Here is a 72089-nt window from a genome sequence, read left to right on the forward strand (position 1 = left end):
TGAGTAACTCTGAATAGGTCAGAAGACTAGATTTCTGATTAGATCTTCATTTCATTTCAAGCGCATAGATAAAGGTGGAGTCCCTGGCTCCATCTAAGTGCTCTGACCTATTTGGTCCACTATCTCTTCACTAAATCTGAGAAAAAACAGCTTCCAAGACTATTAAGGTTTATCTCACAGGCCGTTATTCTTCCTGCACATTCTGTAAAGCTGTTGCCCAAGTTTTGTTACCAACTATCAGTAAATTTTCATACATACATTACATTTCTATTTTTATTTTGTTTTATAGAATTGGCATCTAACTTCAAGAATGTTAGAATAATCAACCATTTGATATATTCTAGGTTGTGTATTAACAATACTGAGATTTTTTTTAAATATTCTGGAAGGTAGAATTTTCTCTAATTCTCTCAGCTTGGTAGCAATATAGAAGCTTATGTCAAACAGAGCTTTGGTTTTAACTCTTTGTTTAAAAAGTAGGGTGAAAAGGAAAACCATTTGCGTTTTTGTAGTTGCAGTTTATGAACAAAGCAGAAAATTGCAGAAGATGTTATAGGCCAGCCAAACCAAATTGTTACAAGCATTGTATAATCCACTTACTATGTGTAAAACAGAACAAAATGCAGATTTTCCCTCTAATATAAGGCTCCAGAAGTACAAATCTGTTCATTAAATAACAGCTTCTAAATGTTTTTGTCGTTTCTGAAAAATGTGTCACAGCAGTTGTTTACTGAATTAATGTTATTTTCGAAGCAGTGTGTACACAGGGAAGTTATTCTTTTCAAGCCCTTGTGCAGTGACATCCGAGTGCTTTAAAGTGAAATTAAATTATGCCTCTGCACATTAATTAAGTTTTTTTGCAAACATTCTGACAGGAATCAGTAACGTCAATGCATTGTGGATGAATAATTACGAACAACTTTGCTATGTATTTTTTAGCACGGTGTTTAGAAACCCCCCTTTTTTAAGGTGTGACATTTCTTGCCCATATGAGAGAGCTAGCATGAGTCTGATGACCTTGAGAAGGCTAACTGCTTTAAAATAATTATTATGCTATATTTGTGATGCAGTCTGTGAACATCATGGCCTTGCCATTAGATATCCAAGAAAGCTAATATTCTTAAAGAAACAGAAAACAGAATTTTTGTCTTCTAAATTTCAGGCTTTATCTAGGAGAAACAGTAGGATTTACCACAATTATAGTTGCTGCCTATTTAATCTTCTATACAAATTTTATCAGTGTGTTCTGTTGCCTTCTGTTAAAACCCATTTTCCTTTTTTTTTTTTGCTATTCTTTTAGTGACATAGGACAAAGAGTGGTGAGTATTATAAGTAAAACTAGAGCCTGTAATGACCCTGCTAACCTCAAAATCTCACCTAGGTTTCTTACAATCTGATCATAATTTGGAAGGAAAAATCTGCTCTTTGGGAAAACGGCAGGTTTTGTTTAATATTAAGATGCTTTCATTAGGAACATTACAGTCTGCTGTTCATGATACACTTTTAAAGGACATTATGTCCGATAGTGCATATTTTGTTTATAATATCAGCAGCACATTGAAATTTTCCACTTTTAGTGGGTGACAGAATTCAACAGGAAACCTCTTCTGTCAGAATACTAACTTCTTAAAATAGACAAACCAGACAGAAACACTGCTTTAGTTGAGAAATTTCAGCGTAGTAACCAGTTCTTTATTTGCCTTTTTGGCTTTATTTGTCAGTTCTGTTTATTTTATTTATTTTAAAGCTAATTGTACTTTAAAATGTATACATATTCATAATTATAGTAATAAGTATAATTATTACAAATGTTAAAGTTATAATAACTATTATATTATCATACATTCTGTTATTTCACATTTCATTATTGTAATTATTATATTATTACCATTATAAAATTTATTATTAACTCATTTTACTTTAAAATTTACATTATTTATTAAAAAAATAAAAACAAAAACAAAGAGCCTGTATCCATATTATGTACAGTAATCATGGCATATATGATAATAGTTGAATATAACTAGGAATTTACAGACCAATAAAGGAAGAGCAACTAAGTGTACTGCATTTTGAAATATACAAAACTTACCCAATGTGGACCAAAAAGTGAAAAAGAAAACTGTCCGTTTCCAACATCAGATTCTTCCTGCTCAAGGACCCTTGTTACACTCAAAAGCTTGTTGTAACAGAAGGGAACTTATCCTTTCTTTTTAGTCTGCTTAATATTTAACAGAATAATCACCCAAATTACTTAATCAGTGCACAAAAGTCTTATCAGTTCAAATTGTCATATAGAATTTTCTTATCATCTATCCCTTGTCAGTCATGTTATGCTCCCCCTTTCAAAGGTCCTCCAAGTCCTAACGTTGACCCCCAAGTTTCCCTTAAGAAGAAAAAGGGACTGTTACAACAAGGCATCAGCACCCCGCCATCCCAGCCAAGGGCTCCTGGGGGCCCAGGGGTCCCTGAGGGGCAGTGAGCTGCTCCCTCGCCCATCAGTCCCCAGTTTGTATTGCTGCAGAAGGGTCTACCTTCTCAGGGGCAGGACTTTGCATTAATTTAACGAGGTTCCTGTTGGCCCATTTCTCCAACCTCTCTAGGTCTCTCTAAGTGATCACCAGTGTATCCCCTAGTTTCCCCACAATTTGGTGTAATCTTCTAAACTCATGAAGGTGCATTCTGTCTTTTTTCTCCAGGCCACTGACAAAGATATTCAACAGCATAGCTTCCAAGATAGAATCATGCAATATTCCTCACTGTACTGTACTCTACGCAGAGTATAACTCATTAACCACTATCACCTGAGCCTTGCCATTCAAGCCATTTTTTAACGATCTGGTTGTAAACCCATGCAGATCATAATGTTCTAACTTGGATAAGAGTGTTGCAGGAGACAGTGTTGCAAAATTAAAGGAGTTGTTTATTAATATCAATGTAGCGAGTTGTATTCATTTTAACATCTAACGTGGGCCTACTTAGTGGTCCCTAAAAGTGCCATGAAATCAGTGCATACAATGAAGATATGTTGGTATTTGGTGTATCTGAGGTGGAAAAAAAAAAGTAAAACAAAAAAATTCAAATGTACGAGAACGGATTAATTGCTTTGACTAGGCAATACAGAATTTCTTTAGAGGTAAAGTTACAGACTCATCTTTTTTCCATTAAAAAGGGTACTGAAACAGATTAGATAAGTTGTGTAACAGATTTCACTCAATGTAACATATCTTATTGCTATTGTACCATGTATTTCATGGTCTTGCTTCAGCCAAGTCTTTAATTAGGTTTAGTTTCCTACAAGAGAAAAACATTTTTTAAAATAACTTTCTATCAGAATGTGCAAATTGAATTTTATTTTATTTTATTTTATTTTATTTTATTTTATTTTATTTTATTTTATTTTATTTTATTTTATTTTTAATTTAGTAGATCCCACTGAAAATTCATCTAGAAAGAATACACAACAAAAGGCCTCTGAAAGCGTCGTACGAGGACATTTTGACATCTTTACACATATATCCTTAGCTATATCAATGTGATTTTTAAATTTGCATTTGATGTAATATTTAGAAAAAGCAATACCATGCCAGCTTACAAAGAAGGATATTTTGTCTGGTTAAAGGGAACCCCACCATTTCACACTGCAAAAAGAACTACAGTCCTTGAGTCACTAAGAAAAATCACAAACAAAAGAATGAGTGCAACAGGTGATATGATTTTCTAACCTTGTCGTTAGAGCATAGAGGAAAAAAAAGAGAGGGACAAATCCTTTTGTAGGTTGTTCCTAGGATTGTTTTTTTTTGGTGTTCGGTGCTGTGACCAGGAGCCTGAACTCTGTCATTTTGTGTCAGTTTATTAACCTTTAGGATACACAGTCATCCTTGGGTGTTCTTTCTTCCTTTTTTTTCTCGCCAACTTACGAAGTTGTAGTAGCAGTAGTAGTAGTAGCAGTGGTAGTAGTATACAGTGATGTAATTTCAAAGAGATGAAAAATTACCGTCTTCACAAGAAACCTTTCCCAAAACTCAGTAAACTAGTAGTTAAGGCACCACACTTCTGACATGCTACAACCAAAGAAACTGATTCTGTACTTCACACATTTTAAAAATGCTCGTAAGACTGCTATATTTCAGAAGGACACTGTAAGAACATGAGAGTAATTACAACGACATTTTGTGGATATATCAGTTTTGCTAGGGGACATAAGACATAATTAAGCCCTTCATTGGTTTTACTCTTAATTCCTGCATCCAAATAAAACATTAAGTTCCAAAATAATTTATCATTATCAAAAAGAAGCATACCAGGGTATGTGCAGAGACAGAACTCTGCGCCTGCAGAAATCTCAACTGCAAAGGCAATGTAATGGCAACACAAGGGTTTTCAACTGTAGCATAGTCTAAGATCTTTGATACAACTGTGGTGCAACAGAAGAGACACATACACCACTCCCTGGCCTTGAAGCCAAACGGCACTGTTTCACACCTTCTGTGAGAAGGACTAACCTACTGCATAGTACCTCACATGGACAAAGCTAATTGGTAAGATTCAGAGCAGAACTAGGAAGGATCCGAAGGATGAAATTGTGTGGATGACTGGGATGCAATGTTTTAATATTCTTTCAACTTTTCTTGTCTAGCAGTGTAGATATACCCATCGATATCTTAATCATGGTTTAGTACATATGTGTGGGTAGTTTCATATGTACCCCAAAGACCTATATCTTTGGTGCCCTGCGTAAGTCATGAGCCATGAGCTTTATTAAAGATTTTGATCTACTGCAGCTTTCCCTACAGAGCTTGATTGCTTGGTTAATAGCACAGGTACTTGTTCTTTCAGCTTTAAAATCACTATGTTCAGGTCTTGGTACACTGGGTACAGTTACAGGAAGCAAAATTTCTCAGGACTACACAGTCAAGCAAACAAATTTCCCCTAATTTCGACTAAGGAAGTGAGTGGGATATGTAATTATTCAATATTATATCTTTGGTGTATTAGGTACGTTAATCAGCAAGTTCTTTTCATACTGACATCTGTTTCTGTGAAAAAACAGGATGAAGTACAGCCATTCTCATCAAGTCAAACTTTCTACAGTTTTAAGTGCCTACGTAGATAACGTGGTAGAATTTTAGCCCCCAAATGTCTAGTACATAAAACACGTGCCTGTTTAGTAAGTAATGTTCCTTTCTTATGTTCTCATTTAGCGATTCATGTGCCTCTAACGCTTACAGTACTGTAATAAACAGATATTTTGCACTTACTGTTTTCTCTATCAGAGTCACAGCATAGATCTCTTTCCTTAAAGAACACACACAAAGAAGTGCACAGCTAAATTTGCCAGTAGTTCCCACAGGGTCTGTAGTTGCACACATGAGAATATACTCTTGTATTTTTTTTTTACTGTGAGGGTGGTCAAACCCTGGAACAGCTCACCTAAAAAGAGTGTGCAGTCATCATCCTTGGAGATATTCAAAAACCATCTGGAAATAGCTCTAGGTGGCCCTGCTCAAGCAGAGGGGTTGAAGCAGATGACCTCCAGAGATCTCTTGCAATCTCATCCATTCTGTGATTCTGTGATTCTGTGATTCTGTAAACTAAACTGTTTTTTCAGTATCCCTTGGATATCATAAATGTGTGTATTTAATTCAGTTGTCTTCTGTTTACTATTTTGCGTTTATTTATACTTGTTTTGGCCTGGATAAATGCCAGGTGCTCACCAAAACCACTCTATCACTCCCACTCCTCAGTTGGGCAGGGAAGAAAAAAAATATGATGAAAGGCTCGAGGGTCAAGATAAGGACAGGGAGAGATCACTCACCAATTACCGCCACCAGCAAAACAGACTGAACTTGGGGAAGAAAAAAGTTTAATTTATCACCAATCAAGTTGGAGCAGGATAAGAAGAAAGAAAACTAGATCTTAAAACACCTTCCCCCCATCCTGCCCTTCTTCTCGGGCTCAACTTCACTCCCGTTTCTCTACCTCCTTCTCCCGAGCGGCGCAGGGGGACGGGGAATGGGAGTTACGGTCAGTTCATCACACATTGTCTCTGCTGCTCCTTCCTCTTCAGAGGGAGGATTCCTTACACTCTTCCATGGCTCCAGCATGAGATCCCTTTCACAGGAGACAGTTCTCTACAAAGTTCCCCAACATGAGCCCTTCCCATGGACTGCAGATCTTGGTGAACTGCTCCTGCATGGGTCCTTCCCATGGACTGCAGCTGTTCATGAACTGCTCCTGCGTGGGTCCTTCCCATGGACTGCAGCTCGTCATGAATTGCTCCTTCATGGGTCCTTCCCATGGGGTGTAGTTCTTCACAAACTGCACCAGTGTGGGTCTCTTCCACGGGGTGCAGTCCTGCAGGATCAGGCTGCTCCAGTGTGGGTCCTCCATGGGTTCACAATTCCTGCCAGCAAACCTGCTCCAGCATGGGGACCTCTCTCCACGGTTACTTTGGTCCTGCCAGGAGCTTACTCCAGTACGGGCTCCCCACAAGGTCACAGTTTCCTTCAGGCATCCACCTCCTCTGGTATGGGGTCCCTTCCATGGCTACAGGGGCATATGGACTGCAGGGGGTCAGCCTGCCTCACCATGGTCTTCATCATGAGCTGCAAGAGAAGAGTCTCTGCTCCGGCATTTCAAGCACCTCCTCCCCCCTCCTTCTTCACTGGCCTTGGTGTCTGCAGAGTTGCTTCTTTCACATCGTCTCACTCCTCTTTCTTGACTGCCGTTTTGCCAGGATTTTTTCCTCTTCTTAAATGAGTTATCACAGAGGCGCTACCACCATCGCTGACTGGCTTGGCCTTGGCTAGCAGCGTGTACATCTTAGAGGCAGATGCCATTGGCTCTGTCAGACATGGGGGATGCTTCTTGCAGCTTCTCACAGAAGCCACCTCTGTAACCCCCCTGCTACCGAAACCTTACCACGTAAACTCACAACAATATTTTTTTTTAATTGTTTTTGCCACATGATTAATCTTAAGTTTTCACAGGTTCCTGTCTCTCATTCTCTTACATAAGGAAAGGTATCCTCTGTCTATTCATATTGGCTACTATTTTTTATGTCTGATCTAACTTCATATATTGTCATACTAAGACTTCCTAACAAAACTTTTTCTTCAAATCTCCAGATATAATTTTTTCCAGAAACACTATGGGTTTCTTTTCCTTTCATCAACAATTCATTCTCTAAAATAAAACCTGAAGGTGGTGGCTTTGTGGTTTTTTACTTTAGAAAATTTAATTTAGAAAGATTGTTTTTATCGTCATTTATGTTTTTCCCTCACTATCCTGCAAAGGAGGGGGGCTTTTTTTAGACAGTGGTTGCATTCTTCTGTCTCACAAACTTGCTATTTCAGGTCATTCTCCTGCTTTACTTCTTGTATTGTGAAACTGAGGAAGTTCTGATGAAGGAATTTCTCTTTCATATTATCAAGTACATATAAGATCCTGAGATGGAGTTTTCCAGTGCTTCAGTTACAGGCTTGTTAAAAATGTAAGGTTTAGAGGTTTCTGATCTTTTATAAATATTACCATGTATATACACACCTGCAGATGCCTGTCTTTACAGACACACACACACTTAAGTTTGAAAACCACTAGCATTGTAACATATGTTTTTCTGTTTGAAAATAGGTTTGTTAACAATTCACCTTGATATATACAAAGGAGAGAAACACAGAGCATGAAGACCCTGGCCCATATGTAAATGTCTAATACTGTATGCAATATAGTAAGACTTTTGAAAGATCTGAATGCAGCTACGATACAGGACCAAAATCACAATAATGACTGTAGGTCAGACAGGATACTACAAGGTGTTACAAATGGCATTAATTACCTTTGTAGGGAAAACTGATCTGAAACCACATTTTATGAATGAACAACAATCAATATAAATTTTGGTTCACTTTGTCCTGGTTATTTCATTAAAAATATCTTATGTTCACCAAGCCGTTAAGAACTCCCACACAAGTTTCCAAAGCAATGTTTGGAATCACAGATGAGCTTCCTTACTGAAGCATCTGCTTCTATGGTGAGAATTGTCATGCAACTTTAGACATCTAAGAAAGCTCAGTTTCTGAGACTGTCTTCTACTGTCTTTTGAAGGGTCCTTGGGTGCCTCTGATGACACTGCACACTCTGTTTAAGGAAGATCAACTTTGTCCTTAGGAGACGTCCCTAACTGGTAAATCTTCCATGTATTTTGACACAAGATCTAGGTGTATAGTACCTGTTCTTGCACTCTGGCTTCTACAGAAAAGAAACTCAGGTATGCTGGCTGGGAAAGCCCCATAACACCTTCCGACAGGTCTCTCCTCCAGAGTTAAAAACAGTAGCGTACACTCCAGAGTGAACCATTTGAACATTTTACACAGACATGTAGTTTGCCGTCTTCTAGATATTACCTCTAAGCACAAGAAAGCTTCTTGGTTCAAAATCTGTGCAGAACATATATTTGCATTATTCTGTGTGAAATCTGTACATAGGTTCATGTTATTTGTGTTTAATTTCAGAGGGTAGTCCTTATGCTTGGAGACCCCCAGAAAATAAAGAGTTTATCAAGAAGCTTTCAAACATAATTTTCTCCAGTAAGTTTGTGCTTAGTATGTAAGAAGTGTAGCAATGTAAGAAAGACTCATTTTCACAATCAGTTTTGCTTCTTGTCTTAAATGACTACAAAGAGATGTGTATGCGTACATATTTTACTTGCAACCTACAGGACAAAAACTAGTTTTAAGAGTCAAATTGCCTTTTTTTTTTCAGCAACACGGTTTATTCGGTTACCCAGATATAGGCACCCAACTCAACTGGACGTCCAGTAGTATCTGTGATGTTTGTAAAGAACTAAGCAATCTAACAAAGAATTTAAATGGTAACAACGCCCTACTACATAGCCAGTTGGACATTACTTAGAGACACTACAGCATGTGTGATATGGCACCCAGCTTGTACTCCAAATGAGACTGAAATTCCAAACTAAGACACAGAAATTCAGGTGTCTTCTTAAGTGCATATTCTCAATAAATCTGGTAATTCAAAAGATCAACTACTGTAAGCCTTATTTGGCAGCCATAACATCTAGTAGTTTTTGATTTTAAACAGAAGCTTAGATAATCACCTTGTATGTATAATCACTTTTATATAGGTAACCAGATGTATGTGGTTGAACTGTTAACTGAATCTCACCTCACTTCATCAAACATGGAAAAATGCTTTAATTTTTTCATAGCTACCCTTTTTTGTTAAAAAAATGTAGCATCACTGTAACAGAGCTACTCTTGCAGACTAGAGACATTTCCATGTCAAATTTTTCTTTCCTAAGAATCAAGATACATTATCCTTATTATAGGTGGGGGAAGGGAAGGGAAGATAAATACAAGACTGCCGAAAAGTATATAGTAAATGTAAGCCTACATCTAATTATTTTCTTTCCTTTCTGCTAGTCTAATATCTAAATTCACAGACAGAAACACTAAGAAAACATTGCAGAATAAGTGTAAGTGGATAAATAAATAAATATTAGCTCACTAAATGTAAATTGCTGTGTTTTTAAAATTTGGTGAATTACTTTGGCAGTCCTCCAGAAAACTGCAAAACTAAAAGAAAGGGAGCATAAAATTTTGATTTTGAATGTTGGCCATTGTTCTGCTAAAATTTTCACATTCTATGAACCCATTGTTTTGGTATATTGAATCTATTTCTTTATTTCTTATTATCTTCTTTCCAATGAAAAACTTATTTTTGTTAGATATTTGTTTTCTCTGATACTGTGTTAAAAATATTGAAAAGAATACAAACTATTAAGAACATACAAGCTAATTGTTTCTGAAGTTATCTTCCCTCAGAAGTCTCTATTATTTTCTTGAGAACTTTATTCTACTTTTTAGATCATTTCTTTCAAACCCTGAATGTGTCTGCAGTTTTCACCCCAATCTCCTTTACATCAATATAGGGTTTCAGTAGTGATCATGAAAGATTTTTCTTGTATATTAATTTTTACCTGGCTGCCATATTTATATGTTTTGGAGTTCACAATAGTAAGGACATGCCTTGAAATATTTATGACAGTCAAACTCCAGAGTCAATTCAAGATATTTTCCATACCATCCAGCATTAGTTATAAGAACCTGAACGAGACCTTATTTTAGAATAATTGTCCTCATTTGTTCTGATGCCTTCCTATCTCAGTAGTGTTTTTTATTCTATTTACTAAGAAGGTATTTCCAACACATAGGCATGAGACTTAATATTCCTTCAGATTTCATTTTCGTAGCATGACCTATTAATAGAGGTTCAGATGAACCTCACTTCCTTTTCAGAGACCAGTTTCTTCGTCTCTGCAACCTCCTTTGTCAGTAATGTCTACCATTTGCATGCCCATGTATAAAATGTTTCCTTTTATGAATAAAAACTCTCAAGTCTGTCACTTCTTAATTTAGTTGATCTTGCTCATTTTTATAGGATGGGGAAAAGAAGTTCTAGATATTGCTTAATCCTTCTACCATGTTGTCTTCTGTTCTTCTTAAGTCCCTTGGGGATGATGCTGAGGGCTTAGTTCAGTTGCCTAATACCTATGAGATTTCCTAGGGTATCTAAAGCATCTATGGAAGCCTCATCTATGTTACATGAGAACTGCAGACAACCTATGTGCTTCTGAACCAGAAAAATCCATAAAGTAGTAGATGGCTATGCACTGAGAATGGAATCAGCCCAGAGTTTCTAATACTGGTCTTTATTTTTTGTGAAAATGCTTGCATTTTTTAGTGTGTAAGAAAAAGGATCAAGATTGCAGTACTGAATTTGTGATGTTTTTAATTAGCAGTTCACTTCATACAACAGTCTCGAGGTAAAAAAGAACTTCTTAAAAAATGCAGTAAGTCTTTTGTTGTTCCAAGCAGAATTTCATTATATTCATAGTTTTCACAAGCTGTAATTTAATAATTATAGAGCAAAGCTTCAGTAGGCTTGAAAAATTTCTGTTCTCTCCACCTAAACAATTAAGTTTTGTAACTCTGAATAGTTTCAGCAGAGCATAAGCTTTCCAGACAAGAAATCTGTTACTTTCTTGAAAACCATAATTTTGATGATATGCATTAAACATAGACAACATTGAAATGTATGAATCTATTCAAGATTTATTTATTTATGTATTTATTTAGAAAAATATTTTGTTTTTGCAACTTGCAAAATATTGTAAATGTATACTTTAGCAATTTACAAAGTCATTTGATCATTTAATGCTAGTGATAGAATTTCCAAAGGTACTCAAGAAAATTGAGAATATTACTGTCTATCATAGACTGGTATAACCAGATGCACACAGTCAAGATCCACTGAATTTTGACATTGACTTCAGCTGGGGTAGTTTCCTACCACTAAATTCCAGATTTTATTTCTGATGAACTTTCTGTGACTCAGTATTTTTCCAGAGATACAAAAGCCAATGAAGCTAACTAACTTCCTTAAAAATCTACCAGCTGCTGACTTTCTCAGATGATCTACTACTAATATGGAATGAAGACTGATGAGTTTCAGATAAAAATTTCTCTAACTTACTCAGTTAGACTCTCTTCACAGACATAGAGTCACAAACAAAAATTAAAGCTGAAGTTAGAAAGAGACTAGGTATTGTGATGCTTGGTAATGTATTCATTGACTAAAAGTTAGAAAACTCATTACAAGTATGGAATTCACAGTGCTGTATTAAACTTTTATTTTTTTTTACTAGATTACATGGGAGAATTATACGCCAAAGTATAGGGTAAAAATAAGCTTGTAAGTCAATGGGAAATGCTGCAGAGAAGTATGTCTGAAAGTGTATCACTCTTGGGTTTAGGGACCTCACTTCTGGTTGCAGTCAACTGACTGTGTGAAGTTGGGACCCAAGCTACGCGTAGTTCACATATTTCCTGTAGGAAAAAAACCCCACGCAATGGCAATTATGGTCTGGTAGGTTGTGAATTATCTAACGTTTGACAGGAGGCTTCACTCCTCTATGCAGAACTAGAGCTTTTTATAGTGGATTGACCTTGGCTGGCTGCCAGGTGCCCATCAAGCCACTCTACCACTCACTCTTTTCAGGAAGACAGGGGAAGAAAATACAATGCAAACCTCATGGCCCGAAATAAGGGCAGGGAGATCACTCACCATATAACACCACAGACAAAACAGATTCTTCTTGTGGAATATGAATTTAATTTATTGCCAATTAATAACGGAGTAGGATAGTGAGAAATACAAACATGATTAAATACACCTTCTCCCCACCTCTCCTTTCTTCCCACCTTCACTCCTGGCACTTCAGTCTCCCATCACCATGAGTAGCACAGTGGGATAGTGTTTTGCGTTTGCATGGCAAAGTCTTGGTAGCAGGGGGGCTATAGATGTGGCTGCTGTGAGAAGCTGCTAGAAGCTTCCCCCATGCCTGATAGCGCCAATGCCAGCTGGCTCTAAGATGGACCCGCCACTTGCCAAGGCTTGTGCCAATCAGCAACAGTGGTAGCACCCTTGTGATAACGTGTTTAAGAAGCGGAAAAGACTGCTGTGGAATTGCATTTGAGAGAGAGGAGTGAGACTATGTGAGAGAAGCAACCTTGCAGGTCAGTGAAGGAGGGGGAAGAGGTACTCCAGACTCCAGAGCAGAGATTTTCCCCGTGATGAAGACAATGGTGAGGCAAGCTGTCCCCCTGCAGTCCATGGAGGTCCACGGTGGAGCAGATATCCACCTGCACACTGTGGAAGACTCCACACTGGAGCAGGTGGACGCGTCCGAAGGAATCTGTGACCCTGTGGGAAGCCCACACTGGAGCAGGCTCCTGGCAGCACCTGTAAACCTGTGGAAAGAGGACCCCACACTGGAGCAGGGGCAAAGATCCTCAGGAGGAAGGAGCAGCACAGACAATGTGTGATGAACTGACCACAACCCCCATTCCCAGTCCCTCTGTGCAGCTCTGGGGAAGAGGCAGAAAATCAGTAAAGTTAAGCCCAGGAAAACGGGAGGGGTGGGGTGTGGAAGATGAGTTTAAGATTTGGTTTTATTTCTCACTATCTTATTCTGATTTAATTGGTGACAAATTAAACTTCCCCCCCCCAGTTAATTCTGTTTTGTCTGTGATGGTAACTGGTGAGTGATCTCTCCCTGTCCTTATCTCAGCCCACGTGCCTTTCACGTATTTTTTTTTCTCCCCTGTCCAGCTGAGGAGGGGAGTCATTGAGTGGCTTTTGTGGGCACCTGGCATTTGTCCAGGCTAAACCATAACAGTTTGTTAAATGGGTTAGTTTTAATGGAGATATTTTTAAACATTTTGTGCCACTCCTCAGTTGGGCAGGGGAGAAAAAAAATAGGATGAAAGGCTCATTGGTTGAGATAAGGACAGGGAGAGATCACTCACCAATCACCATCACCGACAAAACAGGTTGAACTTGGGGAGAAAAGAAAGTTTAATTTATCACCAATCAAATCAGAGTAGGATAGATAGAAATAAAATAAAATCTTAAAAACCCCTTTCCCCCACCCCCTCCTTCTTCCCGGGCTCAACCTCACTCCTGTTTCTCTACCTCCTCCCCCACCTGAGTGGCACAGGGGGACAGGGAATGGAGGTTTTGGTCAGTTCATCACACATTGTCTCTACTGCTCCTTCCTCCTCAGAGGGAGGACTCTCTTCACTCTTCCCCTGCTCCAGCGTGAGGTGCCTCTCACGGGAGACAGTTCTGCACAAGCTGCTCCAATGTGAGTGGTTCCCACAGGGTGCAGTCCTTCAGGAACAGGCTGCTCCAGCATGGGTCCCCCACAGGGTCACAAGTCCTGCCAGCAAACATCCTCCAGTGTGGACTTCTCTCTCTCCACAGGTCCGCAGATCCTGCCAGGAGCCTGGTCCAGTGTGGGCTTTCCCAAAGGGTCACAGCCTCCTTTGGGCACCCACCTGCTCCAGTGTGGGGTCCTTCATGGGATGCAGGTGGATATCTGCTCCACCGTGAACCTCCTTGGACTGCAGGGGGACAGCCTGCCTCACCATGGTCTTCAGCATGAGCTGCAAGGGAAGAGTCTCTGCTCCGGCATCTTGAACACCTCCTTCCCCCTCCTTCTTCACTGGCCTTGATGTCTGCAGAGTTGTATCTCTCACATCATCTCACTCCTCTCTCTCTCCACTGCCCTTTTACCACAGTAGTTTTTTCCCCTTCTTAAACATGTTATCAGAAGGGCTCTACCACTGTTGCTGATTGGCTTGGCCTTGGCCAGTGGCGTGTCTGTCTTAGAGCCAGCTGGCATTGGCTCTATCAGACATGGGGGAAGCTTCTAGCAGCTTCTCACAGAAGCCACTCCTATAGCCCCCCTGATACCAAAACCTTGCCATGCAAACCCACAACACAAACAGAAGGGAGTTTTAGAACAGAGATATTCATGGTATCTCCTGCAAGGATTAGTGTTTACAACAGGTGCGCTACAGAAACTATAGGATTATTTATAAGAGAGGTTGAACTGACAGTCTAGATGCTGGGAGGCTACCAGGCTGTATTGTCCTGTTTGCTCCCCCTATCCTGTTACTGGAAAATGAAACGAGGAACTTCCCACAACCCCTTCCATGTGGCCAAATATTTTTTCGTCATTATTAGTGAAAACTCTTGTATACTGCTAATAGGAAACGATAAATATTTTATCTCTTTTCTTACTACATGCTGCTGTCTTTTCCGTTACAAATCTCATTTTGAATTACTCTCCCTGAATATAAGCAACAATGACTTACTGAAACAGATTTTTAGGCATAACCTGGCAAAGTGGCAGATGATGTATTCCCTCTGATACCTTACAGCAAATTCTGGAATTACACTCACCCTCTAATAAGAATGATCTCCAACAAGCCTTTGCTACTTTAGGATTTTGGCAAGCATGTGTTCCACGATTTGGTAGAACTTCTTGACCTTTAACTGTTCTACCTGGAAATGGACAATTATTCATGAAGAAGAATTTTGTTTATTAGTATGCATTGTTTCAGATTATCAGGTTATAGCCCTTGGGCCTTGGGAGCCCTTTTTAGCCTACATGTCAATAAGGATTGTGTCAACAAGTTTCTAACAAAGCTCATTTAACTCCTGTATGGTTTGGATCAAAGGAGTGGCATGGTTTCAAAGCATGATATTCATCTTTAGAAAAATCATTAGTGTCTTGTTAGATACAGAAGCCATCACATTAGATGCACTTTTTGAAATATGAACCCTGTTCCCTATGTTTAAACAAATTAAAGAACTTACTCCTGTTCCACAGGGAACTGTACACCCCACTGTTACATCCATGTAAGGCTGTCTGACGCACACAGAAGGAAGACCTACAAGAAACTGATGAATTTCTGGCACAACACCTGGAGGCTAGAGGAGGTATCCTAGAGCGACAAGTAAAGCAAGACTGAATATCTAGATTTAGGCAAATGAACTCCACCTAGTATTTTTCAAGAATGTGGATACTGAAAGGGAATATAAATTTCACTAAATGATAACTATGATTTAACATGCATGAAAATGTTTGCAGGCATGATGCCCACATTGAACACTCTCTTAAAATTTAAAGTTCTTCTTTGATGAGTTGTTGCTTTTTTTTTTTGGCTTCAGACCAACTAAAAAAAAAAATCAGAGCAAAATTAATCATTTAAAAACTGAATCATTAATGTTTTCATCTATGTTATTAAATCCTGAAATTATTTTCACGTGAAATGATACATTGATTATTTTTGTATGTTGTTGATTTCAAAACAAGCTAGTTAGTTTTTAATCTTTTTGATCTCATAAGATTATTTTTCAAAAATTTTAGTAAAAAAACTTGTAATTGAATTAACGTTCTTTTTGAATAAATGTAATTTTATTTATTTTCCATTCAAAAGTGTTGGCATTTATAGAAAAACTGTATTTTTTATTTATGAAGAGGTAGATTCAAATGGACTTCGTGGTATCCTAGTATGAATACAGCTTATTTATTACTGTAACATGCTACTTTGGTTAGGAATTACTTGATTGCTTTGGCTTCTGATTGACCCTTATTAATTATTTGTGTAGAGACAGATTTGGCTTGTACACTGTAAAACTTGGTTACTTGATTATGAAAGCATAGTTGAAGAAACGAAAAATGTGTTGATCATTTTACCAGTATATGAGGACTTAATTTGAACTGGCCAAAGGGTATTTTTCAAAAAAATGTCACACGTGACAGCTAAAATCATAGATTTAATGAAGAGTCCAGCACTTGTGGCATTCATACACTATTTAAGAAAACCCAATTCTATTTATTCAGCTGCTTCAGGAGACTTAAGCTTGTAATTTACTAGAGGATTTTCTTAAATACCAAGCTGTGGAGTATCTAGGCAGGATAAAACAATATTCTGTGGCTTTTCATTGCCTGTCTCGAGGCATCCTTTGATACATGGAAGAACGCATTTGAACCTTCAGCCTCTGTTTTCAGGGGTCTAAACCACAGGCTTTTGCTGCTAGCTTTGTTATATTCCCCAGCTCTCAGCTCTTTATTATATATAAATTATATGCAATGTTCAGCAAACAGAAAAACGTAGATGTTAAATCTTTCTAAATCTCCACATTTCTTTTGGAAGTTTTCAGGCAGTTGTGTCAAAAGGTTGGGAAAAATTAGTTCAGTCAGTGTCAGAGGATTTACCTGATTTTGCTCCCGATAAATATAGTCCTCATTTTGAGAGCGATGTGCAAGCTTAGTCTTACATTTTCCTTAGTTTTATGAATAACCTCCAGCATGAAATATAATGTTCCACTTGGTTTAAAATATTGTAACTCGGGTTTTTAGGAGCAGATAGGACAAGAAAAAGTAATATGTATATTTCTGAGTTAAATAAATTACTGGGTTTTACTAGAAGCTTCCTGTTACATTAAAAATTATTTACTAATCTAGCTCTCATTTGTTCATATGACAATTCTTATTCCTTTATGAAGCTTAAATTTAATTTTGATAACACTGTTTAAGAGGATGGTGCAGCATTCCTAGTCCACCAGTCACTTCCCATCTGCTAGAACCCTGAAGTGAGAGGTAAATTAAATACTGGAGTATGTGTGGCTCGTCAGACTGCAGAGAAATGAGCTGTGGGAAAGGGAACAACATTTTAATGAAACAAAGAGACTGAAACTATAAATATTTTCTTTCTTCTGTTTTCAGAACATTAATCCTTATCACATCTATGGCAACAGTTTTACGTAATCCTGATTAGAGTATTCTTTCTGTTCAAAATCTAAATACAATAATGAGTAGTGTTGTTGTTGTTGTTGTTGTTGCTGTTGTTACTATTGTTATTATTATTATATGACTGTCATGGTTTAACCCAGCAGTCAGCAACTCGGACCAGACAGCCACTCACTCACCCTTCCCCTTCCCCCACAGTGGAATGGGGAGGCGAATGGATAAAAGGTAAAACTCACGTGTTGAGATAGAGACAATTTAATAAAACAACAAAGGAAAATGCTGCTGCTGCTGCTGCTGCTGCTACTACTACTGAATATGAAAAACAAACAATACACAATATAATTTTTTTCTCATCGCCTGTCAACAAATTTTGTAGCCAGTACCTAAGCAGCGATCGTGGAACACGGAACTTATGGGTTTTGCAAATATCACAGAACTCCTGAAAAAGATTGAACTTCCAGAAAAGTTAAAACTCCTGGGAAAAAAAAATCACAGAATCACAGAAAAGAGGATTCCTGCCTCCCAGTCAAACCCCATTTATAAACTGAACATGACAACAGTAGTATGGAATATTCCCATTGGTCAGCTTGGGCTAGCTGTCTGGCTATGCTTCATCGCAGCTCTTGTACACCAGCTCATTAACTGAACATGGGAAACCGAAAAAAGTCATTGATTTCTTAGCAACAACTAAAACCATCAGTGTTATCAACAGTCTTCTCATACTAAATCCGCAACACAGCAGCTGCTGGGAGAAAAATTAACTCTATCCCAGTCAAAACTGGGATAATGATATAATTTTGATCTTGAGCTCTGTGATAACTTGAATGTGTAAAACTCCTGCATAAATATCACGATTCACGAACATTTTACAGATGAAAAGTCTGAGATGAAGCTGATTTGATCCCCAAAATAGTGGCAAATGGATATTAGGAATAAAATTTAAGACTATATCTAGTCTTCCTTATTGGTATGTAGTACCATTCTTTGGAATTCAGTAACTGGTACTCTAATTATTCAGATCAGAGACCTGTTGAAATGCTTGACAACTTCCTTCTAAGAAAAAACATAAACTGCTCCCTGAGCCCTTGTTCATTGTTTGTGTCTGTTATGGCCATGTACATCAGTGAGACTAGTTTAGTCAATAAAAACTACTTATAAGTAAGAACTTCAGTATTTTATTGAGGTATTTGTAAAAATTTTGGACATATTTCTGACACATCAAGTCAGTAAAAATACTTGTGAATGCATAATTTTAAACAGTTAAACTACTGCTATAGTACTCCAGGAGGTGTTTTAAAATTTTTGCTGTTTTTAAATCATTAGAAGTATCTGATTTTAATTATCCTTTCTTTATCGAAGAAATGGGTCCTCATATTACGATTAGAGCTTACAGTTGGTGTGAGATACACATCATTCTATTGTATAACCTCCTGCTCTCACCACAGAAGTTAGTATCAAAAGAACTTATATTTAATTATTTATATTTTGTCTTATAGCAACTCCTCCAGTTTTTCAGAAATTTTCATAAAACATAAATAGAGTAGTTGAGATGTGATATGTTTTTTCTAAATACATTGAAAGGCACACCAAGCATGGAGGAATACTTCTGAAGATTATCTGGTTATACCATAGTGTACTACGTATACTAAATAAATAACAATAGTACAGTACAAATCCTGACCTGTCCAACTCAGTTTTAAATAAATGTGTTTTATTTACACTGTACATTAATGCACAATAATTATTTCAGAAATGTACCTTAACTACCTTAACTCAGTACACTAAGATGCTCAGATCTAAAAAAAAAAGTATTTAAATTATATTCTGTCAATAAATAATCTGGAATAAATAGTCACTTTGAGATGATAATTGAAATGTAACCCTGTAAAACAGCTACCTTACAAGGTTCTGCACTTTCTGTGTACGTACAGAAATCAGAAACTCTTGAAGAATTGCTCATTTGTCTCACAACACTAACATTTCCAATGAATGCACACCCATTTTTAACCAGGTCCTTGAATGACTTATTTTTTATCTGATCCGATACAAGTGAATATATTTGCTAAAGTCTTGTGTATTTATATTTAAATATTACAAGCCACTTTGGACTTCTTAGCAAAACCTGTAAAAGTTGTTACAGTTAATTGTACTTATATATTTTGTATCATTAGGTATTTGTTGTAATAGAAGGAGCCAGGAGCAGGTAAGATAGATCACGTGTGACAATAGTCCAGCCCATTAGTTAGATGAATAGGTAAAAAATAATTCTCTTTTTAGCAGAGTTTGCCCAATAATTTTTGAAATAGTTTCATATGAAGAAAGCTATGAAAAAACTAGTGCTACAAGAAAGTTTTGTACATGTACTTGAAACAACTTTAATTATTTTATGAACAGAGTCTGCCTTACTCTGTATGGATGTTCTGTATGGTTTATGAAACCTTAGAGCTTGCTTTGGACCATGTGTTATTCTCAACACACAGTTTGATAAAGCTGTAGGATGTTTTTTGTAAAGACAAATCTAAATAAACCTTGCTTACAGCTAATTTATTGTACTCTGATACAATGAAACAGTTTGCTATAATCAGTGCTTAAAGCTATCTTTTAGTTCCTTTCTCTTTCACTTACTATCTCCCTTCATTCTCGGTAGTTATATTTCACAAGTACTCTTATGAACAACATAAATAAAAAAACCAGACATACTTGTTAAGACAAATGTTTTAGCTGTTTTGTTTCCTCCGCTCTTGACTGACACAAAGGGAAGTTTGGTTCGCTGATATATTCTGCATATTGTACATGGGTAATTAAATAAGTACTCTACGTCTTTTTCCCATGAAGCAAAATTGTTCACTTGGCCTGGAAAATCATATTTCACAAGATATCATTGAGGTCGATTTCCAGCTATACTTAGGCACCACTGTTCCAAGATCTGTGTTCTAATGTTGTAGGGTCTTTCATCCACAGGCAAATGGAGAAACAGATATGGCTTTAATTCCCAACCTTTAGAGTGAGGATTAAGCGGAGAAGGAGGTGGTCTGCTGAAAAACTTGCTTGGTTGTTTAACAGTGAAAAGGTCTTTCTAAAGATTCCTAAAGGTATCCTGGACTCTTATATTTCCTTTATTATATATATAAAGGTATCCCAGACTCCTATATTTCCACCTCAAAAAGAGAAATTGAAACTGTCCTCCTCCCCCTATTTGTCAGACCATTTTTTTAGAATTCATAAATACTGAATATAGAACTTCAAGAGGGCACATCTTCGTATTTAAGAAATCTAATAAACAAAGTATGCAGGTACACTCATGTCGTAGTTTAACCTGGAAGCTAGCAACTAAACACTAACAGCTCTTTGTTCACCCCTCCCCTTTCCCCCCCAGTGGGATGGGGAGGAGAAAATGGACAAAAGGGTAAACCCTTGGGTTGAGGTAAAGACAGTTTAATAAGGCAAAAAAGGAAATACTAATACTAACACTACTAATAATAAGTATATAATAATAATGATAATAATAATTATCACCCATATGGGAATTTTGGTTTTAAAAGTGACATGTTAGATATACTAATCACCCCTCTCTAGATAACTACTGGTGAAGGAGTTCACCGGTAGAAGGAAGAGTTTCATTGACACCATATGCAACAGTTTAGGGTAAGGACAATATATACTGCCATACTTTGTGCTTATTGCCACTGCCTCTAGTGTTGACTGTGATGAGTGATATGAAAAGGATAGCTACGTAACTAGCGAAAGCAGGCACTACCAGTGTGCCTTCACCTCTTTTTTTTTTTTGTCTCCTTTGTGGAAGATAATGCAGCTGTAAATATTAACTTCACCTACATGCTGTGTACTCTCTGGGATGACATCTTATGTCACTCATGGCACTGCAAATCTTGTCTAACAACAATAACAACAAAACCAAAAAATAAAAAAAACACCAGCAGGAGAATTATAAACGTATGAATGAGGGGGGAACATAGCAGTCTCTGTAGAGCAAGTGCCTGACATTAAATATACAGGCTTGTTTCATGAGTGAAGACAAATTATTCTGCAAAGAAAAAAGACAATATTTTTCAAAGCTTTCACTGTACTAAAGAAACATTCCAGTAAGTTACAAGATGAAAGACTTTTGACTATTTTTATTCTAAGAACGGTGTTATTTTGCTATTCTGATTTGTGAAAATTTGTAGGCGTTGTATTTAAACAATCCATGTTATCATGCTATGCATCCACAGTACTGAGAACTATTCTGAAAAATAGCATCAATGTATAAGGCAACATATTCAGTAATTTTCAAAGGAAATTTGAAAATGATTATTGTTTATGATTATTCTTAATTAACCTAAAAAGTAATAAAAAACATTTTGTGGGATAAGGATTATGCAAAACTGAAATGGAGAATGTTCTAAGCAGAAGGTTTATATATTGTATATCCTTCTTTGATTCTGTCCTTCATAATAGTAGACCTAATTTAATAGCTGTGCCATTTTCATCATAAAACTGAGATTGGCAATTGCAGTAAAGGAAATATTTCTAATTTTAAATCTCTACTGGTTTGAAAATTTTATATATTTTCACCAGTGTCATGCCATGTTTTATAGGGATTCTTTACTGCTGCCTCAGAAAGCTTGTTGAGTCCATTAAAAAGACGTGGATAAAGAGAAAAGAGATATAGATGGACACCCAGAGAAATAAATATGGTGAAATATTATATTACGTTGTCAGAAGAATGTTCTGATTCTTTTCTTTGGAGGATGACATGTAAGAAAATGAAGCAATAAAAGAGAACTGGTTTTGAAGAAGCACACCACAAGGCAGACAAATAATTCCATGTGAAGGAGAGAGAGGAGGAAACACACAGATCTTGACAGTAACAGTGGAAAAAGAAGACAGATAGACTAAAAGGATGTGCAGAGTATTCAAGCCACAAAGAGACATGTGGTAAAAGATCAGATACATGAGGGAATTAAGAATTACTCATTCCACTGAGAAAACTAAAGTTGGAATTAAGAAAGAGAAGTGACACTGAAAAAAATCAAGGAGAGGGTGTGGAGAGAAGGGGCCTGATCATAGAGCTGGGAAAAGGAGAATGCTGTAGCTGTAAATACTGCTGTCTTTTATATGGGGGACAGACAAGAATTGTGGGGCAATAGGTGAAGGAGGTAGGCTTTGAAAAACAAAGTTAGAATAAGAAATGTAGAGGAAAATGTGATGATCAATAAAAAACTGAATATGAGGATATAAAAAATATGACAAAGTTATTTCTGTAGCTTTGATTTTTGGAAGCAAAACAGAATGCGTTCAATGCAACTCAACAAAAAATCTTTCTCCGGAGAATTTGTTCATGTTTCTTATCCTTTATCCATTCAGCTAGTTTGAGTAAAGTACACAGAAGGATTTTTCCTTTTTAGTATTTAATATTACAGCCCAATTGAGCTATTGAGCTAGACAAAAAATATAGAATCTTTTTTGTTTTTTTTTTCTGAAAGTTCCTTTTGCTTCCACAGTTAACAATCAGTTTGGCACTCAGATGTAGTAACGTCTGATAGCTCAGACTAACCTAAGATACTAGTCCTATCTGAGCAGTGGACAGAAGACCCGGAGGGGGGTCTTTCAGTAGCTAGTGTGGTGCTGTTACATGTAGGTTGAACAGGGTCCGCCATCTCACATTTGGTAACATCATATTCGTGCACTCAGTCAAACTCGGTGTAAACAAATGCAAAGGCCACAAGAGGAAGTCAGTAATCTGAAGTTTAGGAAGAAAATTAAGATCACCTAGGCCCCAAAGATCCTGCAAGAGAGAAATTTCTGATTTAAAACCTGTGGTAAAAAGACATAATTCTGAGCATCAGAGAAGAAAGAAGTGTGTTTGCCTTGTCTGTTTCTCAGCTCCATGCTGAGACAATTAGAGCCTTTCAGAAGAAATGTGTCTCCTTAGTGAGCATTTCGGCGAAGCTACTGAAGGTGAAGGGTTCTGGAGCAGAGGCTCGCGCCGAGGGACCCTTTCTCCGGTGGCAAAACCGCAGCGGCGAGGCGGCAAAAAGCGCCGAGAGAGAGAGGAGACCCCAGCCCCCCCCCCCTCAGCGGGAAAGCGGGAAGTGTCAACGAGCAGCAGCTCTGACTCAGCGGGGGCGGAGTCGAGTGTGACAGCGGCCAAACCCCCTCAGGGATAAGAGCAGCCCCCAGCGAGCGCGAGCGACCAGGAGCGCGGGCGAACAGAGCCGGCAAACAGAGGCGGCGCAGCAGTTTGCGCGGGCAGGGCGAGCGGGGAAGGCGAGTGGGGAAGGCGACTGGCAGGGTACAGCCGCCCCTTCTGGCTACTCGAGTAGTGGGCATCGCTCTTCCAGGAGATATTATAGCCATGGTTTCCACCCGTGGTAAAGCTGTTGCTCGAAGGAGTGGGGGGACCCAGACGGAGGCCCCACGCAAGAACGCGGGTGTCCAGGTCTCTGGCTGCAGGGAGTGCCTGAGCCTGGCGCTCGTACCGGAGGACGGCAGAGACAACGGCTGTGTTCGGTGCGAGCAGGTGAATGACCTGCTCAGCCTGGTGGCAGAACTGAAGGAGGAAGTGGAGAGGCTGAGGAGCATCCGGGAGTGTGAGAGGGAGATCGACTGGTGGAGCCGCACCCTGCCCTCCCTGAGGCAGCGGCAGCAGGAGGCGGCTCCACAGAAAGCAGAGAACCCCCATCCCTCTTGCCACCGAGCAGAAAGAGGGGGCCTAAGAGATGGGGGGGAATGGAAACAGGTCCCTGCTCGGGGGGGCAAGCGAATTTCCCCCCGGCCTCCCTCACCTGCTCAGTTGCCCTTAAGCAACAGGTATGGGGCTCTGGAATGTGAGGGACTGGCCACAGAGGATGTGGGTGAAGGTGAGGCTCCATCCAAGGGGTTGCCTAGAACGAGTCAGACAGCCCTACGTATTACAACTGCCTCAACTAAGAAAAAAAGGAGGGTCATTGTCATAGGCGATTCCCTTCTGAGGGGAACAGAGGGCCCGATCTGCCGACCGGACCCATCCCACAGGGAAGTCTGCTGCCTCCCTGGGGCCCGGGTTAGGGATGTTGCGAAGAAACTCCCTGGTCTGGTGCGGCCTTCTGATTACTACCCCCTCTTGGTAATGCAGGTTGGCGGGGACGAGGTAGCAGAAAGAAGTCCCAAGGCCATCAAAAGGGACTTCAGGGCACTAGGGCGACTGGTTGAGGGATCAGGGGCGCAGGTGGTGTTTTCCTCCATCCCATCAGTGGCAGGGGACAGCACTGAAAGGGGCAGGAAAACTCACCTGGTTAACAGGTGGCTCAGGGACTGGTGCCATCGGTCAAATTTTGGCTTTTTTGATCATGGGGAGGTATACACAGCACCGGGCCTGCTGGCAACAAGTGGAGCTCAGCTATCACAAAAGGGGAAAAGAATTCTTGGCCACGAGCTGGCGGGGCTCATTGAGAGGGCTTTAAACTAGGTTCGAAGGGGGAAGGGGATATTGCCCAGCTCACTAGGGATGAGCCTAGGCTTGGAGTGCCAAGGCCAGGGGTGAGATTGACAGCCCAGCTCAAGTGTGTTTACACCAATGCACGTAGCATGGGCAATAAACAGGAGGAGCTGGAAGCCATTATACAGCAGGACGGCTATGACTTGGTCGCCATCACAGAAACGTGGTGGGACAACTCGCATGACTGGCATGCTGTCATAGATGGCTACAGACTCTTTAGGAAAGACAGGTCAACAAGGAGAGGTGGGGGAGTTGCTCTATATGTGAGGGAGCAACTGGAATGCATTGAGCTTGGCCTGGGGGCAAGTGAAGAAGGAGTTGAAAGCTTGTGGGTTAGAATTAAGGGACAGGCTCACACGGGTGACATTACGGTGGGTGTATACTACAGGCCACCTGACCAGGGGGAGGAGGTTGATGAAGCCTTCTACAGGCAGCTGCAAGCAGCCTCACAGTCACAGGCTCTGGTTCTCATGGGGGACTTCAACCACCCTGACATCAGCTGGGAAGACCATACAGCTAGGCAGGCGCAATCCAGGAGGTTCCTACAGAGCATCGATGATAACTTTCTGATGCAAGTGGTGGAGGAACCAACAAGGAAAGGCGCGCTGCTGGACCTCATGTTAACAAACAAGGAGGGACTGGTGGAGGACGTGAAGGTTGGAGGTAGACTCGGCTGCAGTGACCATGAAATGGTCGAGTTCAGGATCCTGCATGGAGGAAGCAGGGCGATAAGCAGGATCAAAACCCTGGACCTCAGGAGGGCTGACTTTGCCCTCTTCAAGGAGCTACTGGGAGGAATCCCGTGGGCCAGGGCTCTCGAAGGCAGGGAGGTCCATGAGTGTTGGTCGCTCTTGAAACGACACTTCTTCCATGCACAGGAGCAATGCATCCCCCTGAGAAAGAAATTGAGCAAAGGAGGCAGGAGACCTGCATGGTTAAACAAGGAGCTTCTAGCGGAGATCAGGCAGAAGAGAAAGGTGCATGGCATGTGGAAAGAGGGACAGGCCACTTGGGAAGAGTACAGAAACGTAGTGAGAGCATGCAGGGATGCGATGAGGAAGGCCAAGGCTCACCTGGAATTGAAGCTGGCAAGGGATGTCCAAAACAACAAGAAGGGCTTCTTCAACTACATCAGCAGCAAAAGGAAGGCTAGGGACAACGTGGGGCCGCTGCTGAATGAGGCGGGTGTCCTGGTGACGGAGGATGCGGAGAAGGCAGAGCTAATGAATGCCTTCTTTGCTTCAGTCTTCATGTGCTAAGACTGGCCCTCAGGAATCCCAGGCCCCAGAGGTAAGAGAAGAAGCCTACACAGAGGATGACTTTCCCTTGGTCGAGGAGGACTGTGTGAGGGATCGCTTAAGCGATCTGGATGTCCACAAATCCATGGGCCCCGATGGAATGCACCCACGAGTGCTGAGGGAGCTGGCGGATGTCATTGCTGAGCCACTCTCCATCATCTTTGAGAGGTCCTGGAGGACTGGAGAGGTGCCCGAGGACTGGAGAAAGGCCAATGTCACTCCAATCTTCAAAAAGGGCAAGAAGGAGGACCCAGGGAACTACAGGCCGGTCAGCCTCACCTCCATCCCGGGAAAGGTGATGGAGCAGCTTCTCCTGGAGGCCATCATCAAGCAAGTGGAAGAAAAGAAGGTTATCAGGAGTAGTCAGCATGGATTCACCAAGGGGAAATCATGCCTGACCAATCTGACAGCTTTCTACGATGACATGACTGGCTGGGTAGACGAAGGGAGAGCTGTGGATGTTATCTACCTTGACTTCAGCAAGGCTTTCGACACAGTCTCCCATGATATCCTCCTGGGGAAGCTGAGGAAGTGTGGGCTGGATGAGTGGTCGGTGAAGTGGATAGAGAACTGGCTGAATGGCAGAACTCAGAGAGTTGTCATCAGCGGTGCTGAGTCTAGTTGGAGGCTGGTGACAAGTGGTGTCCCTCAGGGGTCAGTACTGGGCCCAGTCTTGTTTAACTTCTTCATCAACGACCTGCATGAAGAGTTAGAATGTACCCTCAGCAAGTTTGCTGATGACACAAGACTGGGAGCTGTGTTAGATACACCAGAAGGCTGTGCTGCCATTCAGCGTGACCTGGATAGGCTGGAGAGCTGGGCAGAGAGGAACCTGATGAGGTTCAACAAGGGCAAGTGCAGGGTCCTGCACCTGGGGAGGAACAACCTCATGCACCAGTACAGGCTTGGGGTGGACCTGCTGGAGAGCAGCTCTGTTGAGAGGGACCTGGGTGTCCTGGTGGACGACAGGTTAACTATGAGCCAGCAGTGTGCCCTGGCTGCCAAGAAGGCCAATGGGATCCTGGGGTGCATCAAGAAGAGTGTGGCCAGCAGGACAAGGGAGGTTCTCCTTCGCCTCTACACTGCCCTGGTGAGGCCTCATCTGGAGTACTGTGTCCAGGTCTGGGCTCCCCAGTTCAAGAAGGATGAAGAGCTACTGGAGAGAGTCCAGCGGAGGGCTACAAGGATGGTGAGGGGACTGGAGCATCTCCACTACGAGGAGAGGTTGAGGGAACTGGGCTTGTTCAGCCTGAAGAAGAGAAGGCTGCGAGGGGACCTTATAAATGCCTACAAATATCTGAAGGGTGGGTGTCAGGAGGATGGGGCCAAGCTCTTTTCAGTGGTGCCCAGTGACAGGACAAGGGGTAATGGGCACAAACTGAAGCACAGGAAGTTCCGTCTGAACATGAGGAGGAACTTCTTCTCTCTGAGGGTGACGGAGCACTGGAACAGGCTGCCCAGGGAGGTTGTGGAGTCTCCTTCTCTGGAGATATTCAAGACCCGCCTGGACAAGGTCCTGTGCAGCCTGCTGTAGGTGACCCTGCTTCGGCGGGGGGGTTGGACTAGATGACCCACAGAGGTCCCTTCCAACCCCTACTATTCTGTGATTCTGTGATTCTGTGATCAAGCAGAGGGAAAGCTGAGGCAAGTGGAGGGAGGCAGGGGAAAAGAAGAGTGGCATAAGATGGAGTAAAGATGAGCAAAATGAGAGAATGCTGAGAAAAGCAGGGTGCAGACATATCCAGGACTCAGAGGTGGTAGACAGAAAGCCTGAAATAGCCCCCAGACAACCACTGAAAGGCTGCTTGACTCTGAGAAATTAGGAGCACCTTTATGATATTACTCTTCTTGAAAAAGCTGACTGTCAACCCTATGAAGAAAAATAAACACATAAATAAGAGATGTCATTTGTATGTTGCTCAAAATAAGATTTTTGACTTATTCCTGTTGCTTTGGGGCTTTTATGTTCCTCTTCTTTTTCTTTTTTCCTAGGACATAGAGTCTATAGTTTACGAACTTCAGCGCTTGATTTTTGGTGCAGTGTTCAAATGCGCACACAACTATAGAGGTGGAAAAGAACTCTGGGAAGAGACATTAGCTATATATTACTTGAAAGTTTGATTGCTAGACATAACTTGTATTTGGAAGGGTGTACAAAATAAAGATGTGTCAATATCTGCTTTTTACTTCACTGTCCACTAGCAGGTCACTTATACAACCAGTTACCTGACTAGATATATCTCTGATTTCACTAGTATATCTGTTCTCATGCGAAGGAACTCTTCAGTAAAATTCACACTGTTTAAAAAAAAAAAAGTTTCTCCTTTTATTAGCAGTACATCTGATTTAGGCCTTCGCCACTGATTCAGCTGATCAACCCAGACAAAGAAAATAATTTCAAGACAGCAGTAAAGCAAGGGGACAGTTCACTTTTAACACTATCATCTTGTTTTGCTATCCATGCAAAAGCATAGAAGGTTGTTTAAATTATGTTGATCATTTCTTGCTTTCAAGATGAAAGGAAAAATAATTAAAAATACATACTTTCCTGTTTTGACTCACTAACCATCTTTACTGGGCCAAGTCCATGTCTCATCTTGTTACTTGTTGAAAAGTTAAATTGCATGCAATCCGATTACATGCCCACTTAGATAAGCAATTGTCAGTGGCGGCTGTAACAGTCTCATCTTTTTGAAAATGAAGTGCTAAGAATCAATATAAGACAAAGATAAAATAGAGCAAAGAAATACAATTTAACTGTATATTTCTCTTCCTTACAAGTTCATTCTTTGTTTATATCTTTACAAAGCAGTATTGTGAAATGGCATTAACAAGATGGTGTGAGAAGATATTTTTAAAAATGACTCACAACTACATCTAAGTTACACACCATATTCCTTGAGAACTCTCTCGATAACTGCATTGCAACGAAGTGGAAAACATACTCCTTTTTCTGCTGTGATTGCACATTTGTACTCTTCAGTGCAGACATATGTATTTGCGATTTATTCCTGACAGCTTGATTAACCTTGAAAAGTTGAAAATGAAAAAAAGAACTTTGTTAACTTTCCAAATACACTTGGGAAAAAAATCCAAACTTTATAGTCTATAAATAGCTGCCAATAGCTGGATCACTTTTTGTATTTTTCCTGTCATTTAATGTATAAAACTTCATTTTATAAAAAGAATAATGCCAAAACAAGTGAATTAGAGGTACATAGAGGTACACAGAACTTGTATATTGTCTGTTTTACTGGGTGTAGAATCCTAGTATCATAGTATGCTTTGGGTTGGAAGGGACCTTATGAGGTCTTCTAGCCCAACCATTCTGCAGTGAGCAGGGATGTCTTCAACTATATCAGGTTGCTAAGAGCCCTGTCCTGCTTGACCTTAAATGTGTCATGGGATGGGGCCTCCACTACCTCTCTCAGCAACCCGTTCCAGTGTTTCACCAGCCCCATTGTAAAAAATTCCTTCCTCGTATCCTATCTAAATCTACCCTCCCTTAGTTTAAAACCATTACTCCTTGTCCTGGCACAACAGGTCTAGCTAAAAGGATTGTCCCTCTCTTTCCTATAGACCCCCTTCAGGTACTGGAAGGCTGCTATAAGGTGTCCCCGCAGCCTTCTCTTCTCCAGGCTGAACAGCCCCAACTATCTCAGCCTTTCCTCATAGAAGAGGTGCTCCAACCCTCGGATTATCTTTGTGGCCCTCCTCTGGACCCACTCCAACAGTTCTATGTCCTTCTTGTGCTGGAGGCTCCAGAGCTGGACACAGTACTGCAGGTGAGGTCTCACCAGAGCAGAGTAGAGTGGCAGAATCACCTCCCTCCACCTGCTGGCCATGCTTCTCTTGATGCAGCCCAGAATACAGCTGGCCTTCTGGGCTGCGAGCGCACATCGGTGTCTTATGTCCATCTTTTAATGCATCAGTACCCCCAAGTCCTTCTTGGCAGGGCTGCTCTCAATCTCTTCACCCCCCAGCCTGTACTGATACCGGGGATTCCACCCACCCAGGTGCAGGACCTTGCACTTGGCCCTGTTGAACATTATGAGGTTCACACAGGCCCACCTATTGAGCTTGTCCAAGTCTCTCTGTCATCCCATCCTTCTGGTGTGTCAGCTGCACCACTCAGCTTGGTGTCGTCTGCAAGCTTGCTGAGGCTGCACTCAATCTCACTGTCTATGTCATTGATGAAGATATTAAACCACACCAGTCCCAGTATGGGCTCCTGAGGGATTCCAGTTGCCACTAGTTCCCATTTGGACATTAAGCCATTGGCCACTACCCTCTGGCTGTGACCTTCCAATCAATTCCTTAGCCACCGAACAGTCTACACGTCAAATATGTATCTCCTCAGTCTAGAGAGAAGGATGTTGTGAGGGACTGTGTTGAAGGATTTACAGAAGTCCAGATAGGTGACATCCGCTGCTTTTCCCTTGTCCACTGATCTAGTCACTCCATCACAGAAAGACACTAGGTTGGTCAGGCAGGACTTGCCTTTGGTGAAACCATGCTAGCTGTCTCGAATCACCTCCCTGTCCTCTATGTGCCTAAGCACAGCTTCTAGGATGATCTGTTCCATGGTCTTCCCAGGCACAGAGGTGAGGCTGACAGGTCAGTAGCTCCCAGGGTCCTCCTTCCTACCCTTCTCAAAAATGGGCACAAAATTTCCCTTCTTTTGGTCACCAGGGACTTCACCTGATTACTCACTGTGTAGGTGTCAAGGTATTGATGGGAGGGACTGTAGGGATGGCTTATGTGAGGAAAGGCCAGGGGCTCTCTGTGCTGGACACAGTTGTGTCCAGCTGGCTCCATCAAACCCACAGCAGGGCACAGCTGAACCCCTCAGCCATGATAGCAGCACCTCAGGGAAAATGTACTTAAGAAATTGTGAAATGACATTTCAGAGAGAAGAAAGTATGAGGAAAAAACCTTGTAAGCACCATGATGAGAGAACAAGTTTGGGGGGGAGGGAAGTACTCCAGGTGATGGAGCAGAGATTCCTCCGCAGCCCATAGAGAAGACCATGGCAGAACAGGTAGATATTTCCTGAAGGAGCTGCAGCCCACAGAGGACCCACACTGGAGCAGGGGCAAAGTGTGAGGAGGAAGCAGCATCAGAAAGGAACTATTATGGACTGAAAACAATTCCTCATTCCCCACCCCCTTGTGCTACTGTGGTAGAGGAGGAAGTAGAGAAGTCAGGAATGAAGGAGTGAAGTTGAGCCTAGGAAGAAGGGCTGAGGTGGCAGGAAGATGTTTTAATTTGTCTTTCTCAGTACCCAAATCTACTTTAATTGCCAAAAAAATGAAATTAATTTTCCCTAGGTTGAGTCTGTTTTGCCTGTGATGGTAATTGGTAAGTGATCTGCCATGAGCTTTTTCATCTTATTTTCTTTTTCTGTCTTTTTTAGGAGGGAAATGAAAGATCATCTGGGTTGGCATCTGGCAGTTCGTCAAGGTCATCCCACCACAGCCATGAACAAAGACATAGTTGGTACTGGAGCATACAATTCAGAAAAACAGATTTAATAAAAGTTTTAGATATTTTTGATTCTTACTGTGTTAAACTGAGATACAGTGATAGAATGCATAAACAAAACAATAAGGTATATCATTAACCTTTTAAACAAGTAACAGAAAAATGCAATATCTGACATTTCTATATCTCTAGAAATTTTTACTTTCAAAATATATAAATGGGCTGTATTGTTCCAGGACTAGAAACTCTATCAAAGCACACCATAATCTAAATATAAAAGGAAGATATTAATTTTGACTTCCATTGGAAAGCAAATAAATGCCTTGTTAAAAAATTAAACAACAATATTTAATAAAAATCTTTGGATACGACTCAGCTGTAGAATATTCAGAAGATTCTACCAGCTGCAGGCAAGTTTATCCCACGACCAGTTCAATTTCTCCTCTCTGAACTGTAACGTTGTCCATGACCAGAGTGTCCTATTTAAGATACTTAACAGAGGACTTTGATTTTTTTTTATGCTAGAACCGCTGAAAAGTGTTGATATTTCTCTTACGCTGCAAAATTCACATGTAAATTAGGATTTCATTATAACCACTGGCATAAACTAAAGTAAATTAGGCCCTAAATGAGGCAAATATCTCCCTCTGTTTCCTTCTCCACCCCTGCCCTCCACCCCACTCTTCCAGGTATATATAAATTCATTTTCTGTTTCCATAGAAATTGAGCTATATTATTGAATTATGATTGTTCAGCTTTCTCCTTTGGAAAACAATGGAACTGCACCTAAACAAAAATCAGTCAGCCTTCTGTGTCCTATCTAGTCAACCTTTTTTTAAGAGGAAATATCAAGAAAAGTGCTATATTACTGCATGCAAAGACGTGGAATGAATTTTTACAGCAACAAAAACTTCAGTTTTCGATGTTGGCCTCAGCACAGTAGAAAGAATGACTTCAACCCATTTCCTTCATATGACTATGGCAGTTACATAGTTGTCCACAGATACTGATGGTGTTATCATCTAACCAGCCCGTGAAATAGATATTCCCTATGTTTTCTGCCAACAAAATAGTAGTCCAGGTATTTACAGACTAAATTTATTCTGTGAACATTTAACTCGTTGTTACCCAATATACACTTGAGGACTGTAAGCCTCACAACCAAAACCAAATATGAAGCTTTAACCACTATAGACACTCAGGACCAAGCTCTGCAAGAGAAATCTACACCAGCAGCAGACAGCAGGTACTGTGAAAAGAAATCACAGCTACTCGTGGTGGATGACTCCCTGTTAAGGGGCACTGAGGCGCCCATCTGCCAACCTGACAGGGAGTCACATGAGGTATGCTGTCTTCCAGGAGCTAAGATCCGAGGTATGGCCAAGAGGGTGCCACAACTTGTAAAGAGCACAGACTACTCTCCACTGTTACTCTTTCATGTAGGCACAAATGACACCACAAGTTGGAATCTTGGCAGAATTAAGAAAGAATTCAAAGCCTTGGGGGTGCAAGTAAAAAGCATTGGTGCCCAAGTAATCTTTTCTTCCATTTTACCAGCTGGACGAAGGGGATCAGCCAGAAACAGATGCATTATGAGTAACAACTCCTGGTTGTTTGGCTGGTGCTGTTGTGAGGGTTTTGGCTTTTATCACAATGGGACATTCTTCAATGATTATAATTTGTTAGGGGGGAATGGGACCCACTTGTCTAGAAAAGGCAAGGGGATCTTTGGAAGTAGGCTGTCCAGCTTGATGTGGAGGGCTTTAAACTGAAGCACTTGTGGGGGTGCGGGGCAAAGCCACAATGCTAAGGACATCCTGTCTGGCTGGGGAATAAGAGTGGCCAATCAGAGCAGTGACAAATGTTCTTTAGCTGTGTCCCAAGCTGACAAGCAGAAGTCAAACAACCTTAAGGGTGGGCATGGACATGGCAGATCCTCTTGCACCCCTCCAGGAAAATCGGCATGCACAAGTTCCTCTCTGAAACATCTGTACACCAATGCACACAGCATGGGGAATAAACAGGAAGAGCTAGAGATCTGTGTGTGGTCACAAGGCCACAATCTCATTGCAGTCAGAGAGACATGGTGGGATAGCTCGCATGACTGGAATGCTGTGATACATGGCTAGATAATCTTCAAGAAAGACAGGCCAAAAAGGCGAGGTGGTGGAGTTGCTCTGTATGTGAGGGAGCAACTGGAATGTATTGAGCTCTGCCTCGGGGTGGATAAAGAACAAGTCAAGAGTTTATGGGTAAGAGTTACGGGATAGGCTCATATGGGTGACACTGTTGTGGGTGTTTACTACAAGCCATCTGACCAGGAAGAGGATGTAGATGAAGCCTCCTACAGACAGCTGAAAGTGGCCTTATGATCACAGGCACTGGTTCTCATGGGGGACTTCAACCACCCTGATATCAGCTGGGAAGACCACACAGGTAGGCACACGCAGTCCAAGAAGTTCCTGCAGAACACAGATAACAAGTTTTTGACATAGGTGGTGGAGGAGCCAACAAGGAGTGGTGTGTTGCTGGACCTTGAACTGACCAACAGAGACAGACTGGTTGAGGATGTGAAGGCTGAGGGCAGTTGTGGCTGCAGTGATCATGAGATGGTGGAGTTCAGGATCCTGTGTGGAGGAAGCAGGGTAGTAAGTAGGATCACACCCTTGGACATTAGGAGAGCTAACATTGACATCTTCATGGATCTACTATGAGGAATCCCATGGGTCAGGGCTCTCGAAGGCAGGGGGGTCCAAAAGAGCTGGTCTTTATTTAAGCATCACTTCCTCCATGCTCAAGATCGGTGCCTCCCCATGAGCAAGAAATCCAGCAAAGGAGGCAGGAGAATAGCATGGATGAGCAAGGAGCCTCTAGCAGAGCTCAGGTGGAAGAGAAAAGTCCATGGAATGTGGAAAGACGGGCAGGCCACTTGGAAAGAATACAGGAATGTGGTCAGAGCGTGCAGGGAAGCAACGAGGAAGGCTAAGGTCCACCTGGAAATGAATCTGGCAAGGGATGTCAGAAACAACAAGAAGGGCTTCTTCAAGTACATCAGCAGCAAATGAATGACTAGGGACAATGTGGGGCCGCTGCTGAACGAGGTGGGTGCCCTGGCGATGGAGGATACAGAGAAAGCAGAGTTACTGAATGCCTTGTCTGTCTCAGTCTTCACTGCTAAGGCTGGCCCTCAGGAATCCCAGGTCCCTGGAGGCAAGAGAGGAAGCCTGCAGAAAGGATGAATGGAACCATAGAATCATAGAATGGTAAGGGTTGGAAGGGACCTTAAAGATCATCTGGTTCCAACCTCCCTGCCATGAGCAGGGACATCTTCCACTAGACCAGGTTGCTCAGAGCTCCATGACCTTACCTTGGTCGAGAAGGATTGTGTGAGAGAACACTTAAGCAATCTGGCCACCCACAAATCATGGGCCCCAAAGGAATGAAACCATGAGCGCTGAGGGAGCTAGAAGATGTCATTGCTGAGCCACTCTTCATCATCTTTGAAAGGTCTTGGAGGACAGGAGAGGTGCCCGAGGACTGAAGGAAGGCCAATGTCACTCCAATCTTAAAAAAGGGCAAGAAGGAGGACCCATGGACTACAGGCTGGTCAGCCTCACCTCCATTCCAGGAAAGGTGATGGAGCAGCTCATTCAGTATGTCCTCATTAAACAAGTGGATGAAAAGAAAGAAATCAGGAGTAGTTAACATAGATTCACCAAGGGGAAATCATGCTTGACCCATCTGATAGCTTTCTACGATGGCATGACTAGTTGTCTAGATGAGGGGAGAGCCAAAGGTGTTGTCTACCTCAACTTCAGCAAGGCTTTTGACACAGTCTCCCATAACATCCTCCTAGGGAAGCTGAGGAAGTGTGGGCTGGATGAGTGGTCAGTGAAGTGGATTGAGAACTGGCTGAATGGCAGAGCTCAGAGGAGAGGCTGAGGGAGCTGGGCTTGTTCAGCCTGAAGAAGAGAAGGCTGAGACAGGACCTTATAAATGCCTATAAGTATCTCAAGGGTGGGTGTCAGGAGGATGGGGCCAAACTCTGCTCAGTCGTGCCCAGTGACAGGACAAGGGGCAATGGGCACAAACTGAAGCTTAGGAAATTCCATCTGAACACAAGGAAGAACTTCTTCACTCTGAGGGTGACGGAGCACTGGAACAGGCTGCCCAGGGATGTTGTGGATTCTCCTTCTCTGGAGCTATTCAAAACCCACCTGGACAAGGTCCTGTGCAACCGGCTGTAGGTGACCCTGCTTTGGCAGTGGGGTTGTACTAAATAATCCCCAGAGGTCCCTTCCAACCCCTACTATTCTGTGATTCTGTGATTCTGTGATTTAAGCACTTTACTGATGCTTGTCTTCCAGTCTCAATGAAATTAGCAACAGATAAAAGAATCAGGTGCCAAAAAGACACAGTATGTTTTGTAGTGCGATCTGATTAGTAGCACAGAAAAACAATTATCCGAAAAAAATGTCAATTATGCAAATATTTTAACAAATATACATGTGTCCCTGGGCAAAACAAACAAATTAACAAAAAAACCCTCAAAAAAACCCAAAAGATAAGTAACCCTGTTTCAGTAGTTAGGACATAGATACACAGAAGACAGTCACCTTGAATGCATATGCATGAGGAATTATGTCATGTATCAAATGCAAGAAAATGTCGGCTCAAATGCAAGAAATTCTGACCGATATCTCTCTGTTTCTTTGGAACTTAGCTCTACTTTCAGAGCATGTTCTATCCTAACACATTACAGGTAGAATAACTATTTCTGTCTTTCTAGCAATTTGCTGTGCCCTCCTTTACTTTTAAACTCTGTATGGATGCATATTGGTATTTCCTGATTTGCTCATTGCCTCCAATTTTTTCTAAATTGTTGAGGGGAGTGGGTTCTTTAGTCTTGATCCAGAAATACTGAAGTGTGTCTTGTACAGCACGTGTAAATATTGTCTTTTATAGTACATATGTAAAAGGCAAGGCACAGTTATGACAAACTTAGTGAGTACTAGATTTTCTGTTTTGTTTTGTTTTAAAGTGAACATAATGCCTATTGTGCTAATGTATTAGTGCAATATCTGATTTCTGTATGAGATCATAAAGTAATATGAAAGAGTAAAGTGCAGGATTACTTACACTTTGAGAGATTTGTCTATTCACACTGCTTACATGTGCTGCTATGGAAAAATTAAAAGAGATCAATGAAAATATTCATGAAGTAGACAGTGTTCCTTTGTGAAATCTTCTGTCAAAATTATTTTTATTAATAGAAAGGCATACCTTTGGATTATATATTACTAGGTTAACATAAAACTACGGAAAAAAATACGTGGGAAAAAAATTTCCCAGGACGGCTTTTACACATGCTCATTAGGTCAAATTTAATAAAAGAAGTTTTACGAACTAGGGTCAAGATTATAAAAAATCCTGCTATATAGATCATTTTATGTTTAGGAAAAGTTTGAGCTAATTTTCTTAAGTGCTCAGTGCAATAAACTTCATACTGAATTAAGACATCAAATGCAGTTTTGCAATAAAAGATCAAACAATGACATTCAAGTACTGAAAATACAAATTTATACTTGGTGAATCTCACAATTTCCAGAGCTTCATTACAAAAAAAAAAAAAATCACTTATTTAATAAAGTCTGCTTTCAGATTATTAATGATTTCGTTCGTGTTTAGCTTAGCACATAGCTAATAAATAGACACATACAAATATGCAAATAATTATATAAATTACTCTGAGTTTTTCGTATTTGTCTTTTTTAGATTCCAAATTTTGTCTTACATAAGGGTTTGACCCTTTCTGCAACTTTAGGCAGTTAATTGAGGCACCTAAAGGGAAAATCACAGAATGGTAGGATGATTTGTATTGGAAGGGACCTTTAAAGTTTGTCTAGTTCCAACCTCCCTGCCATGGGCAAGGATACTTTCCATAAGATAAGGCTGCTCAAAGCCCCACCCAACATGACCTTAAACACAACTAACAACGGGGCATCCACAACTTCTCTGGGCAACCTTTTTCATTGTCTCGCCACCCTCATCATAAAAAACATCTTCCTCATATCTAAATCTACCCTTTTCCAGTTTAAAACCATTACCCTTTGTCCTGTCTTTACAGGCCCTGGTAAAAGTCTCTCTCCATCTTTCTTAGAAGCCCTCTTGAAGTATTGAAATACTGCAACAAGGTCTCCTCTGAGTCTTCTCTCTTCCAGGCTGAACAACGCCAACCCTCTCAGTCGTTCTTCACAGGAGAAGTGTTCCAGTCCCCTCATTATTTCCATGGCCCTCCTCTGAACCCCCTCTAACAGATCCATGCCTTTCTTGTGTTGGGGACTCCAGAGCTGGATGCAGGACGCCAGAGGGATTCTCACCAGAGCGGAATAGAGGGTGTCATTCCGTGTTCTGTGTGGATATAGGCACTTCTGCAAACACAGTCCTTGATAGTATAACTCCCAGAAGAGACCAACAATGATTTTAAAACTTCACTTATCTAGGTCCCTGGTTATTACACACAGATATTTCAATCTCTAAATTCCATGACCACTTGCTCTCTTTCTGTTTACCAGGCAACAGAAATTTTCTTGAAACCAAGTAATGATCAGTTGTAGTTTACCCTGGCTGGTTTGTACTATTTGTGTGACAGCACCTGACTAACATTCAATTTTTCTGATTTTATTAGGAGTCTACAGCTTACTTGAAGCTATAACTATACAGAAAAATGACTTTAAACTTAATCTTCTTAGATCATTTAAATTCAAGACTACATTGCCATCATATCCTTTATCATCTTTGAAAAGTGAGACTGTCATGCATATCAGTTTACAAGTTTTAACACATGACTTTGAATGAAGTGTGCCTGCCTTCACAGTAAGTATTTCCACAGAGCCTGAGTCTCCGTAAGAGATTAATTTAAGGTGTATATTTGCTGTATCATTTCTTTTCTACTGTTTTCTTGGTATGATGGCTTTTGTGAGCTGTTCCTGAACACACAGTGCTTTCCAGCATGAAGTATGGATTCTGTGTGACCTAGGAGTATGGATTTTCCTGCAGCTGTTGGAGTGGACAACAGGCAGACACTGCAATATTTATCATAGTAGTTAATTATCACAGGGACTGTCCTTTCTTTATCTCTTAATTCCACTTTCCAAATAAAACGCTAACAGTGTACAGAAATTCTGAATGGAAGTACAAGCAGAGAGAATAAGGAAAGTTAAACAGTGCATCAAACTAGACTTCTCATTCTTTATATCTCAAATGGTCCCTGTAGCTTTCCTACTGAGTTGATCTGGAACAGATTATGGCCTAGATAAGTGAAGGCTACCAACAGTATGGAATCAGAACATTTGAAAAACTAAGTAGAACTTTTTGTCCTTTACTTCAGAAATCTTTAAAGTACAAACATAACGAAACATTGCACTACGTTCCTAACATGCCTGTAAGTAAACAGGATTCCTTAATGTAGGTAGATATTTTTGCATTAAACTAATTGTCTTTCATTATGCTATCAATAATAACAAATATCTACTGACTAGTAGGAACCTGCCTTCTTGAATGAGTCTGATTGTTACTAAGCAACTTGTATGAAAGAAATTAAATGCTAAACATTAACGTATTTCATTAGTTGCCAGAAGTTTCCTGTGATACTGATTATATTAATTTTATGTAGTTTTGCCAGTTTAATTTATTTCCAGTCATTGAAAATTTGTAAGAAAGAAGATTTGTTAACTTGTATTTTATGCAATTAATATACAATATAGTAATATAATATGGTACATTCATACATCTGATTCTCTCATTGTAGTCATCAGTCTTTTGACAGTATCATCAACTGGAACAGAAATTGATATTCAGCTGGAAGAAACCTTGTTCTACGTGCAGATCAGTGCTGTAAAATAATACTGACACTTCAACTTCAAAGAAGTTTCACCGAAACTTATCATAGAAGCAAAATTGTTGAAGTGGAAAGGGTCATCAGGAGATCTTCTGGTCCAACTGGCCTGCTCTGAGCAGGACCAACTAAAGCAGATTTGTTTAGGACTTTGTCCAATCGGGTTTATTATTTTCAGTCCCAGGATAGAGACTTCCCAGCCTCTCTGGGAAACCTACTTCAGTGTTTGATCGCCATCACAATAAAAATAATAATAAAATGATGCTTAAACAGAATCTGTTGGTGTCAATGGCTTTTTGTTCTCTCACTGGAAACAACTGAGGAGTCTGCCTCCATATTCTTATCAAGATATATTAGTACCTAATTCTGGGAGAAGATCCCTTCTGAGCCTTCTCTTGTCCAGGCCGAACAGCCCCAGCTCTCTTAGCCTCTCCTGATATGACAGTTGCTCCAATCCCTAAATCTTCCTCTCAATCCTTTGATGAGCTCACTCCAGTATGTTCACATCTCTCTTGTGCTGGGGAGACCAGACTTGGACACTACACTCCAGATGTGGCTTCGTCAGTGCTGAATAGAGAGAATGTATCATCTGCCTTGACTTTCTGGCAACAATTTTCCTCAGGCAGTCCAGGAGGCTGTTAGCTGCCTTTGTTGCATGGCCACATTGCTGCCTCATGGTCAGTGTGTTGTTCTCCAGGATCCCCAGCTCTTTCTCAGGGAAGCCGCTTTCCAGTTGGTTAGCCCCCAGCAGGTGCTGATGTATAGGAATACTTCTGCCCAGGCGCAGGATTTCGCAATATGCTTTCATGAACTGTATGAGGTTCCTCTCTGCCCATTTCTCCAGCCTGCTGACATCCTTCTGACTGACAGAGCACCCATCTGGGATATCAGCCATGCTTCCCAGTTTTGTATCATCTTCAAACTTGCAGAGGGTGCACTCTGTCCCATCATCCAAGTCATTAATGGAAAACACTGAACATTATTGAACCCACTGTCAAGCCTTGGTGTGCATGACTAATGACAGGCCTCAAACTGGACTTCGTGCCACTGTTCATAATGCCTTGAAACCTGCAGTTCAATCTACTTTAGTGTCCACTTATCTGTTTCATACTTCACATGTTTGTCAATGATGAAGTTAACATCCTCATGAGGATCAGGTTCTGAGAACTTTAGACTTTTCCAGTTGTCTGAAGAAGATTTTTTCTAATTCTTCCTGATCAGGTGGTCTATAGCAGACATGCACAACATGATCCACATTGGTCTGCACTCTCTATTCGTCACACACAGGCTCTCAATTGACTCATCATCTCTCTCCAGTAGCAGGGATGGACTACCCAGGATGAGTCCCATGCAGAATAGAGTGTTATCTAGGCTCAAACGGAGTTAAAATTAGCAACAAATGCAAAGTCCAAAAAGAAGAACTTCTATAGATAGATTGGCAACTAAGTGCCATTTAACTTGACTTCAGGAAGGCTTTTGATGAAGTCTCCCACAGTAACCACAGAGAGTTGTGCAGAGAGGAACCTGATGAAGTTCAACAAGGGCAAGTGCAGGGTCTTGCACCTGGGTAGGAACCACCCCATGCATCAGTACAAGGTTCAGGCTGACCTGCTGGAAAGCAGCTCTGCGGAGAGGGACCTGGGGGTCCTGGTGGATGACAAGTTAACCATGAACCAGCAGTGTGCCCAGGTTGCCATCAGGGCCAATGAGATGCTGGGGTGTGTTAAGAGGAGTGTGGCCAGTAGGTCGAGGGAGGTTCTACTTCCCCTCTACTCTGCCCTAGTGAGGCACCATCTGGAGTCCAGTGTCCAGTTCTGGCCTTCCCAGTTCAAGAAAGATGAGGAGCTACTGGAGAGAGTCCAATGGAGGGCTATGAGGATGATGATTAGGGGACTGGAGCATCTCTCCTATGAGGAAAGGCTGAGGGAGCTGGGCTTATTCAGCCTTAAGAAGAGAAGGCTGAGAGGGGACCTTATAAATGCTGCTAAATATCTTAAGGGTGACTGTTAAGAGAATGGGGCCAGACACTGCAATGGTGCCCAGTGACAGGACAAGGGTCAATGGGCACAAACTGAAGCATAGGATGTTCCGTCTTAACATGAGGAAGACATTTACTCTTAGGGTGACGGAGCACTGGAACAGGTTCCCAGGTAGGTTGTGGATTCTCCTTCTCTGGAGATATTCAGAACCTGCCTGGATGAGGTCCTGTGCAACCTGCTCTAAGTGATCCTGCTTTGGCAAGGGAGTTGAACTAGATGATCTCCAGAGGTCCCTTTCAACCCCTACCATTCTGTGATTCTGTGATCCTTCTAACCAATTGGAAAGATATGGTTTGGATTTGTGGCCTATAAAATGGGTTGACAACTGGCTGGACATTGGGTCAATATGTAGTAGTTGCCTGTTCATACTCTAAGTAATAGCAGCCTTCAAGTATTGTTCCTGAGGGACAAATACTGGTATTGTAAGATCTTTATAAGTGACTTGCACAGTGGGACACACTCTACCCAAAGAATGTGTGAGGATGTCACCAGAGTAGGAGAATGGTTGATGGTGTAGAGTACAGTGCTGCCATTTAAATGGATCTTGACCAGCTCAGGGAGTGGGCCCACAGTAACCTCATGAAATATATCAGATACTAAACCTTAGTCTTTAATTCTTCTGTATTACTTCCAGTAATTCAGAAATTAGAAAATAAAAATCCTAGATAAATTTATCAATTTAATATGAATTAAATCATTGGACTACTACATAAAGTACTGTAAATCCTCTAACACAGAACTGAGAATAATCTCCTTCCTTCAGTATTTTTAACCACATTATACATGTATATATATGTCTGTAAACATATATGGGGGTACTGGTGGATAAAAAGCTGGACATGAGTCGGCAGTGTGCACTCACAGCCCAGAAAGCTAACCATATACTGGGCTGCATCAAAAGAAACATGTCCAGAAGGTAAAGGCAGATGAGTCTGCCCCTCCACTCTGCTCTGGTAAGACCCCACGAGGAGTACTGTGTCCAGCTCTGGAGCCCTCAACACAGGAAAGACATGGACCTGTAAGAGTGGGTCCAGAGGAGGGCGACAAAAATGATCCAAGGACTGGAACACCACTCTTATGAAGACAGGCTGAGAGAGTTAGGGTTGTTCAGCCTATAGAAGAGAAGGCTCCGAGGAGACCTTGTAGCAGCCTTTCAGTACTTAAAAGGGGCTTATTCATTCAGTACTTGTCGCAGCTTGGCTGTGACTGGCAACAAAGGACCACGTGGTTGCTCTATCGCCCCTCCCTCCGCTGAGGTGCGGAGGAGAATGGACAGGGCATGCAGCAATAGGACGAGGGCTAATTTCTTCAAGCTGAAAGAGGATAGATTTAGATTAGGTATAAGAAAGAAATTCTTTACTGTGGGGGTGGTGAGGCACTGGAACATGTTGCCCAGAGAGGTTGTGGATATACCCTCCCTGGAAGTGTTCAAGGTCAGGCTGGATTGGGCTTTGAGCAACGTGGTCTAGTGGAAGGTGTCCCTGTGCATGGCAGGGGATTGGAACTAGGTCATCTATAAGGTCTCTTCCTGCCCAAACCATTCTACGATTCAATGAATCTATGATTCTATTATTGTACGATTCTAAGAAAGATGGGGACAAATATTTTAGTAGGGCATGTTGCAATAGACAAGGAGTACTGGTTTTAAACTAAAAAAGATTAGATTTAGACTAGATATACGAAAGAAATTCACAATGGGGTTGGTGAAACACCGGATCAGGTTGTGCAGAGAGTTGGTACATGCCCCATCCCCTGGAAACCTTCAAGGTAAGGTTGGATGGGGCTCTGAGCAACCTGATGCAGTTGAAGATATCCCTGCTCATTGCAGGGGTGGTTGGACTAGATGAGCACTAAAGGTCCCTTCCAGCCCAAACTATTCTATGACTCTATGATAGCACAAGATCTAAATAATTTGATAGTTCAGTTTCTGGATACTTAAGAGTATTATATCTGAGTTGCTATAAGTTTATTTGTTGCATTTCAGAATACTTTTAAGGAATAAACAAATAACTTGAAAGAAAATAGTCTGTTTATAAGGCGTGTTTCTGAATATTCTGTGTAAGACCAGATATTAAAAACCAATGTACCAATGTTGGATAGCTAATTGCAGAAAGGCAATCCTTGTTCAGTTGTTTTACACAAAAAAACCCTCCAAAGTTAATGCTAGTAGAAAGCTATACCATATTCATTATTTCTTGTCCAACTTTAGAAATAAATCCAGTCAGCCAGATGTGCCAATTGCAACTAACCGTGCAGTCAGTTTAGAGATAATAGAAAGATGAAATAAAGATTTAGCTTACATTTTTCTAGAAGTAACCAACACTATATTCCAATATAGCTTTTTCCATTGCAATAATCTTACCTACCTTCCATTAGATATTTATTCAGAAAATTATTTCATCCCTGTTTGTGCCATGACTTGCTGCAGAGCATATCTGAATACAAGGAACAGAATGATTCACAGCTGCTAAAATGAATTCATTAAATCCTCTTTTCACTTGCTATTTCAGTCATGATTTTGCTGCTGCCAACACTTTCCCTGATGTGATGCTTAGCAGTGACAATACCAATTGGCGCAGACACACATAAATATAAGCGCTTGAGAGACAGACAGGAGTTGAACACAGCAAGAAGACGGCTTTTGTGTGAAGCCAGGTTTGTTGAGATCTGTTTATGAGTGGAAAAAACTAAAGACTGAAGTGTGCAAAGGCTCAGATAAGTTTACTGGTATTAATTAATTTCCAATATAATTTTCTAAAATCATTTTCATCTTAATTCACGTTATACATTTTGGTGCTTCTTTATTACCACCTTATATCCATCAAAGGCCCTGAGCATGACTGATTTTTTTTTTTTTAAGTATCGATTAAAAGGGTCACTGATTTATAACAAATGAAATAATTACATACATCCCTCAATAGCTGATGTCCAGACATTTTTTTTCCCAGCACTTTTGACTATTCTTTTCAGCAAGAAAGAAAGAACAAATGCAGTGAGGCTGGCTACAATGTACAACACTTGATAGTATCTAGATTTTATCATATCAATTGTTTGCAAGTAAGTTTTCACATTGCAGTAGAGCTGTGAGAAATGGAGAGAGTGAAGAAAGAAATAATCTAGGTAATCTAAGGAGGAATATTCCTACTGAGGTCATATGAGCCATCCATATTAGAGTACTTGCCTGGAATTTAGAGGCATCTAGATAGCGCTAATTTACTCTGCCCCTTATAGTAGTTTAAATGAATGTAGAGATTAAAATGAATTAAAATTAATGTAAAAAGCAGAGAAAAGAGAAAATAATTGCAAAAGGGAGAAGCCAAATGTGTAGCAGTGATATGAAAAATTAACAAAATTTAAATAAATTAAAAGAAAGGTATTGAAGAATCTTTTCTTTTTATATAATTTTATATAATTTTTTTAGAATAAAGTAAAATATCTCTAAGAAAACCTACTGTCACAGATGTTCTCATCTTTAAGCAAATAAAATAAAGCTGAGTTCCCATTAGAAACTAGAAAATAATACTTAGTCCATAGGTGTTAAAATGAATCTCATAGAATTTATATTTGGTTCTGGAAACTGAATAATACCTCTGAGACACAAATAACCTTCACTGTTTCCAAACCATTCTAAGAACTATGCCACTTAAGAAAAAGACCCTCTTAAAACCCCAAATATGGATATTTACATAAAAAATATAAAGATGGATATGAAGCAGGACACTACTTTCTCTAGCAATGTGTAGCAGTCATGCATAATGAGGTGGAAAAGGAAAGCAAAGATGGAGAAGCAAAAGTTTTAGGGTTTTTCTGTTTTCTTTTATTATTTTTTTATTGTGTTTTTTCTTCGAAACAAAAGCACACCAGTACCTGCATTTCCTATCAATAAAATGCAGCAGACCTGGTTTCATCTTTTTATCTTCAAATCAATCTTTTTTTTTTTTTTTTTTAAATTCTCTAAGGTTGTATTTCATGCTGCTTAAGTTAACATTTCAGAGTATATAAACAAATACGTACCTGTTTCCTCTTGTATTTTGAAATTTCAAATAAAACTAAAAAAATCAAAAAGATTAGGATTTTTGAGACTTTGTTTTTCAATCTGGCCATTGCAGTGTCAACAAAATGTTCCCAAGTAGCCATTTCTTTAAATGTTATTATTGAGACAGGTTTTTTTCCAAACTGTGAGCTATGAAGTCTTATCTCCAGCGTATTTTTCCATTTTTATTTCTTGCCTTTCATAAAGACATCACGTTAAATTGTCAGATATTCAAATGTTTTTTTTACTCCATTCTAATTAGAAAGTTCACAACACTTTAATACCTGTGACAAAGATTTTCCCTCCTTACATATACATCTTAGGGAGCAGATGAAATTGTGGTGTGAGTGATCATGCCTAAGAGTTAGCTTTCATAAAATCTAAAGAAAGAGAACAGACCTGTACTTAAAAGAGAAGAGGAAAGAGAAACCATGATAAACTTGTCAAATAAAAAAAAAAAAAAAAAAAAAAAAAAAGAAGAAAAGAGAGGGGGATAAGTATGTTATGTGCTCTTTCTTTTATACTGGATGCTTGTACGAGGGGAAAAATTTAACAAGGATTTGTTTCATGTACTCTAGTTTCAATGTTGATCGTACAGACACTTCCTAAGCAAATTCAGCTATCTGTCAAACATTTTTCAGCCACAGGAAGGAAGGAAGGAAGGAAGGAAGGAAGGAAGGAAGGAAGGAAGGAAGGAAGGAAGGAAGGAAGATATCGTGAGACTTCAGCCTCAAGGCTTCTTGTTAGAAGACAGATGTCTAATATACTAATGTTGAAATGCAGAAGCAAAAGTCAGTAGAGATATCTGTTTAGCAATAATCAACACTACTGTATGTCTGCTAGCGTGCTAATATTCTTCTATGTTATTCTGCCAACATTTTCCTTTCTTGTATGGTAGAAGTTTTTAATCAAGAGGAACCTCTGAAGTATTGAAGTGAATCTTGATTATTGATCAGAAGTTCAACATTATGTACTTGGCATGGTTTCTTAACACTGTTTTTTTTCATTCAGTATCTTTCCAGTGCAGTTATTGGTAAATGTTTCATGTTTAATTCAGCAATTATGCTCCTAAATAATTAATGAGTGAAAAAAATGAGGTAGTTATTCTCATAAATTCTATCATGTTTACTCATATGTATTTTTATTTATTTTTTTTTACTCCACAATTTAAACAACTCATGTTTTGTTCTGTTTTGCCCAACTATTTTATAATAATTCTAGATTATCCCTGAGGGATATTGCAATTGTGTTTCAAACATAAAATACTGAAAGTCTTCTGTTCTGTTCACTGTTTAATGCTACCCAATAACTGTGGCATCTTCCCCATTGTTAACAACTGTCATATAGCTGCTCATAGTCAAAGGTTTATAAAAACAAGCAAGGGAAACATTACTTGCAGGGAACAAGACAGATTATGCAAAGGAGTACCATAGAGCAAAACTGAATTTATTTGTTGGTATATAGAGCTGACAGTTAACAGCATTTGTAATTTTAACATGAAGTGTGCAAAATTAACAGAACATTGAAAAAGTGTGTTTGATACTAGACATATTTTCATTCAGGCCAGAGTATAAACTGGAGAGAATGATAATTGTACATTAGGGAATTATTATTTAGTAAATTCATCTTGAAAAGAATTGGTCTTGGAAGATGAGACTTAGAAACATAAAATAGTTTATGTTGGAAGACACCTCTGGAGGTCAGCTTGATGAAACACTCTCCTAATCAGGGCTGACTTTGAAGTTAGATGTAGCAGCAAATTTAAATAGGTCCCCCGGGGCATCTCCAGTTTGAGTTGTAAATATCTTCAAGGATGGAGATTCTATTAACTTCTCAGAGCAACCTGATGTTTGAACACCCACCTTTGAAAAATTTCCTGTATTTCAACTTTTGTCTGCTGTCTCTTGTCCTTTCTCTCCAAGCAAAGTCATGTTTTTTTCTGCTCTGTAGTCTTCCATTAGGCAGCTGAAGACAGCATAAGATAATTCCCACTAGCCTTCTTTTTTTCAAGAATGAACAAACAGAGCGTGCTCAGCCTTTCCTTACCCATAATGGGCTGAAGTCATGATCACTTTGCAGGTCTCCTTGGAATCTACTTCAGTATGTCAGTATCTTTTTTCTATACTTGGGAGACCAAAACTGTCCTCATGGTATGGTCTCTCAAATGCCAAATCGAGGAGAAAAAACTATTCCCTTCACATCCTGGTTATATTTTCACTGCAACAATATGGCATGTGCTGCATGGGCCCACTGCTGACTTTCAATCAGCTAGCTGTTAACGAAGATCCCTAACTCCTTTTCTGCAGAACTGCTACCAAGCCATTTAGTTCCCAGACTGTACTGAAAATAGCTTGTTCTGCCAGAGATGCAGGATTTTGCATTTGCCTTTGTTGAATTTCATGAGGGTTTTGTTAGCTACAGGACACTGCATCAAAAGCCTTGCTACAGTGAAAGTAAATGATATCCAACTGTTCCACTCTCAGCCAAGACATCAAGTCATCTTGTCACACAGAACAGTTTGGTTGGTCACACACAGTTTGCCCTTTGTAAATACATGCCAGTGTTCCCAGTTGCCTTCCTGTTCTCACTATAGCCTTCAGGGGTACTTGTCCTGTGATCTTCCCAAAGATTACAGCGAGGCTGTAGTTCCCCCAGATATTATTTCTGAATTTGTTTGAGTATATAAATGGCATTTGCCTTTCCTCAGTCGTCAGGACCCATCTGCAGTTGCAAGTACACTTGCAGGATGGGAGAGGGCTGCCTCATAATGATATTAAGCAACTCTTCCAGGAGTCTTGGATTAATCCTGTCTGGGGCTTCGAACTTGCATATTTCCAAATTTCTTGAGCAGTTTCTAATTCAAGCCTATGCTAGGAGGGTGGTACTTCTCTCCCAGAAGCCTGGCAGGTCACGGGATGTTAAGCCTGGATACTAGGAAAAATTTCTTTACTAAAAGAGTGGTCAAGTGTTGGAATAGGCTGCCCAGGGAAGCGGTGGAGTCACCATCCCTGGAGGTGTTCAAAAAACATGTAGATATGGGTCAGAAGGCACCTTTAAAGCCCATCTAGTCCAACCACCCTTGCAAGGAGCAGGAATATCTTCAACTAGATTAGGTTGCTCAGAGCCTCATCCAACCTGACCTTGAATGTTTCAAAGGATGAGATAAATCATCTCACTGGGCAACATGTTCCAGTGCCTCACCATCCTCATAGTGAATAATTTCTTCCTTACATCTAGTCTAAATCTACCCTCTTACAGTTTAAAACCCTACCCCTTCTCCTGTCATCACAGGCCCTGCTAAAATGTCTGTCCCCATCTTTCTTATAAGCCCCATTCAAGTACTGAAATGTCGTAATAAAGTCTTCCTGAAGCCATCTCTTCTCCACGCTGAACAATCTTTCTCAGCCTTTCCTAACAGGAGAGGTGTTCCAGTCTTCTGATCACTTTTGTGGCGCTCCTCTGGACCCACCCCAACAGGTCCACATCCATCCTCTGTTGAGGGCTCCAGAGCTGGACACAGTACTCCAGGTGGGGTCTCACCAGAGCAGAGTAGAGGGGCAGAATCACCTGCCTTGACATGCTGGCCACAATTTTTTTGACATAGCCCAGGATATAGCTGCTCTTTAATGGCTGCTCTCAATCCCTGCATCCCCCGGCCTGTATTGATACTGGGGGTTGCCCTAATGATGCCCTCGTGAAGTTCACACAGACCCATTTCTCGAGCTTGTTCTGTTCCCTCTGGATGGCATCCTGTCCCTCAGGCGTGTCATTCCCACCACCCAGCTTGGTGTCATCTGCAAACTTACTGAGGGTACACTTGATCCCACTGTCTGTCTCACTGATGAAGACATTAAACACTGCTGGTCGCACCACAGATCCCTGAGGGTCACCACTGGACGCAGATCTCTGTCTGGAAAATGAACTGTTGACCACTACCCTCTGGATGTGACCATCCAACCAATTCCTCATCCACCAAACAGTCTATCCATCAAATCCACCTCTCTCCAATTGAGAGAAGGATGTTGTGGGGACTGTGTCAAAAGCCTGACAGAAGTCCAGAGAGACAATATCCGTAGCTCTTCTCTTGTCAACTGATGTAGTCACTCCATCTTAGAACACCAGTAAATTGGTCAGATGGGATATGCCCTTGGTGAAGCCATGCTGTCTGTCTCCAATCCCCTTCCTGTCCTCCATGGGCCTTAGTATAGGTTCTAGGAGGATCTGTTCCATATGCTTTTCCCAGGCATAGAGGAGAGGCTGACAGGTCAGTAGTTCCCAGGTTCCTCCTTTCTACCCTTTTTAAAAATTAGTGCAATGTTTCCCTTTTTTCAGTCACCAGCGACTTCACCTGACTGCCATCACTTTTCAAATATTGTGGAGAATGACTTGGCAACTTTATCTGCCAATTCTCTCAGGACTCTGGGATGCATCTCATCACGTCCATTGAACCTTGAATATTGTGTTGGGTTTTGGGCTCCTCAATACAAGAAAGACATTGAGCTGCTGAAGTGAGTCCAAAGAATGGCAACAATGGCAAAGGGTCTAGAGAACCAGTTTTATGAGGAGCAGCTGAGGGAACTGGGATTGTTTAGTCTGGAGGAGTCTGAGGGGAGACCATATTGCTCTCTACAACTACCTGAAAGGAGGTTGCAGGGAGGTAGGTTTTGATCTCTTGTCCCAACTAACTAATCATAGGATGAGAGGAAATGACTTCAATATGCATTAGGGGAGGTTTAGATTGGACATTAGGAACAATTTCTTTACTGAAAGAGTGGTCAGGCATTGGAACAGGCTGCCCAGGGAGGTGGTTGAGTCCCCATTCCTGGAGGTGTTTAAAAATGTGTAGATAGTAAAAGAAGTACATGGTTTAGCAGGCATGGTGGTGTTGTGTTGACAGCTGAACTTGATGTTCTTAGAGATCTTTTCCAACCTTCATGAATCTATGATTCTATAATTCGATGATTCTATTACCTATGTAAGTTCAGGTTCCTGAGGTTGTCACGAATCTGATCTTATCTTACAGTGGAAGGGCCTTGCTCCCTCAGTCACTGTCTTGTTGCCCATCCACTCAAGAGATGTAGGAAGGGAGATTGCCAGCAAAGGCTGAGGCAAAAGTAGTTGTTCAGTACCTCAGACTTTTCTTATCTGTTGTTACCAGCTTGCTAGTCTTATTCATCAAGGGGGATATGCTTTCTTTGACTTTCCTTTTCTGGCTGACACACCTATAGAAGCCATTTTCATTATTCTTTGCATCCCTTGCTAAGTTCAGCTCCGGTTACTCCTTGGCCTTCCTGATGCCATCTATGCACATCTGGGCAGTGTCCCTATAGTCTTCCCAGCATAACTGTCCTTGCTTCTACTGTCTGTGCTTTTACTTCTTGCCCTTTAGTTTGACCAGCAGGTCTTGACTCAGCCACACTGGTCTCTTGCCTTCCTTGCCTGATTTTTTACACCTGGGGATTGAGAGCTCTTGCACTCTACTGAAAGCATCCTTAAAGATCTGCCAACTCTATTCCACTCCCTTGTTCGTGAGGGCAGCTTCCCAGGGGGTCCTATTCCCTGATGAAATTGGCTTGGGGGTACTGGCGGATGAAAAGCTTTACATGAGCCAACAATGTACACTCACAGCCCAGAAGGCCAGCCATATTCTAGGCTGCATCAAAAGAAGCGTGGCCAGCAGGTCGAGGGAAGAGATTCTGCCGCTCTGCTCTGCTCTGGTGAGACCTCGCCTGCAGCAGTGTGTTCAGCTTCTTGTCCTCAGTACAAGAAGTACATGGAACTGTTGAAGAGAGTCCAGAGGAGGGAGACAAAAATTACTTTGAACCAAAAATGGTTTTAAACTCAGGAAGGGTAGATTTAGGCTGGATATAAGGAAGAAATTTTTTACCATGAGGGTGGTGAAACACTGGAATAGATTGCTCAGAGAAGTAGTGGAGAATCCATACCTAGAAACGTTCAAGGTTTAGCTGGATGGGGCTCTGAGCAACCTGGTCTCGTTGAAGATGTCCCTGCTCACTGCAGGGGTTTGGACTAGATGACCTCTAAAGGTCCCTTCCAATCCTAAGCATTTTATGATTCTATGATTCTATGATTCTATGATTCTATGATTCTATGATTCTATGATTCTATGATTCTATGATTTTATTATTATTTGATTCTATGATTCTTATTACTAACTATATAAACAGCTGGAAGTTTGCTTTCCTAAAATTCAGGGTCATGACTTTAGTTTTTACCTGACCGGTATCCCTTAGGACTTTGAACTCCACCAGTGCATGATCGTTGTAGCCAAGGCTGCCTCCAGTCTTGTCGTCATCAGCTAGCTCACTTGTGTTGATAACCAACATGTCCAACATTGCATCCCCTCTGTTAAGGCTGTGTATTATCTGGCTTAAGAAATTATCTTCAGTGCATTCCAGGAGTCTCCTGGATTGCCTATAGCTTGCCGTGTTACTTTTCCAGCAGAGGCTGGGATGGTTGAAGTACCCCAGCAGGTCAAGAGCCTGTGAGCAAGATGCCTCCTGTAGCTGGAGGAAGCAGACTTTGTCAATAGGCTCCCCTTGACTGGGCGGCCTGTTGCAGATATCAGCCACAAGGTTCCATGTGTTGCCTCGGTCTCTCATTCTTACTCATAAGCTTTCAACCTGCTCGTGGCTATTCTTCAGAGACAGCTCTTCACACTTTATTGATTTCTTGATGGAGAGGGAAACACCTCCACCCCTCTGTCATAACCTGTCCCTTCTGAACAGCCTGTCGCCATCAATAGCCGTTCTTCAGTGATGGGATTTGTCCGTGTTTCTGTAAGGGCATCTAGCTCGTAGCTTGCTAGCAGCATGGTAGCTTCCAACGCCTCCTGTTTGGTGTCCATGCTGTGTGCACTGGTGTAAAGGCACCTCAGCTGGGCTGTCAGCCATGTCACCTCATTAGAGGAACACATCTTGTTTCCTTTGAGGTATTTCACTGATTTCCCTGTTGGCTCCTATTACATCAGGAGCCCCTGGCTCATCTCCAGAAGACTTCAAGTGTGCTGCAGTGTACTCAGCACTTCTCAGAACAGCAGGCTGATCTTGTGACGGGCAGGCCTGATATTATCCCCCTCCATCTTCGAGTTTAGTTTAAGGCTCTGTCAATGAGTCCTAATGGCTTGTGAGCAAAGACCCTGTTCCCCCTTTGAGAAAAGTGAATCCCATCCCATTACTTAAAAAAAAAAAAAAGAATTGTGCTGGTGACACCAGCCACAGAGCCATGTATTAATAGACTGGGCCCATCAGTTTCTTCCAGTGTTGTTGCCCACTACTTGAAGGAGACAGCAAAAAATAACCTGTTCTCCAGATTCCCTTACCAACCGTCTCAAGGCTTTGAAGTCTCTTTTGATCGCCCTTGGACTATGAGTTGCAGTTTCACCGCCACACACATGGAAGACTAGTAATGGGTAATAGCCAAGGGCTGTACTAGGCTAGGAAGTTTCCTAGTGCTTTCTTTAACCTGGGCCCCAGGCAGGCAACAGTCTTCCCTAAGAGGAGGGTCTGTCTGGCATATTGGACTCTGTTCCCTTCAAAAGCGAGTCATCTACAACTATAACCAGTCTTTTCTTCTTTGTGGAGGTGGTCGAGATACGGGAGTAGGCCTTTCTGATCTTGGCAGCACCTCTGGTGTAGAAGGACCATCATCCATATCATCCATTGACAGGGCTTCCACATCAAGAGCTTCATATCTTTTGTGCAGAGGCACCTGGGAGCGTGAAGTGGGCAAGGAGGGGCTTTGCCTGCCACCCCCGAGCATGGATTTGCTTCCATTCACTCCTTTCCTTTAAGCTACTGCCTTCAGCCTGACAGGGGGAGGATACAGGATGCCCTTGGTCTTGATTTTTTTCTGGAGGCTTTTCCAGTTTCTGTCTCAGGAAGGGCAGAGCATGGTTCAGCCAGTCTATATCTTTCTCAGACTCCCCACTGGTGATTCCTATTTCCTTTCACACCCTTTACCAGTTTCAAATTCAGGTGAACATTGGTCATCCTAATTCCTCCTTTGCATGCTCATGTGTTTTGTTTATACTCCTCAGTAATCCATCCTTTTTTCGACCTCCCATCCCCTTTCTTTTTACCTTTAGGCCGTGTCCTGGGTTCAGCTGGGATAGAGTTAATTTTCACAACAAGGTGACCCAAACAGCCAATCAAATGGGATATTCTATACCATGTGATGTCATGCTCAGTATTCAAGTGGGGAGCTGGCTGAAGGAGAGGTTCTTGCTACTCATGAGCAAGCTGAGCTTTGGATGGTGAGAACACCACATGTTTTATATGCTTTTTGTCAGTATTACTGATTGTTGTTTTCTTCTCCCTCTGCTATTCTGTTAAAGTGTTCTTATCCCAACCCACAAGTTTTTGCCTTTTTTTTTTCCATCTGATTCTCCTCCGATCTCATCAGGGAGGAGGAAGGAGTGAGAGAGTAACTGTGTGGTTTTTTTGTTACAAATTGAGGCAAAACCACAACAGGACGAGTCAGGCATTCCCTGCTGGGCCAAGCTGACATTGTCCTGTTACTGCTTGATTTTTTGCCGTTGAGGATGGGCTGTTCTTCTGCATTGAGGAGGCTGTTCTTCAAGATAGGCCAGCTCTCACAGGCTCCTTTGCCCTTCAGGGCAACCTCCCAAGCAAGGGAGCTTCTCAGGTCCTGGCCAAATCAGTGTCCATCCTTTCGCAGCCCAACGTCTTTGGTATGCCTTGTGCATTCTTCAGGACCTTAAACTCTACTGTCTCATGGTCACAGCAGCGAAGACTGCCATTGGGTACCATAGTTCTTTTTCCTTTGCGATTAGCAGACCCAGTGAAGCACCTTCTTTCGTTGGCCCATCCAGTACCTGTATCACGTATTTGTCTCCCAGGCACTGGAAAGCACCTTCCTTGTTTGTGCCCACCATGCTGCCTTCTCTGTGAAATCTGGAGTCGTATAAGTCTCCTGTAAGAACCTGTTTCTGTGATCAAGTGATTTCTTCTAGTTATGAACAATATACCGGCAGGCCCCAATTTCCTTCATCCTGTTCCACACAGACCTCTGATTATCTTTGATCTGCTCAAGATCTTCCCTAGCATTATATTTCTTATAAGAGTGATAGTTGCAGTGCTGTAGAAGCTTTGCAATTTGTCTGTGGTGTCCTAAATACAAAAGATGCAGCAAACCTCCAAAAATAGCAGGTCTTCCAGATGGGAGCCCACCACTACTTTTACCCATCATTTCTTCTTTTTGTTTCAGATTCCAGTTAGGCACAGCTGACCTGGGTGCCTTCCCTACCAGAATTCACTCCTCTGTGAATACCTGCCGAAGGATAAAAAGACTTCTTCCTGTTGACAGAAATTACAAGTCCTCATGTGAGTTCTGTAGAGCTGCAGCTGGGGAGGCAGAAAGGGGAAAGAGTGTGAGCTATGCATGTAGAAGAAATGTAAGTATTATTCATAATAGCATTCAAAATATCTCTCAGGTGTAATCTTTTAGAAACAGATTTGAAAACTGGTTTGACATTACATGCTGTCCCTGCAGAACACTGCATTCTGAGTGAGCCTATAAAGGTTCATTTTGTGAGGTTATACTTTGTTAGACACAGCCATCTCCTATAACTGAAGAAATTTTTTAATTCCTTTATAAAGCAGTGTAAGTATTTGCTGGGTAAGTTCATACGATGTGGAACCTTCCAATTACTGAAACGTGAAAAGGCGAGAATGAAGGTCATTAGAGCAAGACTTAAAAGCATGTTGTTTTATGAGGTCTTCACCTTAATTTTTATTATGCTTCAGTTTTGATCTTTTCTATTGTGTGAAACTCCTATGAAAAACACTGTGAGTCTTACAGTCTCAATATAAGGTAAGAGTAATGAGAAAGTATCACATCTAGACAATTAGAAGAGTTCTTAGAAAACTGAAAGGTCATTACAGCCATTTCTACTTTACAGTAATGTATTATCTGCAAGTCTGATTTCTGTTTGGAAAGAAAATTGACATGCAGATCTGGACATAACAGCTCTTACTCTTAAAAAGTTAAATGTAATATTCGTAATTAAATGTTCATCTATCTCATTATAGAGATAATAAATTAATAATAATATCTGGACTTAAATTTCTCTCACCTCTTGATAGATATATAGAATGAGGGGATTGGTTTGAATTGCTTTTGTTGAAGTAATTCACGCTTTTGACTTCTCATTCCAGAAGTCTTCAGTGAAGTAGAATACTCTCTTAGATACTATCAGAACCATTGATTTTCATTCATATTACGGAGTAAAAATCCTAGTGTTTAAAATAACGGGAATTAGAAAATGAAGGTACCATCTCCTCTTTGACTTTTATACTTTTTCGGAGAGGAAGCTTAGGTCTTCCGTAAGAAAGAATTTTAAAGGCATATCATTGTAATTCATCAGTTCATTGGAAAGCCTTTAGTTATTTGAGTTTGCATTGTTTTAACACAAACCTTTTTTGTTGTTTTTAACTATTCCAGAACTTTAAAACTATTTTAAAAACAATGACTTCTTCTTGTGGAATACTTGATGGAAAAGCTGAGGACTGAGTAAGTATATGTTGCTCTACAACATGCTAACTAACTCCCAGTCACACAAGTTTGAGCCAGCATGATAACTGAATATGCACTAAACCATATTTCTCCACAACCTTCACAAATATTCACAAATTGCATTTAATAACTCCATCTCTTCCTCAGGTCTGGCAACAGACTCATACTGCCCCATCCGTGAAACGTAAGCATATTCCCTATCCAGCAGACCTCAGAGTTTTAGTAGAAGATAGCCAAAGACTTAAAACTACAGAAATCCATCAAAACAACCCACAAGAAACTGTTGTTATCAACAGTAGAGTATTTACCAAGCAAAATAACCAGATAATCTTAGAAAAGCTACTAGGCTACAATCTTTATGGGAAAACACAGAAAAGTATTTAGTCTCTGCTAACCCCATTAAGAAAAGAATCTTTCTTCATACCAGATCTGGTGAGCAACTTAACCTTGGTTACATGAGGAGTAATAAACACTCAAGGGATTTCTCAAAAAAACTTCACAAGGGCCAGCATCCCATTTTTGTTAGGAAAAATGTTCATATTCTTAAAAGACTGGTTATTATTTGGTCCATTTGTATACAAAATTTAATTCACAATGACCAACGTTGTTATTATACAATGTGTTACACAAAAATCAGAAAATAGATAGGCACAAAATTAACTTTTTTTCATAATTTTCCTTTAATTTTGAACCGATGCGTATATTTCGTAATTATAAAGCTAAAGCAGGGGTTTTCCCAAAAATATACCCCCTAAATGCATAAAAAGGTTAAGATGCTTTGCAAAGCATATATTATACTGTAATATCTGAGAAGCTTTGAGTCATAAAAAATAAACAAGCATCAGATTCATGAACAACTGAATTTGTAATTTAACATTAAAAACTTCAAACTCTCAGGAACAGTTCACTAATAATTTATTTTAAAATCAAGTCTAAACTGGTCATTCAGTTTTGCATTTTGTTTTGTTGGCTGGTTAGTTGGTTTGGGGTATTTTTTTTTTTTTTTCCCTCTAAATTTGTGTGTAAATTCAGTCAGATTTTCCTTTCACCTTCCAATAATCAATAATCTTCTATGGCACCTAATCAAAAGTACTACGAGCACATAGCCATATTCATGGACATACACACATACATACACACTTAAAAATCATATCCTTTACCAGCGTTATGAATAATTGAATAATTGTATTTTACTTATTCAGAGAGATGTAAACTATAGCAAATTGGCTATTTGTTCTTCACAGACTCATAACAATTCTTTCTTTTGTCACTACACATTTAACAAACCAGAGATGAAAATGATAGGATTGAAATTCTATAGGAATTTTTATTGGAGCACACACAGATGCATTCACCTACACCCTCACACAGGTTTTAAATTACATATAACTATATATATGTTACATTTTGGGGAAGTAATACATTAAAGTCCTGAGTCAATCATGTTTCTAATAGTTCAATTTGACTTTACACTCAGTGAAGTAAATCTCAACTGCCTTTATGTTTAGAACGAAACAGAAAGGAAATAAAAACTACAGAAAAATTAAAATTAATTTAGAAGTCATCTTTTTGAATAACACCATTAGTAAGAAAAGAATTCAGCAGTAATACTTTCTATGCTATTTCCCTGGCTTCTGTAAGGAATAGTGTGGCCAGCAGGAGCAGGGAAGTGATCATGGCCCTGTACCTGGCACTGGTGAGGCCGCACCTGGAGTACTGTGTACAGTGTTGGGCCCCTCACTACAAGGAGGACGTTAAATTGCTGAAGCATGTCCAGAGAAGAGCAATGAATCTGGTGAAGGGTCTAGAGAAATAGTCCTATGAGGAGGGGCTGAAGGAACTTGGGCTATTTAGTCTGGAGAAGAGGAGGCTGAAGAGGGACCTTATTGCTCTCCCCAACTACCTGAAAGGAGGTTGTAGTGAGTCAGGTTTCTGTCTCTTCTCCCAAGTAACTAGCAATGGGACGAGAGGCAATGTCCTCAAGTTGCGTCAGGGCAGGTTTAGATTAGACATTAGGAAAAATGTCTTTACTGAAAGATTGTTCAGGCATTGGAAAAGGCTGCCTGCGGAAGTGGAGTCACCTGGGAGTGTTCAAAAAATGTGTAGATGTGGGACTTCAGGATATGGTTTAGCAGGTATGGTGGTGTTGGGTTGATGGTTGGACGTGATGATCTTAGAGGTTTTTTCCTACCTTAATGATTCTATGACTCTATTCTATGATTCTGATTCCTCCAATATTCCATAAAAAATCAGTTTACAATCACAAGACTCTGCTCTATTCCAGAATTATCTTTCACATCCAATAGTAAGTCCTATATCCCTTAAGGCAGTATCTCCCCTAATTTGTTTGGATTTGCCTGCTTACAAAAACTTGCACACAATGCAATGACTTGAAGCTGCACAACTATAGAGTCATGAAAGACAAAATTCATTTGGTGTAATGTGAAAATGATGTTGTGATGTTCATGCTTTTTGACAGGCCTTAAAAAATTAGTTGACTTTAGAACTTGTATTTCAAATAATTTGCAAGATCAAGGTAAAGTTTGGTTACTGCTATTTAGATCAGGTATCATATATTAAGCATAATTACTGCTTTTTCAGGATCATATTTTAGTGAAAGCAGAGGCCTGTAACATCCATAAAGTTTAACGCACTAATAGGACTATAATGCTGCCTTGTCCCGAGCCTGAATAGAAATTTACTAAAACAGTCTTAGCAACACTATATAACATACACACTATGTAACAACTATGTATAAGTAGCTTGTAACACTGTGAAGTCAAAGTCAGGAACAATACATAAGCATTTTACTTTACTATATGGGCTTAACTGTGATTAAAACTAACAACTGGTTTTCCCTCAGATGTGTGCTGAGCTGACCTTACTGCAGCATTCTTGTATACTCATATATTTGCACAGGTAATAAAGCTTTGAAGAGATTATTAATGGTAATTACTGTCAGTAGCCTTTCATGCCAAAGATATAGCTAAATATGCTGTGTTCCTCAATGTTTAATATTGTTTCTGTGAAACATAGGGTTCTTGAGAAAAAAAAAGCGATCTTTCTTTTTTCTTAGCGTCATTTTAATTTGTCCCTTTGGTTACAGAAAATCAGTATAAAATGGACATAAAGACAATATTTTGCAATAGCAGTCATTCTAAGAATACTGAAAGCTGAAAGAGCAAGAAGTTTTAGTATGCTGTAATTATAAAATATTTTTTATTTTCTTAAAAAATCTGAAGCACTATTTTATTTTTCTTCTTGTATGTGGGGAAAAAGAACCAAAATAAAGCATGCTGTCAACTCGCTTAGCAGTGAAGTAATTCATGAAGACATAATGAGATGAAACAGAAATCTCTCATGATTTACTTCTTAAGTACTTGCATTTTTAATCTCTATAAAGCTATGTTCTAGTCCTATATAAAATCGTATTAATAATAAAGTACAGTTTTGTAAGAACGCATATGCCAGAGTGGAGTCCCCTAGTAGTTAATTTCAGTCTTTTGTACTTGTGCTTGGACTTGCAAATTTAAATGCTTTTTTTTTTTTCAGCCATTCTTCTGCAGTTATTTTTCAGCCAGACCAATTGCAGAGAGCTTAAACTTACATGTACGCATGCACATATAAGCACAGAACAGCTGATACTCAGCTGACTGGGCAAGGGCACGAATCTAGTAACACTGACAAAATTCTGGATGTGAAAATCCTACAGTCTGTAGCTATGACGTCTCTGCTTTTCTACCATTTAGACACAATGAATGTTGCAAAATCTTCATAAATATTGTGGGAATAGAAATCTAGATTTGCAGCTTCAAAACCTTGAAAATAATTCAGGGTTATATTCCTGAATTATAAGGATTTCAAGGTTATATTAAATCATCCATCTTTCAGTCTCTTTCATTACCATGCTAATATTTTCTTATATTTCTGAACAATTTTACCTTGACAAAACTAATAAATACTAGTTCCTATACATAAGTTTCTGTCTAGGAAGAATCAACATCCTTTTCCTCATTGAAAGCAAGATGTACTTCCAAAATAGCAGATGCAGTTTTGCCCCCACTGAATTATTAACTATTAATTTTACCCCACTTGCACATCTTCCTGTAATGCTTTACATAATCTAAACCAAAACTTCAACTGCTTTAAAATTGTAACTTTGATTTGTGTATACTTCTCTTCATTATTCCAGAGATCTACATACGCAAAGTGACATTAGATTAAATAATTTATTCATGAAATTATTGTATGGAGTGCCCTATAAAAAATGGCACATCACATTTTTTTATTATTAATTAGAGAAAGCTCCATCTACAGGATATTATTTTTCACTTTTGATAGTATCAAGAATGAATGTGAACACTCCAGAAAGAGAACGTCTGTGTAGGGAAATAATTCTCCCTATGGCATTACATCAAAAAGTGGATAAATGTCTTCAATGTAATTTCAGATTCAATTCTTTGCAGGACTCTGATGCTATAAAGGAGTTAAAAAATTAGTCTTTTTAAAATAGTTTGAGCCAGATCCACAGCAAGTGTAAATCAGTATGAATTTGTTTGATTAAGTTATCCCTATTTGTTTCCATAACGAGACTGTGTGACAGGAGTACATACTGCAGTGCACAAAGGTAAATGGGGACTAAATATGATGATGCAGAAATTCCATTCAATGCAAAGTTATGTATAGTTATCCATAATTTGTATTTGTATCCATAATTTTTATAGATATAATCAAATACTTGCAACTTACATTCAATGCAGAGATGTTTGATTGCAATTTTTCCCTTTAAGGGATGACTTGGTATGAACGCTGTGTGCTGATGCTGACTACCTATGAACCTTTCTTTGATGGATTACAGCCTTTTGGAAATGAAGATGGTGTCACAATTTCAGTCTTTCTCATTGCATTGTGGAAGAAATAAAAAAATAGCAATAAACCTCTTTGTACTTGAATAAATTCCAATATTCCTTTAACATATATTTCAGGTAAAATTAAACACAAAATAAGCAAAATGAAGATCCACACATTTTTTAATACTGAGGAAATATTTTTATATATTTTTTTATTAGGTGGACAAATGATATTTTTTTTCACTTCACTTAAAATCTAGCTAAAATGGAGTAGCATAAAGAGAATATGAATCAGTAGGCCATATTGCTTCTTACTTTTAGCAGCCAGTTGTCAAAGGCAGAGTACCAGCAAAACCAGAGTAATTTTTAAGTGGGCTACTGTAAAAAGAACCTTATATGCAAAGCCTAGAATTTATTGGTAGTCTAATTTCAATCCTAAAAAATCTATTTGAAGTATTATTATTAGTCCAATCAGAATAACACTAATGTTTCTATTTGAAGTCATTCAGTTATGACAGTTCATTACCAATGATAATACAGTTAAAACTGATGCAAGCAGCTTTTTTTAGTATTGATCCTTTCTATCCTGTGTTGTGCATACCTATCCATTCCTCATTGGCGTACTACAGCTGATGTTTCTAGTTTTACTCAAGAAGAAGAGTGGAAAGGGGAGGGTCTTTGCAAATCATCTGACTTCCACTTTCTCACCATGATGAGTTAAGATGGTAATGCTTATGGAGGGATTTTCCTTCCCCTCCTTCTAGGGTATGCTTGGAGTCAGATGTTTTTTACTAGTGTCCACTCTTTCTTCATTGGTTACTCCTAAAAATACTTTTATGTGGCTTACGAGATAGATGATAGCATCATTTTAATGATCAGTACAAGTGCTGTGCTTGTTCTTTCAAGGCCTCTGCCATAATCTGTTGATTTTGTTGTGGTGGGCTGCTGTTGTAATCCTGTTTTCTCTCAACGACTTTCAAGCTCTGGTATCTCTAAGATAATAAATGTTTAATAAGCACAGCCTAGTCAAAGGCGCTTATTTGTTCAAAGGTCATTGAATACTTTACAGGAGTAAGGTTCTGTTAGAAGAAATACTCGCATCTACAGAGAGACAGATATGATATTTGGTTGGCTACTTGTTATTAATAGTATTTGGATGGCCACTTGTTATTAATATCTGCCAGATACGACAATATCTGTGGTATATTACTAAAATGACTTTACAGCAGCTAATCTGTAGCATGAGTAGAAGAACAGCAAGCAGCTGTTTCTAAGAAATGTATCATATTATATTAATCAGTGACATACGAAGCACAATTATTATGTATTATTTAAGTAATTTAAATTTAGTTTATTTATTTTATTTTTTCTCCCAAAAGAGAAGATACAGCCAATAACATTTTACTTAGTGGTCTAGTATTCATTCTGTTTTGAACATGCAGGGCTGATGATGGGAATGAAAATAAATATAATATTATGAAGTGAAATGACATTCTTTTAGAAAACAATGAGGGTTTTTTGATAAACCAAGAAATCATGATTTGAGATGTCAGAGCAAGAGAAAAACACATTCTACCTCATTATTGAATGACTATGTGCCACGAGCATGACATGACGTGTAAAGACTTTTAAGATATGCTAGTTGAAGCATTTCCAGTACAAATAGGGAAATATTTGCACCATTGTTCAAGATGATAAGAAGGGAACTTGTGGAATAGTACTGTTCGAGAAGCAATAAAAATGAACAATACAGCCTGGTTTCTGGAATAATCAGAGCATGAGGATCTGGAAGTGAAGATTTAGAAGTGAAGGGTAAAAACATCTAGAATGGATCATATAATGAGAAGAATTTCAATTGTCCCATTGTGAATGATAATGTCCAGAAATATGTTTGGCATTTTTTTTGGAACTAGGCCGTGATGCTATTTAAAAATATAATCATATCAAATTCTTCTGCCTTGTGCTTGAAAAGACATAGAATCATTTCAGTATAAGCATCTAATGAAGGGTCCAGAGCATTTCTTTTTTTATAGGTGACATACAAACAAAACAGCACAACAAAACTAAACCAAACCAAACAAAACAGGAAATGAGGAAAAGTTAGGTGACTTTTTCTAACTGTACATCTTTAGATATGCAAGTCATATATGCCTGTACATACATAGAGAAGCAAACCTAACAAAATTGGAATTCAGGATGCAATTTCAGTACCTAAATTTCAATTATTTTAAGGTCCAAATGAAATCCTGGAAAGGATCCTTGAAGCACCTAAGTTCTTCTGTCAAGGCAAATAAAGTTGTCAGAGGGAGGTCATCACCTCTTATCTATGCCATTTATCTCTGTGCCTAATTTTAGTTGAACTGGATCTCAGCTTTGTGTTATAACTCAGATTAGAAAAGAGTGGAAGTAGTCAGGTCAGATTAGCACAAAGAAAATGGACATAAAAAGGACAGAATTCATTATAAGCTGAATTTTCCTTAGATTGCATTGGTCCACATTTTTCAATGTGATTATGTTTTCCAGAAGAAAAAGCTGTCTTGTACTTCCAGTGAAGCTAGTCTAAGCATATAAAGTCACAGGCTGAAATAAATGCATCAGCGTGTTCTAAGAGAGGGACATACCATAAAGCTTCATCTGCAAAGAAGTTCATTTTTTTTTCTGTATATGAGACAGTAGAACCGAAAGGTACGTTTCACAGTTAGGAAGTATGATATACTTCTAAGTAATGGGGTACTTAAAAGCTTCCAGGAGTGCTTTTGTAAAATAAAATTTCATAGAGTTTTCTTACACATCTTCCAGAATCTCACATGTGAAAGGATATGAGGTCACTTATGAGATATTTTGATATATGCCAATTATGCAAAAACCAGAATTGACTATAGGACTGAAGGATTTGTTTATGTGAACACCTTCTTGGTCAAAACAAAGTTCCTAGTTATCTATGAAAATTGAGAACTTCCAGGAGGAATTCCTCTCTACTAGCTTGGAACATTAACAAAGTGGACACCTGCATTTGAGTTACTTGTTACTATCTAGTGCACATGAAGAGAAACACGGCTGCTGTAAGAGTGATTCCTGTCCTCCTGCTCTAGTTCTGGTGCAGGTCATCGTAATGAGCCTTACCTGTTTGTGTGTAAATACCTCTTGAGACAAGCTCAGATGAATTCCATCTTTCATGGTATCCTGCAATTGTACTAACATAGTAATAATAGCAAAAAAAAAAAATCCCTTCCCAGCTCTTAACATTGTTGAAGTTGATATTTTAGTTAATGATATGAATTTTTATGGTATCTTTGTAAATGATTTCTCATCATTATTCCCTGTCAATGCAAGTATTAACTTGTACACTTTGTGAAGACAAAGAAGGTTTGTGTTTTTATTCAGAATATGAATCCCCAAAATTATAGTAACATCTTGATACTCTGATGGCCAATTGACCAGTTTTCAGATGGGACTTTTTAATGTCACTGACTTGTGAATTCTTTACTACTTATATTTGCATTTACTTCCTGGTAATAGGTATGTTCTTTGGAGTATTTTATTTGTTCATTTTTCTTTCTCAGCTAGTCAGCTGCCTCATTCTGCCAGATAATAAAAGGTTAACTGTAAAAAAATATAACAATAAAGAAGATGGAAAAAGAAAGCAGGAAAATGTCTGGTCTTATCCCAGAAGCATGAACAAAATTTATCACCTGTCCATAAGACATATTTTTCCAAGCTAGCTTGCAGACATGCTGTTGTGACCTATCTAGCTACTCATACTAGCCATCATAAGGTAGGTACTGAAAGAGTTAGGATAATGAATAATTTTGAAAGAGATTCATTTCATCTTTGCCTTGCAATGTGTTTGTCTGAAATAACTACAACTACTGCAGTTAGTATTGTGTTCTACTTTGTACGTGATAAATCAGTTTCTCACAAGGACATTTATCCAATAGTTACTGAAATAAATGAAAATCCTTCCACTGAAACCGATAAACACAGAAGCAAGATTTCATGGGTGTAGTCCTACTTGGTACTTAAGGTGGTACATGCATATATGAAGACAGCATTGTAATGTCTTTGTAACTGTAATAAACAGGAAAAGTCGGTATTACTTAAAAGATCTTTTTTTCCCCAGAATATATCTCCTAATCTTATGAATGAAAGAAAAAACCCACCACTTCTGTAGCTCCATGCTTCCTCCGTGCTTATATCATGCTAGTATGGGAAGATAATTTTTCAAAATAACAGAAAATAAAATTATAATTGGTCTGTATCTAGCAAGTAGTTTTTGTCAACGGCTTCTCCTTTGTCACAAAAAAGGATGGAGAATATATATAGAAAAAAATAGTGTGAGATAGATTACTTTCATATGTCATATGAAAGAGAGATTGTAATTAATAATCAACAAAAACACCAGTAGAGAGTACTCATACATGACGTGTGGAATCAAACTTCACAACTCAGAGAGTTATAAAGCAGGCATGTTTATTGCGGCGCCAGGTGCAAGGGGGATCGCTCCTCCTAACTTGCACACTGAGTCACGAAGCATGCACCTATTTATTACAAAGCTTATCTAAGTAGGTTGGACTATTATAATTATTTCTAGGAATTCATTATCATACTCCACTCCCCTTTAGCACTTGCGCAGTGTCGTCTGGTGGTCGTCTGTGGGGGTCTTCTGAATGAAGGCTCATAGTCTTCCTCGCTTTCACCTTTGGCTCAAAAATTCCTGAGTTGTCTGTGCTGGCTGAGTCCCAAACCATAGAAACAGTTTCAGCTAGAGAGTTGCTTCTTACAGACAACTAAGTTCTGGTTATTAGTCCTTGTTTCTCTTCGTTTGTCTCGCAAGAAATCCTTGTTAGCTACATTTGAGCCAAAACAGTCCATGTTAGCAAGATCACAAAGAGAAAAACTAAACTAAATAACAGTGTTTAATTCTTACCTTAACATAGCTGTATAGCTATATAACAAACTAAACTGAAGCTATAGCAAAATAGAACTAAACGTCAATTTCCCACATCAAGTACCAGTATCTATTGTGTGAATTTGATTTTTCAAACATAGACAATTCATTATTACAGAATATATTTTATGAAGAGTGAGCATTGTTTCTTGTCTTTGTTTTGTGATAACTTTCTTTATGATCTTTTTATTTTTTTTAGGAGCATTTCACAGTCAGATGCTAAAGCATTTCATTTGCTGAATAAAGTGTAAAGCAGCTTCAATGTTCAGCCATAATGGTGACAAATGACAGCTTCACTCCAAACACAACAGGATGGAGGTAATTACTACTACTGTCACAGGCCTGGTACAGACCACTTCTTGTAGAATAGCCCCACCCTTACTAAAAACAATATGGTTGTGAGAATGAAGGGACTTTTTCCTTCTCTAACTGTCCAACATGATTAAAAGGTTTTGTATCCTAAGCCCCTTTCTTCATAATAATATTGACATGGAAAAGAGTTAATGAGTCATTACCAAATTGGATGTCACATTTTGCATCCTATTAATGGGATAATAAACTAATAGAAAACTCTTTCCTGAAGCTTTGATAATGAATAGCTCATTGTTGTCACTATATTTTAGACTGCATTATGTGCCAACCATGCTAAATGCAGACTATTAATTATAAGTAAAGTTGAACAATCCTGTTTTGACTCATTTAGCATTATACCTTTTCTTCTTTTTGTTTTTTTTAAACATACATAAAATTCAGTCATAAAGCAGAACAAAAGCCAGCAGCAGGTGATCAAGAATTGGTAAGCTAACATGCAGCTGTCTTTACAACTCTAAAAATAGCATGTCCCTTTTTGTCTATTACAAGCACGAAATTCAGAAAGCAAGCACATAGGAAATAAGATTGCTGTTTATTTAGCTTCTATTCTCCTTTTATGAATGCACTAATATGCACTTTGGAAGCAAAATTCATAAAGTTCTTAAACTCAGTAACTGCCTTTTGTTCAGATTAATTAAAAGAAACAATGATGGCCCCCGAACCAAAAGGAAAACGTATAAATACTAAAACCAAACATGTAAGTCTATTCAGTAATTAAAGCCATGTAGATTATTACTTTTTTTCCCATTGGACATTGATGAGTAGAAATATATGGGTGTGTTTGTGCATATTGTGAATGAAAGTGGTAGTGAGAAATAGAACAAACCAGTCTGAACACAGCTGGGAGAAGGAGAATATGCATTGTCCTGAAAGGAACCCAGAGGTGGTTTTAGGTCAGCTTCTGCCTGAAAATCCACTGAGGATGTGAGAAAGGAACTTTTCTCCTATAATTTGTTTATTCCTGTTCTCAGAGAAACAGCATTTTCTTTATTTTTAGTGAATGAAAATGACTATGTTAAATAAATACATGACCAAATCATTATCTACTTCTCCTCATTGCAACAGTCCAGAAAAACAAAAGTCCGTCTGTTTTCCAGGCTAAAAGTGGACATGTTATCAAATTCTCAGGCAATTTTTATAGTAGTTTATAAAATTGGTATGTTTAAAGAAATTGAAGTTTGATTCAGTAAGATACACAAATGCCCACCATTTCAACTCTGAGACTTTTTGGTTCTGCCCTCTAGAAATGTAAAAAAAAAAAAAAAAAATTCTTATACATTCTTATACAATTCTTCTCTAAAAATTAGATCCATCAGAAACATATTCTTGGGAAGCACGTATTCTTAGCACGAAGGCATGAGAATGTAAGCAAAAAAAATATTGAGATACTGGGATTTGCCGTGTCTTCTCCCTTTTCTTTTTCACTTCGTGGAGAAGACAGCTGTTTAAAGGCAAAGACAGCTGTTTCCTAGTATTAAGGGTACAGTGTGGAGTTTTCTTCTGAGACCAGGTGCTCAGAGGCATCTTCCAAAGAATTCAGCAAGTTTGTTGATATCAAAGCTGATCAATTTTCTATACCTGAGGACCTATTCTTTTTTCTGGACAACTGTTCATGGGACAGATCAATACATTGAGATTACTATGCAGTCAGTTCTACATTTTTTGAGGCAGTGGGGAGCTGGAATGATCCAAGAAGTGGAAAAAAAAAAAAGTAAAAATATGACTTCACAGGTATTAAAAGTATACAGATACTATCCACGCATACTCAGTTGGATCTTTCAGAGCTTCTTCCTTCTAACACAGCAACAGTGCTACCACGTGATCTGGCAAGAGCAGAGTGACTTGTAAGTATCTGTTTCACCCTCCTCAGGTCTCCAGCTGTGGGTTAACTCATACTGGCCAAGCAGCTCCACATAGCCCTCAGTGAAAGCAAATAGCTTGTACTAGCTGTTAATGAAGGTAAAAAAATGAAATCTTTTTTGGAAAATATATTAATGAATGTGCTTGTATAAATGTGTGTGTGGGTACACATATATTGAAGTATGTATTATTTTACGTGCAATCTTATAAACCTTCTTTCATAATACACCAATACTTTCCAGCTTGTGATATGTTCCATATTTCAATTGCTAAGGAGCACAATTGGAAAATACATTAATTATACTAGAATATATATGATTTAGGTATGGACAGAAACTCTAAAATATATTACAAATTTTGATTCAAGATTTCAGGACACAACACTTTAAGAGTCCCAGTATTATAATGTTATTCTGATTATTAACAGACAATTTACAAAAAGCAAGCAACATGGTTTTTATTCTTTACATTCGTTGTTTCCCATTGGTTTCAAAATAAGTTACAAATCCACAGGAAACCTTTATGTATTAAATACAAAGGGAGAAATTTACAGTTTTTATACTCACTAGAGAGTGTTTGTTTGGTTTGAGCACACTATATTAAATATTTTCATGAAATGGAATAAGAAAAAAAACCCATCAACTGTAACATGAAAGATGCTTATCCTTCTGTTTTGTGAATATAAGCACATTTTGTTTTCATTTTTAATACAGTTTCACTTTAGGATTTCAAGATTCCTTCTTAAAAGAAGCCAAATTACTTGCTTTCAGCTCATTTGAAAATTTGATTAAAAAAGTTTATCAGTTTCTGTAGAGATGAAGTTTTTTGTATTGTCTTAGTACCTCAGTGCACTCAGGTACTTAACTAGTTTATTCACTGCTTACCTAAGTCACTGGAAAGAGAATAGTGCTAATGATAAGAAGAACCTTCAGCAGAAATAGTGTAGCTTAGATGACAAATGAGTACCTTTTATTTCAGTCTGTTGGTCATTTGTTCAGGTGCATGCTTGGTTAGGAAACATTGTACAGATTGTTGGGTGGCTAAAGCACAACTAGCTGCCGGTCTCATTCCAGTTACTGATGGAGAAGTATGTCTGATAAAAATCTCCCATAAAGAATAACAGAAGTCAGTCTGTGTAATCACAGCACAGGATCAGATTTGCACAGGATGAAAGCACAGATTGACTTCTCACCTCCTGCAGTGTTTCCTCAGATCATATTTTAAACTCATTGGAAGGAGGAAAGGCTGAAACCAGGAGAGTCTCAGTTTCAAGTAACCTTTGTTAATCATTGATTATCAAGATTGTCAATCAAGATTTTTTTCATCAGATTAAATTATGCAAAATTAATAATTGGAGAAAACTTGATGTTTTATTTAATAATCATATAAATAATGAAAACATGAAGCATTTTCCATTATTTTCTGTCATGATTCCTGTGATCCATAACTTTGAAACATTCTTGGCATTCCTTTTTCATTTTCCTTGCAGACTCTCCCTCAGCATACTACCTCACTTCTCTGACATCCTTGAGCACTAGTCAGACAAAAAGCAGTGTGTCCTAGGCTGATTCTCTGCTATATGTGGTCTGGTTAAATTCAAATACTCATATGATTATTAATTGCTGCACTTACCATGCAGGCTTTTCACAATCTGTCTTTTCTCTCTACGTAGATGCTAATCTTTAGTAAACTTTTTGAAAATTTGTGTCATTGAAATATCCTCTTCTTTCAGCTTTGACTGAAATTAGATAATAGATTGAAGAGCTATCCAGAGAGAATTCGCAGTGTGATTCTTAAAGTCATCTTTCCTTGGAAAACGTGGCCAAAAAAATACAAAGGGGAACTTTTTTATTTTCCCTAGGACATTTTGGCTGGCAATTTTGCCTGAGGATGGAAGAGGAGCTGATGGAGAGCTTTTGGTTTAGGATTAAGCAGAGGACAGGCAAAGGTGACATTATAGTGGGTGACTGCTGTAGGCCACCCAACCAGGAATAACAAGTGTTTGAGTCCCTCTACAGACAGATAGGAACCGCCTCACATTTGAAAGCCCAGGTCCTCGTGGGGGACTTCAACCACCCTGATATCTGTTGGAGGGACAACATAGCAGGGCATAAACAATCCAGAAGGTTCCCAGAGTGCATTGGTGATAAATTCCTCCTATGAGTGATAGAGGAGCCAATGAGGAGAGAGGTCCATTTCTGGACCTCATACTCATCCATGAGGATCTCATTGGAAAAGTGAAGATCAAAGGCAGCTTTGGTTGGAGTGGCCATGAGATGGTGGAGTTCAGGATTCTGAGGTGAGGAAGGGGGGTGAAAATAAAGCCTACAATCCCTGGACTTCAGGAGAGCAGACTTTGGCCTCTTCAAAGATCTGTTTAGAATAGGGGCCAAAGAAATCTAGTTGATATTCAAGGATCAGATCGTCCAAGTTCAACAGACCTCCATCCCAATGAGTAAGAAGTTAGACAAAAATACCAGGAGGCTTATGTGGATGAACAAGGGCCGAACTCAAACACCAAAAGGAAGCATACAGAGGGTGGAAGTAAAGATGAGTAACCTGGGAGGAATACAGAAACATTGTCTAAGCATCCAGGGATGAAGTTAAAAAAGATAAAGCCCAACTGGATCTGAGTCTAGCCAGGGATGTCAAAGACAAAAAGAAGGACTTCTAGAAGTGCAGACAGAATGAAAGGAAGAGTAGGGGAAATGTGAGGACATTGCTCCAAGAGATGAGCGATTTGGTTACACAGGACATGGAAAACGCTGACATACTGAATGCCTTCTTCACCTCAGTCTTTACCTGCAAGACCTCACATATGGGAAAAGGCTGAGAGTGCTGGGACTGCAGCCTGGAGAACAGAAGGCTCAGGGGGATTGTTACTAATGTATATAAATACCTGAAGAGAGGCTGCAAAGAGGACAGAGTCAGACCTTTTTAGTGGTGCCCAGTGACAGGAACAGAGGCAATAGGCACAAACTGAAACACAGGAGGTTCCCGCTGAACATCAGCAAGCACTTTTTTTTTGGCTGTGAAGGAGACTGAGCACTGGAATAGGTTGTCCAGGGAGGTTGTAGAGTCTCCATGCTTAGAGATACTCAAAAGCCACCTAGGCACTATCCTGGACAACTGGTTGTTAGTGGCCCTACTTTGTGCAGTATGGTTGGACAAGATGTACTCCAGTAGTCCCTTCCAACCTCAATCCGGCAGTGATTCTGTGAATCTGTGACTTTAAAGCAAGCTACTAGTCTTGAATAGAAGCAAGGACATCTTCAGATAGAAAAGCTCCACGAGGTCTGGGAACAGAAGGTTTAGGATAGTTTGCTTGTCCAGGAAATTATTTCCAAGTACCCCAATCTGCAGTAACATTATCTGGAATCTCAAATACTTTTAAAGAAAATATTATGAAGTCATCTTAAAGGTTGGCACACTTCACTGGAAAGTCACAGACATACCAGAGGCAGCTCTACAGCTTTTTCATACTGTGAAAACAGTGACAACCTGCAAGCAGTTAACGCTTATTAGAATGATTTAAAATGTTATCATTATGTAGAAAGTCACATATCAGAGTTCAGTTATATTCACCAAATCTTTAAATGTAGCTTCAAATTCCCTGATAAAACTGTAAGTCTTTTAAATGCTACCATCTCTTCAAGCATCAAAACCATTTAAAAAAGAATTTGAGATGATTGTTTAAAAGTGGATGAAATTTTCAAAATCATGCAATCTTCTGGTTGTTCTACTGATATATTTTTGCTCTTATTTTCTCAACAATTTTCATTACCTAAAAACAATGATAAAGGAATGTGAAACATCTAAAGTAGGTAAAGGAAATATCACCAAAGAATTATGTAATAATTTGCCAAACATTTTAATTCTATGAATATTCTCATTGTTTGTTTGAGATAATATGCCAACTCCATATCATCCTTTTTGGAACTGTATTCTCTATGTTTTCACCTATTTTTGTCTTTTGTATATAGCTCACTATCCACAGTTGAGCACACTAATATTTTTGACCCTTGGGATATAGAAAATCATACAGAATTATTGTAATAAGAAGTTTTATAAAAAATAATTTTG

The sequence above is a fragment of the Opisthocomus hoazin genome, chromosome 1, assembly GCF_030867145.1.
Source record: "Opisthocomus hoazin isolate bOpiHoa1 chromosome 1, bOpiHoa1.hap1, whole genome shotgun sequence".
Lineage (NCBI taxonomy): Eukaryota > Metazoa > Chordata > Aves > Opisthocomiformes > Opisthocomidae > Opisthocomus > Opisthocomus hoazin.